The following is a 72089-nucleotide window of genomic DNA, read 5'->3' as shown; positions in this document are numbered from 1 at the left end:
ACAAACACCGACCCATCTAACGAACTAGAGCTATAGCTTTCCCAATCAATATCAGGAAAGTTAAAGTCCCCCATAACAACCACCCTATTACTTTCACTCTTCTCCTGAATCATCCTCGCAATTCTTTCTTCTACGTCTCTAGGACTATTAGGAGGCCTGTAGAAAACTCCTAACAGGGTGACCTCACCTTTCCTATTTCTAACCTCAGCCCAAATTACCTCAGATGGCGAGTCTTCATCCATCGTCCTTTCCACCGCTGTAATACTATCTTTGACAAGCAATGCCACACCTCCCCCTCTTTTACCCCCACCTCTGACCCTACTAAAACATTTAAACCCTGGAACCTGCAACAGCCAATCCTGTCCCTGTTCTACCCATGTCTCCGTAATAGCCACAACATCGAAGTCCCAGGTACCAACCCACGCTGCAAGTTCACCTACCTTATTTCGTATACTTCTTGCATTGAAGTATACACACTTCAAGCAACTTTCCTGTTTACAGGTACCCTCCTTTGAGATTGATGCTACAGTCTAGGTTCCCATGCCCCTGCAGAGTTAGTTTAAACCCCCCCCAAGAGCACTAGCAAACCTCCCGCCAAGGATACTGGTGTCCCTCAGGTTCAGGTGTAGACCAACCTGTTTATAGAGGTCCCACCTTCCCCAGAAAGAACCCCAGTTATCCAAATACCGTAATCCCTCCCTCCTGCACCATCCCTGTAGCCACACATTTAACTGTTCTCTCTCCCTATTCCTCGACTTTGTATCACGTGGCACCAGTAACAAACCAGAGACAACAACTCTGTTCGTTCTAACTCTGAGCTTCCAACCTAGCTCCCTGAAAGCCTGCCTAACATCCTCAGCCCTCCTCCTACTTATGTCATTGGTGCCAATGTGGACCACGACTTCGGGCTGCTCCCCCTCCCCCTTAAGGACCCGGAAAACACGATCAGAGACTTCACGTACCCTTGCACCTGGGAGGCAACATACCAAACGTGAGTCTCTCTCACCCCCACAGAACCGCCTATCTGTGCCCCGAGCTATTGAGTCCCCAATAACTATTGCTCTGCTCTTCTCCACCCTTCCCTTCTGAGCAATGGGGACAGGCTCCGTTCCAGAGACCTGAGCCCCGTTACTTACCCCTGGTAAGTCGTCTCCCCCACAAGTATCCAAAACGGTATACTTGTTCTTGAGGGGAACGGCCGCAGGGGGTCCCTGCACTGGCTGCTTCCTCCCAGTCCCCCTCACTGTCACCCATCTGTCTGCAATCTTTGGAGTTACTACTTCCCTAAAGCTCCGATCTATGACCCCCTCTGCCTCCCGAATGATCCTAAGTTCATCCAACTCCAGCTCCAGTTCCCTAACACGGTCTTGGAGGAGCTGGAGATGGGTGCACTTCCTGCAAGTGTAATCAGCAGGGACGTCCATGGCATCCCTCACCTCAAACATGTCGCAAGAGGAACATTGCACTGCCTTCACTGCCATCCCTCTGAAAGTAACCTTTATTTTAAAAAAAGCTAGGTCTAAAAAATAGAACAAGCAAAATGCAGCACTTACCTACTTACCACAACGGGTCTTATTATTAGGTTAGAGGAGGAGGGAGGGTGGGAGACACTACCTCTGTAGTGCCTCGGGTTCTTCTCCTGCGCGCTTTTATAGGGAAAAAACCTACCCGGCTGCCTCTCTGGTCTTCGTCACTTCCCCCTGCTGCTCCCGCTCTTTCTGTGAAGAGAAAAAAACACCGCTGCCCGCTACCGGTAAGTAATTTTAAAACAAACTGTCTCACCTTAGCTGTAGCCTTCCGGGTTCCTTTACACTCTGCTGCTGCTCGCACTCACAATTTGTTTTCAGTGACTTCCATTTTGGCTCAGTCATTGAAATGAAGGAGCTGAAATTGTATATGCTTTCTAACTCGGTATCGGGGTTTATATGTTCTCACAATTATAAAATGGGAATGAGTTAAACAGGGAGCCCTTGGCTTGTCTGTATCTCCAAAATAAATTGTCTTCAATCCATTTACAATCCCATGGTGCATCTCTTTGTCATAGAGTCATAGAGCCATAGAGATGTACAGCACGGAAACAGACCCTTCAGTCCAACCCATCCATGCCGACCAGATATCCCAACCCAATCTAGTCCCACCTGCCAGCAACCAGCCCATTATCCTCCAAACCTCTCCTATTCATATACCCATCCAATTGCCTTTTAAATGTTGCAATTGTATTTGCCTCCGCCACTTCCTCCATTCCATACACGTACCACCCTCTGTGTGAAAAAGTTGCCCCTTAGGTCTCTTTTATATCTTTCCCCTCTCACACTAAACCTATGCTCTCTAGATCTGGACTCCACCACCCCAGGGAAAAGACTTTGTCTATTTACCCTATCCATGCCCCTCATGATTTTATAAACCTCTATAAGGTCACCCCTCAGCCTCCGACGCTCCAGGGAAAACAGCTCCAGCCTGTTCAGCCTCTCCCTATAGCTCAAATCCTCCAACCCTGGCAACATCCTTGTAAATCTTTCCTGAACTCTTTCACGTTTTACAACATCTTTCTGATAGGAAGGAGACCAGAAATGTACGCAATATTCCAACAGTGGTCTAACCATCAATGCTATGACCAATAAAGGAAAGCATACCAAACACCTTCTTCACTATCCTATCCACCTGCAACTCCACTTTCAAGGAGCTATGAACCTGCACTCCAAGGTCTCTTTGTTCAGCAACACTCCCTGGGACCTTACCATTAAGTGTGTAAATGAAGTTCAGTCATATGATATTAAATTACCAAAATCTACTAAAACAGAAAGTAACTGTGTTTGCCCATAGATCTGAAATCACAGAAGCTGATTCTGCTGATTATCAAAATTATTTGATGACTCACCCTGAGTCTTATTGATCTTCAATAAGGTTGCCAAATATCTACCACCAAGTCCTTAAAATCTTTTTTTATATATAGATGGTCACTGCTGCAAGCCATGACACCTCTAGCAGAGTATCTTTACCCTGATGCAGCAATGCTTATATTGTCCTTCTATGAATCTAAATGTGGAGATACAGAAGCATCTGGGCTAGAATTAGGCTATTTGGTTACACTGAGGTGTATACTTTCATGTTTCAGGTAGGCCAAGTTAAGATCGGGTCTGAGATTTTTATATCCTTAGATCACATGCCACGATGCAGAGATGATATCATCAGCATGTCTCTTAAAGATATAATGACTATGAGACATAACATTTAAGATACAATAAATTATTGAATTCTAGAGAAATGAAGCAGCCATTTTTCACTTAACATGACCTCATCGATATTAAATAATTAGATAAATGATCAATTAATATCTAGTATTGGCCAGGGTAACTGGAGAGCAAGTCTTATCATTAATGTAGAATTAGAAAGTTACTGGATGGTAATAGACAATCATAATGGACAGTACAAAGGGCAGATCCTGTAACTGAGCCTTTTTCTAGAATTGAGCATGTAGATGGCAAAAGGATATTTGATATTTGTGTGTATTTATATCTGCACACATATAGAAAACTTGAATTACAGAAATATTGTGTAGAATTATGAATAAAAGTCTTATACAGAGGAAGTTATGTCAGCTGTAGGCTAATGGGCACTACACTTACCTTTGAGCCACAAGGTCCTGGGTTTGAAGTCCCAAATCAAGCTTTGAATGTGTAAATAACAAGCCTGACACTTCAGGGCAGTACAAGGGAGTGTGATATTGCTGGGCTGTAGTTTAGAAAATGAGACCTTAAACCAAGGTTCTGCTGAGGTTGACTTGGCTCCTAATCTCATTATAGCTTTGGTCCAAATATGGACAAAGGAGCTGAACTGCAGAGATGATGTGAGAATAACTGCTCGACCGAATGTGACATCAAGGAGCCCTAGCAAAACTGGAGTCAATGGATATCATGGGCCGAAGGGCCTGTTCTGTGCTGTACTTTTCTATGTTCTATGTTTGATGCATCAGTGGGAAAGCTCACTGCTGATTGGAGTCATACTTGGCTCATAGGAAGATGGTTGTGATTGTTAGATCTCAGCTCCAGGACATCTCTGCAGGAGTTCCTCAGGGTAGTTTCCTCAGCCCAAACATCTTCAGTTAGTTCATCAATGACCTGTCCTCCAGTATAAGGCCAGAAATGGGAATGTTCACCAATAATTGCACAATGTTCAGGACCATTAGTGGGCGCCATGGTGGCACAGTGGTTAGCACTGCTGCCTCACAGCGCCAGAGACCCGGGTTCAATTCCCACCTCAGGCGACTGACTGTGTGGAGTTTGCACGTTCTCCCCGTGTCTGCGTGGGTTTCCTCCGGGTGCTCCGGTTTCCTCCCACAGTCCAAAGATGTGCAGGTCAGGTGAATTGGCCATGCTAAATTGCCCGTAGTGTTAGGTAAGGGGTAAATGTAGGGGTATGGGTGGGTTGCGCTTCGGCGGGTCGATGCGGACTTGTTGGGCCGAAGGGCCTGTTTCCACACTGTAAGTAATCTAAAACCATTCACAACTCCTCAGTTCCTGAAGTAGTCCATGTTCAAATGGACCAAGACTGGGATAACACCTAGGTTGAGGCTGAAAAATGGTAAGTAACATTTGTGCCACGTAAGTATCAACAATGACCATCTCCACCAAGAGAGAACCCTTACCTCTTGACATTCAATAGCATTACCATCACTGGATTGCTTACTATTAACTTCCTCAGGGTTATCACTAACCAGAAACTGAACTGGATGAGCAGTATACATCCATATGGGCCATCCAAAGTAGCCTGCTTGTTTGGCACCCAATCCACAATGTTCAGTATTCACTCCCTTCAATGCCCAAAAGCAGCATTGTGTACCATCTACAAGATACATGCCAGCAACTCACTGAGGCTCCTTTATCAAGATCTTTCAGATCTAAAGCCACTAATGCTCAGAATGACTAGGGCAGCAGATGGGAACACTATGACTTGCAAGTTGCCCTCCAATACATTCACCCTCTGGCATGGAACTATATTACTATAACTTTAGCATTGCTGGGTCAGAATCATGGAACTCCCTTCTTAACAGCACCTTTGTTTGCATTTTACTACGTGCACTGCAGTAACTTAGGAATCAACTTACTACCACCTTTTCAAGGGCAATTAGAGATGGGCAGTAAGTGCTGGCCCACCAGCAACTCCAACAATCCATTCATGACATTTTTAAAAATATAAAACATTCCAGAGTTTTGAAGAAGAGAAAGAGCTGGCTCCAATATTAGGCCAACATCAATCCCTCAAATCAACATCATCAATGATCACCTTCTGGATTGATTCATATCAATATACTCGGTGATGCTGACACAATCAAAGTGTGAGAAGGAGCAGAAACAGTAGGCACCAAACATAAAAGCCAAGGGTCTGGAGAGATGATTTGGAGATGCCAGTGTTGGACTGGGGTGTACATAGTTAAAAATCACACAACACCAGGTTATAGTCCAACAGGTTTATTTGGAAGCACTAGCCTTCGAAGCGCTGCTCCTTCGTCAGTTGGTTATGGAGTATAAGATTGTAAGACTCAGAATTTATAGCCAAGGCTTTGAAGAGAGATAGGTCCCCCTCTGAGTGCTCAGACTGGTGTATTTCAAACTTCACATGGATAAACCACTGAAGCTTTGGGGCAGCTGCTGCAAAACTGCATTGAGGGGGAAAAGCTCTCCCACCACAGTACACTGAGAGACTAGAAACTGCATACAAACCCAGGGACTATATATCTGACATATCATGTTTTGTAGAGAAAATGAGGTCTGCAGATGCTGGAGATCAGAGATGGAAATGTGTTGCTGGAGAAGCGCAGCAGGTCAGGCAGCATCTAGGGAACAGGAGAATCGACGTTTCGGGCATTAGCCCTTCTTCAGGACCCTCCTGAAGAAGGGCTAATGCCCGAAACGTCGATTCTCCTGTTCCCTAGATGCTGCCTGACCTGCTGCGCTTCTCCAGCAACACATTTCCATATCATGTTTTGTAAAGAATAACTGTAATTGTACATATAGTGAATAACATGCCCCTTATTAAAAGAAATTGGTTAATTTTGCACTTATGTATTGTCAATTTTGAAGGGTCAGCCAATGGACTTTTAAAGATTTTATCAATGATTACATACTGGGGAAAAAGACTTACCAGATTCAGTCCGTGCCATCAGTGGGATGTGGACCTCTGTTGGCCTTTGCAGTATTTTCCAGTTTCCTCCCTCCCGTCACACAGAGGCTGGACAGGTTGGAAATCAGCCTGGCTTCCCAGCCGTAAGAGGTTATTTGTGAATAATTCAGGGTCTGTTCAAATTTCTCACATCTCCATTGGATCATGAGCATGACTGCCTTTATCCCTATTTCTATTTGCTCTACAAAGACGATGGTGTGGCTTTGCCTCTGTCGCAACCATATCAATACGGAAAGTTAACATCAAAGCAACCATACCTGACCATAGAGCTCTTCCCTCATTGGCCCAATTCAACTATTAGTGCTTTAACCTAAGGGTCACGACACCTCAGCTGAGGGGAGAGGTTGAGAAAGAGAGTTCTTCATGGTAACCTCAGCTACAACAGAATCAAGGCCATGCTGATAGCATTATCTTACATTACAAATCAGCCATCCAGCCAACTAAACTAACCAACCCAGAATAAAAGCAGTAAAACAGGCTGCTAGCACCAGTTAGTCTGTGTGTGCATCTATACTCCACAACTTTCTCCTCTGATGACACTCACCTCACAACTATCTTTCCATGTACCTTCTGCTCCTCCGTCCTTTTGACTACTTGTCTCCCTTCCTAAGGAATCTCTTACATTTTCTTTACGCATATTAAACAGGCATGCTTTGAGCAAGTGGTTGCATTTTAATTTACCATATTTGATATGGAATACGTGAAATTTACGACCTGGAAGGGTGGTGGAGGCACATTTAATTGAGGCTTCTGAAAGAATGATTATTTAAATAGAAGCAAGTGCAGGGTTATGAGGAAAAGGCAGGAGATCAGCATTAAGTTCAAATGATTAGAGAGCCATGACTTTGTTTTTAGCTGATCTTTTTTATCTTATTCAAAACAAAGATTAACGCCTATTTTAAATCTCTATCACTACTTTTCCACCATTAGCACTCCTTTTGCCTTCCATACTGGGCACCTTCATCATCTGTTCTATTCACTCCTTCCCCATCCACCTTTTCTTTTCAGCATAAAACATTTCCAGCCCCTTTAGGTCCCGAACAGGTCATATCAAACTGGAAACATTAACTCTGTTTCTCTCTCTCCACAGGTGCTGCTAGACCTGAGAAATTTCTCCTGCAGTTGCTCTCTCTTTTTTTAACTTTCAGACTTCCATTTTTGCTTTCATGAAAGAACATTTTTTTAAACAGCACAATCAGAATAATTTGTCATCCTGTAAGAATAGAAGAAAAAAAAATGGTTGCAATCACAATGGATTCCCCTTGAGAAAGAAAGAATCATTTTTAAATATAGTGTCACTATGCTGCTCAAACAAGTTTATCTTCAACAAGATGATATTTTTTCAAGTGATCGTTTGAAACTGTAAAGTGCAGCATAATGATTAATATTTTATTGCCACAAGCCCTACTTATCATGGCTCGCATTTCTTGACATTTTTCATGTTAATGTGATCGAAATAGAAAAGACTTGAAGTATAAACGTGACAATACAGAGCCATATGCGGCTCTGGAATCAAAGGTGCAGTCTCTACTTAGAATAACAATATGCAATGGATGACAATGTAATCTGCTCAGCCTGACCGCTAAAGGCATGGCAACAATCAACAGTTCATTGCTACTATTGTTGAGAGAGTGAGAAATATAAAGGGCTCTTGGAGATAAGTGCCTAGGAACTCTCAGCTCCTATTCCAGCTGCCTCCTTTGAATAGAACTAAATAAATTGGTCTCTGATGTGAAATTCTGGATCAGTGGTGCTGGAAGAGCACAGCAATTCAGGCAGCATCCAACACCTCTGATGTGAAATGTCAATCCCCTTTGTGATTGAGTGTAGTCTTCATCAATAAGAAGTCAGCGAACCCTAAAATAAAGCATCTCGCTACTCTAGTGATTGTAACAAGGTCAGCCAGGTGGACGCCATAGAATATGAGTTCCCTGATTGAGGCTGTTCACCTGGTCCAATCAGGGAGCCCTGGCTGACAGATAGACAGGAGTGTCAGAGGTCCTGTTCACTCTGAGAGCTTTCTTTGAGGGAGCTGGATCAATGTCAAAGAATCTCAACGAAGGGGGACTTGGTAATGGGATACTGGCCTCCATAGAATTATTTCAGCAACCATGTCTGGAATTTTTAGGTGATTCTTTAGATTCTCATAACAGTGGTGGCTGTTGACGAAATGATAAGCAATGTTGAGGCTGAAATCATGCTTGTATAGAGAAGCTTGTGACTGTTCACAAGCTCATAGATTATCATGAGTTTCAGGGGTAGCTCATTCTGAAGGATCGTTCAATGTGACGTGCTGATGGTGAAACCCCTTCTTCTCCTGTCATGATTCAATCTAGTGCTGATGCTCCCATGACAGAGCTCAATGGAGAATCCACAAGAAGAAGCTAAAAGTTATGGCAGTTTGATAAAACAAGAAAGGATTCAATGCTTTAAATGCCTGAGAGGGATGGAAGTTTACAATCCCATTAATATGCACAGTATTTCTCAACATGAAATTGTTATGACACAGGGTGTAAACCCCTCTGCTAATTTAAACCAGCAACACAGAAAAGATTCAGCCCCGTGCTGTAATCTGTTAAAATTTGAGAGGCAAAGAGGTAAATATTTAAAGAAAAAATGAACAACATTATTCTTTAAGTCCAACAGACAATATTAAAACTAACAACTTTTTACAACTCCTTTCTCATAAACCTACCTTTCACCTCCCACTCTGCAATGCTAGTCCGAGAAAAAAAAACCCAATTACGATTTACGAAAGAAAAATCACATTTCAAAACCAGTCAGCTTTGCTGAATCACCTTTGTAGATTCTCTCCAGGTTGGTTTTGATGTTCAGTGGTGCAGGTGGGGTGGCATGGTGGCTCAGTGGTTAGCACTGCAGTCTCACAGCGCCAGGGATCTGGGTTCAATTCCTGTCTCAGGTGACTCTCTGTGTGGAGTTTGCACACTCTCCCTGTGTCTGCATGGGTTTCCTGCCACAGTCCAAACTGTGCAGGCCAGGTGAATTGGCCATGCTCAATTGCCCATAGTGGTAGGTGCATTAGTCAGAGGTAATGGAATGGGTTTGGGTGGGTTACTCTTTGGAAGGCTGGTGTGGACTTGTTGGGCTGAAGGACCTATTTCCATAGTGTAGGTAATCTAATCAAACAGAGAGCTCTTGAGCTGGCAGCCTGTCTTGGTCTTTTGGCAGTTCTCTCTCAAATGTTCAAAAACGTCCGGTTTTATACCCCAAAACATTGGATCATTTCTTTGGTTTTAATATTATTGAAATACTAAATTCAAACTTGATTGGATTTTGGTATCTTAACTGATTGACCAAATTTGGATTTGTTTTTGTCTCATGGTAACCCACCTGCTGCTAGCTATTTCAACCAAATGTTACATTGTTACCTTGTTCAGAACACTTTGTGTTGTGTCAGGTAGGCCTTACTAGCTTTTCAATTCTCTTAAAGGTACAGGACCTCTACACCTTCATCACAAAATATATCGACTCAGGTGGTTGTGAAGAATGACAAAAACTACAATGACTAAATTTCAAGCACTAACTATTTAATGCATCTGTGAAGAGAAATCAGGGTTAATGTTTTGAGTCTGGTGATCCTTCCTCAGAACAACCAAACTCACAACCACTTCTATCTAGAAGGACAAGGGAAATACATGGGACACCACCACCCACAAGCAATATTTTCTTGAAGCTACACAGCTGTGTTCACTCTGATGTTCTGTCCATGTCAATCATGGCATAGACATCTGGTTCTGGAAGTCTTTGCCATGCATGGGTCTTACAGGGATTGCTGCCTGCAAGTTCCCCTCCAGGTCTTGGAAGTATATCGTCTTTCCATCAATGTTGTTATGGACTAGGCCAGACCACTCAAAACATTCTTAAGCAGGCAGCCCAGACCATAACTTTGCAATTTGTTTTGGTAAGTCTACAGTGAAAATTACCTGGATTAAATTAGCAAGGTTGACTACCACGTTTAAAATAGACAAAAAATTTATTCACAAAATTATACAATGAAACACAAAGAACAGAATAAAGAACCCCTACAGAACTCAGTCTATCCAAACTAGACTTAAGTATGCTGTTCCGAATATACACAACAGTCCCAATAAGCAAACCCCTTTAAAAACCAGTACAAATGGAAGACATGCTTACAGGTTGAAGTTGGAAGAGAGAGAGAGAGTTTCCATATAGCTCACGTTGCACTCCCAACCAGTTCTGGACTGAACTAAACTGCTCAGCTAGAGAGCTGACCACTCCTATTTCATTCTACAGGTCACCTCTAAAACATGACCACTTTGGCCTGAAGTCTCATCTGTTTACATATAAAAAAAGGCATCTCAAAATCCTTTTCACCGCTGTACCAAACCAGACTGATTGGAGCCCAGCCAGGTTTATTACCCCTCTGAAAAATATCAAGGACAGTGTATTCTTGAGCCAAGGAACATCTTTTAGAAAAAAAAGGGACCAACTTTGTGATAATGTTGCTGGGTCAAAAGACAGGAATTCCCTCCCTAACAGCACAGTGGATGTATCTACATTCCAAGGACTGCAGTGGTTGAAGAAAATGATTCACTTCTCAACTAGAGATCGGCAAAAAAATGCTGGGTTGACACAATGATGTCCATATCCCATGTAAGTATAAAAAAAATGACTGGAGCCATCACAATTCTTGCTAATCATTGTCACTGGTTGACAATTTAATTTATATTGATGAGAAATGAGGGTGTAATCTTTCTAGGCCCTGACTGACTTTGGGCAATGTTGGGAAATTGTGTGAAATATGGAGCAAATCCTTTTTCAAAGTCAAGACTGGTAAATTGCATTTTCCAACTAAGTCCAAGACGGTGAGTTGAGATTCTTGTGAGTAATGGCAAGAGACCTGTTATTTAGGATTAGCACTCATTAATAGCCTCTTTACTAACTAACCTCACCTCATTAATTTGCAGGCTCCTGATCCTTCAATAATTTGATAGAAACTAAATGCCAAGAATTCTTGACCTGGAAGTCTGAGTGAGTATCTGGTGACACCAGCTCATTGCTAGCTCTTCAAACCTCCATTTTGGATCAAACACCAGAATCTCGGGGCATGCTTCATGGGCAGTGACCACATGGGCCCCATGTCCATGGACATTGGCATCTGATATGTACCAGCCTCACCACCTCATCATGACACATCTCCAACTCTGAATGTACCAGCCTCACCACCTCATCATGACACATCTCCAAATCACTTACAGTTCACTTCTTCATTTCCAGACTGCACTTTGGTGCTCACCAGCATCTCTGATTGAAATGTTGCTGGGTACAGGAACAGACTCCCAGCCCAGGGATCCCCTCAGAGCTGTGCACTTGCTCTCTAAGTGGACATTCCATTTGCACCTATATGGATATACTGCCTCATCTTGCTTTTGAGCTGTTTGGCTGCTGGGCCTTAAAGGCTGGTGGTACTTTCATCTTGACTTGTTGCTTAGCAGAATCTAACAGGAGGTGACGGCCTAGTGATATTATCATTAGACTATTAATCCAGAAACTCAGCTACTGCTCTGTGGACCCAGGTTCGAATCCCACCACAGTAGATGGTGGAATTTGAATTCAATAAAAACAGTCTGGAATTAAGTGCCTAACAATGACCATGAATCCATTGTCAATTGTTGGGAAAACCCATCTGGTTCACTGATGTCCTTCAGGAAAGGAAATCTGCCAACCTTACCTGGTCTGGCCTACTTGTGACTCCAGACCCCCAGTGATGTGGTTGATGCTCATCTGCCTCTGGGCAATAAATGCTGGCCCATTCAGTGACACCCACATGAGGATGAATTAAAAAAAGGCCGATTAATTTGACTGATCAGAAATTAATAAGGAGAGAGACAGCTTGGCCATACAAAAATAGACCCTCCCTGCAGCATCCAATTGGATTTTAAATGGATCCATCTGTCAGACTGTGCCAAATGCTGATCAGTCTATGTTAAGGTCAACTCCCCGAAATCACAGACTCAAATTTGTCTTACGCAGGTTCAAAGTTGTGCCCTCACAGCCCATTGTAAACTATTTTTTTCTAGACTTAACCTTTCCACATTGCTTACAATCTTGTAAGTCAGCATTAGATCTCGTCATCACAACATCATTTCAGGGTTGAAGAAACTATATCTCCAGTCTCTCCTCACAACTCAGGCAGCTCCAAGACCAGAAATCATTCCTATTGGCTGTACTCTGTGCAAAGAGTCTGAAATGTCTTCTCAATGACCTGGACCTGGGACAGTATACAAGGTTTGGTCTAATCAAAGCACTGCAGAGGTAAATCTTGATTCCTTCTAGCTTATTTCTGCTTTTCAGTATCTCTAAAGTTCAACTTTCAATTGATTTTGTTGATTGTTAGCTCTACGTTGTTTGAGAAAAATTGCAAGGATCAGTCCAAATATTGCAGACCAATCAGTTTAACTTTGGTGGCGGGGACGTTTCTAGAAACAATTATTCTGGGTCGAATTAATAGTCACATGATTACGGGTTGACGATAAAGAGTTAGCATGGATGTTTAAGGGGAAAAACATATGTAATAAACTTGCTGGAGTTATTTGAAGAAGTAACATAAAGTATTAATGAGGGTAACTGTTGGTGTGTTGTATGTGGATTCTCAGAAGGCATTTGATACAGTGCCACACAACTTGTGAGGAAAGTTATAGGGTCAGTAAAAAATGGATACAAAATTGTTTGAGTGACAGGAAATAGAAAGCAATAGTCAATGGATACTTTTCAGGCTGGAGGAAAGTTCGCCAGGGTCCAGTGCTGGAACCCTTGCTTTTCCCAAAATATATTAATGATCTGGATCTTGGTATGCAGAGGGCAATTTCAAACTTGGCGGATGACGCAAAACTTGGAAGAATTGTGAATTGTGAGGGTAGTGTGGAACTCTAAAAGGACATAGACAAATTGGTGGAATTGGCAGATAGATGACAGATGAAATTCAGCTGTGAGCTGATGCATTTTGATCAGAAGAACACTGGAAGACAATATAAAATCAGGATTTACAGTTCTGAGGGGAGAGTGCAGGAACAGAGGGATCTGGGTATATTTGTGCATGGATCACTGAAGGTGACAGGACCAGATGAGGGATTGATTAATCAAGCACACAGAATCCACAAATTAATTAAAAGGGGCAAAGAGCAAGGAGGTGATGTTGAATTTATAGAAGATACTTATTAAACCTCAGCTGGAGTATTGTGTACAGTTGTATGTGCTACATTGTAGGAAGGATGTGAATACAGTCGGCAAGGTGCAGAAACAAATTACAAGAATGGTTCCAGGGAAGACAAACTTCAGTTCTGAAGATAGATTGGAGAGATTGGGACAGTTCTCCACAGAGAGAAGAAAGCTAAGTGGAGGATTGTTAGAAGTTTTCAAAATCATGATTGCTGGATAGACAATATGGGGAGAAATTATTCTCACTTGCAGAAGCATCAAGAACCATGATGGTCTGGGCTGTGCACACCACCTTCAGTACTTTATTATGCACAGGGCAGAGCAATTGCTTTAGCAGGCCGTTGTTCATCCAGACAGTGTGCTCTCAATGGTGCATTTGTAAAAGTTGGTGAGGGTCCTTATGGACATGCCAAATTTCTTGAGCTGCCTAAGGAAGAAGAGGTGTTGTTGTGCCTTTTTGACCATCGCATCTACGTGGGAAGTCCAGGTCAGGTTGTCGGTTATCGTAACTCCGAGGAACTTGATGGTCTCCACCCTCTCACCCTCAGATGCGAATGTGTTCTCCTTCCTTTCATTCTGAAGTAAATGATCAGTTCTGCAGTTTTGCTGATGTTGAGAGAGAGGTTGTTCTCACTGCACCACATCACCAGGCCCTCTATCTCCCCTCTGTATTTTGACTCGTCATTGTTAGGTATCCTTCCCACTATGGTGGTGTTGACAGTGAACGTGTGGATGGCACTTGTTTGGAATTTGGCAACACAGTCATGGGTGTACAGCATCCTTGTCGGGGGAGGGGGGGGGGGGGGGGGGGGGGGGAGGGGGGGGGGGGGGGGAGGGTGCCTCCAGTGTTGAGGAGGAGATGCTGTTGCTTATCTTCACTGATTGTGGTCTGTGGGTCAGAAAGCTAAAAATCCACTTGCAGAGGGTGGAGCTGAGACCAAGGTCACAGAGTTTTGAGATCAGTCTGGAGGGGATAATGGTGTTGAAGGTGGGAGCTATAGTCAATGAGTAGGAGTCTGATGTACGTGTCCTTGTTATCCAGACATTCCAGGAATAAGTGCAGGGCTAGGGATCTGGTGTCCACTGTGGGCCTGTTTCATTAATAGGCAAATTGTAGGGGATTGAGGCAGGCTGGAAGACTGGAGCTGATGTGGGCCATGTCCAGCCTGTCTAAGTACTTTATGATTATTAAGGTCAGAGCCACTGGGCAGTACGCTTTAAGACATGGTGCATGTACTTCCTTAGATACTGGGATGATGGTGGTCTTCTTGAAGCAGGTGGGGACTTCAGCTTGTAGCAGAGAGACGTTGAAGATGTTGGTGAACACCTCCACCAGTTGGTCTGCACAGAGTCTGAGTGGTCAGCCGGGGTCACCTTCTGGGCCCGTCGCTTTCCTTAAGTTGACTCCTAGGAAAACTGATCTGACATCTGCAGCAGTGACAGAAAAAACAGGTGTGTCCGGGTCTGTCAGGACAGGTGACACCCCACCACTGGCATTCTGCTCAAACAGAGCATAGAAAGCATTGAGTGCATCAGGGAGGGGTGTGTCTTTGTTCACTATTTTGTTCTGCTTCATTTTGAATCCCAGTATGTTATTTAGGACTTGATGCAGGCGACATGAATCTGTATGGCTGGTTTGGGCCTCTAACTTGGTCCAGTACTGCCTGTTGGCATCTCTGATGTCTTTGTAGAGATCATATCTGGATTTCCTAAATGGGTCAGGGCCATCTGACTTGAATGCTATATGTGTCTGTTCTTTAGTCGGGAGTGGATTTTCTGGTCCATCCAAGGTTTCTGGTTGGGGAACACTCGGATTGACCTCTTTGGTACACAGTCCTCCAAGTACTTGCTAGTGAAGTCCGTGATGGTGGTGGCATACCCGTCTCGGTCAAGTAGTTGAACATGATCCAGCCCTCCGATTCCAAACAGTCCCAGAGAGGGTCTTCCACAGCCTCAGAGCAGCATTTTGTTCATTGAGGTGTTTTTACACTATGCCCAACATCACTTAACTGTTCCTTTCATTTCCACTGGCCCTCCTAATTTTGTATAATCTGAATATTTGAGCAGTCATTAATGGATTTTTCATGCTAAATAATTGAATTTAATCAGAAACAATCACCATCCTGACACGAGCCTTACATATTTCATTCAGTTCTTTCACCTCTCTCATATAACTCCTCCAAAACGCAGCTTGTCATTTTGTATTCTAAAGCCAGTATTTTTATAATCCATTGCCAGGATTACCTTTCAATCCACAGATCTTTGAGTTTGACTAAAGCTCTCTGTGAGTAACTTCGTCAGCTACAATTTGTCACAGGCTTACAACAAAACACTTGAGACTTTATCTTTTCCCGCAAAGTCAAGATTGGTCAGGAAGGACCTTCCACTTTGAAATCTGTGTTGACAGCTCTTACTTAATATGTTATTGTACAGCAATCTGGAAGCTAACACCCAACATTTCATTCCAGTATTTTACTTAGGATGGAAGTAAGGTTAGGAAGGTTAATGAGTCTGCAGTTGACCACTTCTAGTTTATTGGTTAGCTCAGTTGGCCGGACTGCTCGGTTGCAATCCAGCGTGGTGCCAACAGTGTGGGTTCAATTTCAGCACTAGCTGAGATTGCCATTAAGGACTCTCCTTCTTAACCTCACTTCAGCAGTGGTGATCTTCAGGTTAAACCACTACCAGTCAGCGTGGGTTTCCTCCGGGTGCTCCGGTTTCCTCCCACAGTCCAAAGATGTGCAGGTTAGGTGAATTGGCCATGCTAAATTGCCCGTAGAGTTAGGTAAGGGGTAAATGTAGGGGTATGGGTGGGTTGGGCTTCGGCGGGTCAGTGTGGACTTGTTGGGCCGAAGGGCCTGTTTCCACACTGTAATGTAATCTAATCTAATCAGTCATCTCTCTCTGATGAGAGAGCAACCCTACGGTGGAGGACTATGGCAACTTTATCTTCATCTGTGAATAGAGCATACCTGGGTATATCAGGTAGGATCTGGTGTTGCAGTTGTATAATAGCAGCTAGACATGAAGATATGACTGCTTCCTCAGCAAAAGTCTACAGCCTCTACAATTCTAGACAAAGTACTATAGCCAGATGTAGTCCACAGCCTTTGGTGTAATCATGCACTTAGCCATTTATTGTTATCATGTGGAATAAACCAAATTGACTCAAGGCTGTTATGTTTAATGGTGGGATCTCAGGAGGAAACTGATTGAGATGACTGTAGTCATACAAACAGTTGACATTGATTAAGATTGTCTCCTTGTAATGAACATAGAACTTAAGCAAATGCAATGAAATCCCTAACACACAAGCCACAATTGAATTAAAAACAATTACTGGAGAAACTCAGCAGGTCCGGCTGTATCTGCAGAGAGAAAGCAGAGCTAACATTTCAATTAGTCTTAAAATAGTGACGGAAAAGGATAGACCAGATCTAAAAGTTGAAGTTCTAAATTGGAGAAAGGCCAATTTTGACGGTATTAGGCAAGAACATTTGAAAGCTGATTGGAAGCAGATGTTCGCAGGTAAAGGGATGGCTGGAAAATGGGAAGCCTTCAGAAATGAGATAACGAGAATCCAGAGAAAGTATATTCCTGTTAGGGTGAAAGCAATGGCTGGTAGGTATAGGGAATGCTGGATTACTAAAGAAATTGAGGGTTTGGTTAAGAAAAGAAGGAAATATGTATAAGGTATAGACAGGATAGATCGAGTGAATCCTTAGGTAAAAACAATGACTGCGAGTGAATCCTTAGAAGAGTATAAAGGAAGTAGGAGTATACTTAAGAGAGAAATCAGGAGTGCAAAAAGGGGACATGATATCACTTTGGCAAATAGAATTAAGGAGAATCCAAAGGGGTTTTACAAATACATTAAGGACAAAAGGGTAAGTAGTGAGAGAATAGGGCCCCTCAAAGATCAGCAAAGCGGCCTTTGTGTGGAGCCGCAGAAAATGGGGGAGATACTAAATGAGTATTTTGCATCAGTATTTACTTTGGAAAAGGATATGGAAGATATAGACTGTAGGGAATAGATGGTGATATCTTGCAAAATGTCCAGATTACAGAGGAGGAAGTGCTTTAAACGGGTAAAAGTGGATAAATCCCCAGGACATGATCAGGTGTACCCGAGAACTCTGTGGGAAGCTAGAGAAGTGATTGCTGGGCCTCTTGCTGAGATATTTGTATCATCGATAGTCACAGGTGAGGCACTGGAAGACTGGAGGTTGGCAAACGTGGTGCCACTGTTTAAGAAGGGCGGTAAAGACAAGCCAGGGAACTATAGACTGAGTCTGACCTTGGTGGTGGGCAAGTTGTTGGAGGGAATCCTGAGGGACAGGATGTACATGTATTTGGAAAGGCAAGGACTGATTAGGGATAGTCAACATGACTTTGTGTGTGGGAAATCATATCTCACAAACTTGATTGAGTTTTTTGAAGATGTAACAAAGAGGATTGATGAGGGCAGAGCGGTAAATATGATCTATATGAACTTCAGTAAGGCGTTTGACAAGGTTCCCCATGGGAGACTGATTAGCAAGGTTAGATCTCATGGAATACAGGGAGAACTAGCCATTTGGATACAGAACTGGCTCAAAGGTAGAAGACAGAGGGTGGTGTGGAGGGTTGTTTTTCAGACTGAAGGCCTGTGACCAGTGGAGTGCCACAAGGATCGGTGCTGGGTCCTCCACTTTTTGCCATTTACATAAATGATTTGGATGCGAGCATAAGAGGTACAGTTAGTAAGTTTGCAGATGACACCAAAATTGGAGGTGTGGTGGACAGTGAAGACGGTTACCTTAGATTACAACAGGATCTGGACCAGATGGGCCAATGGGCTGAGAAGTGGCAGATGGAGTTTAATTCAGATAAATGCGAGGTGCTGCATTTTGGGAAAGCAAATCTTAGCAGGACTTATACACTTAATGGTAAGGTCCTAGGGAGTGTTGCTGAACAAAGAGACCTTGGAGTGCAGGTTCATAGCTCCTTGAAAGTGGAGTCGAAGTAAGATAGGATCGCGAAAAAGGTGTTTGGTATGCTTTCCTTTATTGGTCAGAGTATTGAATACAAAAGTTGGGAGGTAAATGCTGCGGTAGTACAGGACATTGGTTAGGCCACTGTTGGAATATTGCGTGCATTTCTGGTCTCCTTCCTATCGGAAAAATGTTGTGAAACTTGAAAGAGTTCAGAAAAGATTTACAAGGATATTGCCAGGGTTGGAGGATTTGAGCTATAGGGAGAGGCTGAACAGGCTGGGGCTGTTTTCCCTGGAGCGTTGGAGACTGAGGGGTGACCTTATAGAGGTTTACAAAATTATGAGGGGCATGGATAGAGTAAATAGGCAAAGTCTTTTCCCTGGGGTTGGGGAGTCCAGAACTAGAGGGCATAGGTTTAGGGTGAGAGAGGAAAGATATAAAAGAGACCTCAGGTGCAACCTTTTCACGCAGAGAGTGATACATATATGGAATGAGCTGCCAGAGGAAGTGGTGGAGGCTGGTACAATTGCAACATTTAAGAGGCATTTGGATGGGTATATGAATAGGAAGGATTTGGAGGGATATGAGCCGGGTGCTGGCAGGTGGGACCAGATTGGGTTGGGATATCTGGTCGGCATGGACGGGTTGGACCGAAGGGTCTGTTTCCATGTTGTACATCTCTATGACTGTAAGTCCACTGAATCTTCTTCAGAATGATTAGTAGCAAGGGAAAGGTTGGTATGTATGTTGATGATGTTGGGTTTGGGGGTGCTGAGTGAGCAGATAGGCACAATTGAAACCTCTTCTCACCTTGCACTTGCTAAAAGGTGTCCTATTTCACAGCTGGATGTGCTGGGCTATTTCTTGAAAGACTATTATGCAAATACTGCTTTGCTGTGTGATAGTCGCACTGCACAATAAATTAATTATGTTCATGTTGTTATCAAGGATTAGCACACAGCTTCTATCCACTAGTTAATTTTATTAGCAGCTACCCAAAGGCATGTACTGCATGGTGATTGGTATAGAATATAAAACCGCCCGTATTATGTATTGTGCAACTCTCTCCCATTCAACATGTGAAGTTTCAGGATGAAATGAATTTTGTTTAATGTGGGTCACGCATATTGAAAGGTATTCTGTAAATGGCATCACATGGGTGCATTTCCAATTAGGCTGTGGGAATAAAGGCATCTTTCTGAAGACTTAACAGTTCATTTTAGTAGAGATCCCAGGATGATGGTGATATCAATGGATTAGTAATCCTGAGGCCCAGGTGAAAGTTCTGAGGATGAATACAAATTCCATCACTGCAGTTGATGCTTACACCTGGAATTAAAAGCTCGTCTCAGTGATGGTAGCCAAGAGACAATCATCAGTCGTTGTAAAAGCCTGCCTGTTCATTAATGTCCTTTAGGGAAGGCACTCTGCCATCCTTACCGGGTTTAGCCGATATGTGACTCCAAACCCACACTGAAGAAGGGTCACTAGACAAGAAACATCAACTGTTTTTCTCTCTTCACAGATGCTGCCAGACCTGCTGAGTTTCTCCAGCAATCTCTATATTTGTCCCTATAGCATTAATCTGGGTGTCTGAATTAAGTCCAATTCTACACCTCTAGCTTTCCCTACTGTCAGCATCTCATGGTGTGACTTATGTTCCTTGTCAGTTATACCTGGATTTCCACTAACTTATGGAAATCCATGACCTTCCTTCATATAGATTCACTTTAAAAAATAACCTTGACTAATTGTTGTTTGCTTTCCTCATGTACATAGCCATAACATCTTTTACAGAAAAGGACACCTGTTTGAAATGTCATGGTTTGTTCATTCAATCCCTGTCAATTTTTCTTTCAAATGTGTTCAACTTTTCATACTCATCACTGCACTCAGAAGCCTATTCCATTGCATCAATTGGTCAGTGTGAAGCCTTTCCCTGATATCAGTCCTTTCACTAGCTTGAAAATACCATAATTTTGTTAGAAGTACTGACATTTCCACACTCTGCAAAGGTTAACCATTTGGTTGCTATTCTGGCGTAGTGGTATTAACACTGGATTGCAAATCCAACATTCCTGAGATCAAGGTTTCTGGAGAACATGATGGATTTAAAACCCACTGTGATAGATGTGGAATGCTTTGAAAAATCTGGAATAAATGCTAGCCCAATGGCGATCATGTAAACCTTATTTATTCTTGTGAGAACCCACTTGCTTAACCAATACGCTGTAGGGAAGGAAATCTGCCATCCTTACCTGGTCTGGTCTGCATATGACTCCAGACCAATAGCAATTTGATTAGATTTTTTTAGATTACATTACAGTATGGAAACAGGCCCTTCGGCCAACAAGTCCACACCGACCCGCCGAAGCGTAACCCACCCAATACCCCTACATTTACCCCTTACCTAACACTATGGGCAATTTAGCATCGCCAATTCACCTTAACTACACATCTTTGGACTGTGGGGGGAAACCGGAGCACCCGGAAGAAACCCACGCAGACACGGGGAGAACGTGCAAACTCCACACAGTCAGTCGCCTGAGGCGAGAATTGAACCCGGGTCTCCGGCGCTGTGAGGCAGCAGTGCTAACTGCTGTGCCACCATGCCGCCCATGGTTGACTCTTATTAGCCATCAACTATCCCTTGGGCAATTAGAGTTGGGCAATAAATGCTAGCCTAGCCAGTGATACCCTGTGAATGAATTAAAAAAAGGTTTCCCCAGAGTGTCCCTATAATTTAATCCTTGAACCATTTGCTCAATGTCAAGGTTATGGTCTGAATATCTGCTGGATTCTGAATATCTCTCTATCCATGATGAAGTATTCAAAGTAATCCATAGAAATGCAGAATCATAGAGGTATCCTCTGCATTTTAAATCCCACTGTCGTTTCTCATATGGTACAATAATCTGTACCCAGCGTTGTTTCTGCAGTGATTGGATGTACTTAAAATTGAATCATCTAAAGCCTCTGGGAGTCTTTCAACATTGACTGCATGCATCGTGTTGAAATACATAAGGGCAATCTGCTGCCAACACTTTTTCTTTATGTATGCTGCAATTAATTGACCATATTAAAATTAACTTGTCATTGATCAACCCAGTTGCACATTTTGTCTTCATGATGTGTAATCTCAGAGCTGTTTCAACTGGCCCTGCTAATCCTGTAACAAAAGCAAATTTGATCAGTTTGCAGTTTGAACATCCAAATAAAATTCCAGGAGGATTGGAAACTCCAACCCTCATTTGTGTGGTCGCCCGTTTAACATTTCTCTCCCTTACCCACCTAAGTCTACTCGAGTGGGAGTATTAAATATTTTGCTTTACAAATATAAAACCATTTTATATATAAAAACAAAGGAACCTACAAGGCGACTCATTTAATATTTCTCCAGGAAAATACAATGCTGCTCTTGTAAGCTCTCAATGTTTGGCACCATCATCTGCTCACAATAAGTATTGCAACATTCAAGCATCATTCTCAACTGCCTTATCTGCAAGAACTCTTCCGAATTCTGCTGTAATCTATTTCACCAAAAGATCTGTATCTTCACTGATTTCAGTGAACAGTTTCACTGTATCTTAAATAGGTCACGTTTACTGCTCTCCAGAATGGCACAATTGCTCATTTGAGAGAGATTCCTCTTCTTCACACTTACATTCTGCAGTAATCTCTTTTAATACAGGTTTGGGTTTGCAATACAACTTACTGGCATTGGAAATGATTAAATAGATACTGATTGGACCTGTGACATGGCAGAGTATGCACCTCCAGTGTCACAATTTAATGCTAGTGGTCAGCTCATACAAACTCCAGAACCTAGATTAAAGGGCCTGTTTACCCAACTGATCATCCTGGTTATCTTGCGCTGCATCAGCCTCATACTCCTCAACCTGGTTCTGCACTCTGTTTTCAACTGAGTCATTCTTTGAGTTTGTCTCTGGTATACTCTGCACCCAAACCACTGACCAGAAAAGAGCCTTCTCTTCAGTGTTCCCTCGATGTTGCGATTTGACCTAAAAAATCTTCCATCTCTAATGCACATTGGGGCCTTGATCTATTTCATTATTAGTGCTACCATCTGGTGACTATAACTGGTGCAACAGGATCTGTCACTATTTAATAAAAAGCCTGCAATAGCCTGGTGCCTGATGTTTTTGAAATGGACTCAAGCAGGGACCACTTATTCTATCTCAATTTCGCAAACCAACGAAAACAGGGAAAGCGAAGGACCTGTGGCACAGTGGTATGTCCCTAGCTTTATGGCAGGAGGCCTTCACATTTACAGAACTCTACTTCTCTGCAAAAAATGCCTCATGTTACCATTTCCCTGCACTAGGGTCAACAACAGCAATGAAGTAATAGCACACCAATCAATAAGATTCCAGTCTGTTCTGTCAATCTTGGGGGTCCAATGGTGGTGGTAATGGCCCTGGACTGAAAGGTCTGGGATTCAAGTCCCCATGTCCAAAATGGTTGATTTAATAAAATAAACTTTAATATTTATGCACTACACACCTTAGATCATACTGCGACACAGACACGGGAAGGAAATGTTCATCATTTTGACTCTGCTGCATAAATACTGTGGTAGTTTCTAATAAAGTTCAAGCTGAAAGCTTCTGCAGTTGGTTGTGTGCTACAGTAATCCTGATTTGGTAGATTAACTCTTTATTTCAAGGATTGGAAGTGAGTTCAACAGAGAAAGTTAGGCATGAAGTTCTCCATTACCAGTTTTGTGTTAATACAGAACATAGAAGGACATATACACAACAGTCCTGGTTTAATTGTGGAGATTACATTCCAATGATCCAATTGTTTGATCTCCTAAGGCTTTTGTTGTGATCCCTATTCGCCCTTGGGAAGATGACAGTGTGGAAACAGGCCCTTCGGCTAAAGCGCAACCCACCCATTCCCCTACATTTACCCCTTTACCTAACACTAGGGGCAATTTAGCGTGGCCAATTCACCTGACCTGCACATCTTTGTGACTGTGGGAGGAAACCGGAGCACCCGGAGAAAACCCACGCAGACACGGGGAGAATGTGCAAACTCCACACAGTCGGGAATTGAACCCGGGTCTCTGGCGCTGTGAGGCAGCAGTGCTAAACACTGTGCCACCGTGCCGCCCATGATGATGAGCTGCCTTCGTGAATCTCTGTAGGTTGCGTGCGGTCAATGGACAAACAATGGTGTCAAGGAGAGAGTACCAGGATTTTTTTTTAACCCAGCAGACCTGAAAGCACAGCAAGACATTTCTAAGTCAGAAAGGTAAGTGGCTTGGATAATAACTTTCAGGGAGTGGTGTTCCCATATATCCAGAAACAGGAGTAGGCTATTCAGCCCTTTGAGCCCATTCCACGGGATCACAGATGATCTGTGGCCTAACTCCACATATCTGACTTAGGCCCATAATCCCTTAATACCTTTGCATAACAAAATTTGCCTACCTCAGCCACCCTCAACCTTCTGGATGGCATCTCCTGTGTGATTGTAAGGTGTTGGCTAAAGAGCTTTGGTAAATTTTTACAATGCATCTTTCAACTGTGCATTTGTAAAATGGATGTTTATTTTTGAAAGCCACCTTACTGTTCTTTGATTGACTTCTTAGTCTCAGCTTTGGTTCAGTTAACAGAATTCGTACCTCAGAGTCAGAAAGCTGTAGTTTCTGGTATTCCTGAGACATTCCACAGAAACCATTTCACCCAGAGGGTGGTGGGTGCTCAGTTTTGGAATAAAGTCTGAATTTCTCGTCTCTCAAAAGGAATCTTACTCTGCACCTGAACTGTTGTAACCTGCAAGGTTATGGACCAAGTGCTGGTAATCAGAGACATAACATACTGAATGGCCTCTTTCTGTGCAGTAACTTTCCTATGGTAAATAGTGCGGTAATGAAGGCATATGGCGTACTGGCTTTTATTGGTAGAGGAATTGAGTTCTGGAGCCCTGAGGTCATATTGCAGTTGTATAAGACTCTGGTGCGGCCGCATCTGGAGTATTGTGTGCAGTTTTGGTCGCCATACTATAGGAAGGATGTGGAGGCACTGGAACGGGTGCAGAGGAGGTTTACCAGGGTGTTGCCTGGTACGATAGGAAGATCGTATGAGGAAAGGCTGAGGCACTTGGGGCTGTTTTCATTGGAGAAAGGAAGGTTTAGGGGTGACTTGATAGAGGTGTACAAGATGATTCGGGGTTTAGATAGGGTTGACCATGAGAACCTTTTTCCACGTATGGAGTCGGCTATTACGAGGGGGCATAGTTTTAAATTAAAGGGTGGTAGGTATAGGACAGATGTTAGGGGTAGATTCTTTACTCAGTGAGTCGTGAGTTGACGGAATGCCCTGCCTGTAGCAATGCCCTCTTTATGGGCATTTAAACGGGCATTGGATAGGCATATGGAGGATAGTGGGCTAGTGTAGGTTAGGTGGGCTTGGATCGGCGCAACATCGAGGGCCAAAGGGCCTGTACTGCGCTGTATTTTTCAATGTATTTTTCTAATCTGATCTCTGACCTTCCCCACAGCACTTGCATGACCAAGACCATTCAGTACCTTGAACCTGTTCACATCATGGCTGACCTGTAACTTAACCCCACCTTTTATCAAAATAAACTCTTTCATGGATGGAGCATAGAGACAGCAAGGCCAGCATTTGTGAGCCATTCTCCAAGTGCCTCAAAGGAAATTTAAAAGCCCAAGTAAGGATGGCAGATTTCTATTCCTAAAGAACGTAGTGAGATTTTATAACTGACAATTGATTTAGTATCAATCAATATTAACATTTAGCTGCATCAGGATTAGAGGAACAATATCATCTCAGACATACCCCCAAAAACTTACCAATGTGCTGCCAAAGTGATCTGATGACATCTCCCACTTGACTAAATAAAAGACTGAACTGTGGGTTTTAAACAGGGTTACATTACACAAAATTTTAAAATTTAATTTGATCTCACCCTTTGCATACCTCTCTGCGGCCCTAACATTGTATTCCTCGCTCTAAAATCCTTATGCACCTTGTATGGTATTCATTGCCTGCGCTGCATGCAAAACAAAACTGGTCACTGTACATCAGTACGTGACAATAATCAAATCAAATCAGAGCCAAAATGCAAACTCTATTCAGTCTCCCACAGATACCGCTAGAATGCAAACATTCCCCCTTTCTGCTTTTAATAAAATTCAAGTGCTTAAGAAAGCACAATCTAACAACCACTTGAAATGATTCAATTCTCAGGTAGATTGCAAAAGGTGCTGAAAGAACACAATTAATGAAGTGTGTATAATGGCAGGGATGGGGTGGGGGGCGGGGGGAAGAAAGGGGTGGCAGTTTGATATCTGTCAGTGCAATGTTTGAGCAGTTGAGAAGATGAAACCCTTTGAGCAAATTTCATTTTTTTCCAGAATTAGGTCAGGCCCTGTCAGATAATTTGCACTGTTGACATCGGTGCACCCAACATTGCCCTTCACTATTTGACTGGAGGAGGCTGCAATGAGATCTGAAGAGTAACAAAGTAAAAACTAAAAGCAAAATATTGCAGACACTGGAAATATGAAAAACAAAATACTGGAGAAACTCAGCAGGCCCAACAGTATCTGTGGGAAGGAAAACAGTTAATGTTAACTCGAATGTGATTCTTCTTCACAATTAGAGTGACAACGTCCCCAACTCTTACATTAAGGGTGATCATGATTTGGAGGAGCTGGTGTTGGACTGGGGTGGACAAAGTTAAAAATCACACAACAACAGGTTATAGTCTAACAGGTTTATTCGGAAGCACTAGCTTTCAGAGCACTGCTCCTTCATAAGGTGGTTCCTGATGAAGCAGCAGCACTTCGAAAGCTAGTGCTTCCAAATAAACCTGTTGGACTATAACCTGGTATTGTGTGATTTTTAACATTAAAGGTGATGTGATTGCCCTTCGCAGGTGCATTAGACAAAACATGACACTGAGCAACATAAGGAAATATTAGTCGAGATGAATTATAAACTTGGTTGAAGGGGTAGACTTTGGAGAGTGCCTCAAAGATGAAAGCAATGTAAAAATGTGGAGGAGTGTAGAGTATTCCAGAAATTGGGACTGAGGCAACTGGAGGGAAAAGCAATTGAAATCCACAATGCTCAGGAGATAGAAACTGGAGATATAGGAGGGTTCTGAGGCTGGATGAATTTATGGCTATAATGAGGGATGAGGTTGTGAAAGGATATGAAAATAAAGATGATAATTTCAAGATCCACCCATTCCTGACCAGGAACCAATGTAGCTCAGTGAACATTTGGAGTGTCATTTGGTGCAATCACCTGAGTTTATGTGAGGATAGAATATGGAAGCCAACAGGGCAATTGAGGTGGTAGAAGTAGGCTGCATCTAATAATGGCACAAAGACGAGGTCTGAAGTTTACCGCAGGGTTAGATTAGATTAGATTACTTACAGTGTGGAAACAGGCCCTTTGGCCCAACAAGTCCACACCAACCCGCCGAAGCGCAACCCACCCAAACCCATTCCCCTACACCTAACGCTACGGGCAATTTAGCATGGCCAATTCACTCAACCTGCACATTTTTGGACTGTGGGAGGAAACCAGAGCACCCGGAGGAAACCTACGCAGACACGGGGAGAAGGTGCAAACTCCACACAGACAGTCGCCTGAGGCGGGAATTGAACCCGGGTCTCTGGCGCTGTGAGGCAGCAGTGCTAACCACTATACCACCGTGCCGCCCACTGGTTAACGTGACAGTCTGCAAACAGACAGTCTCAAACCCAGGCTGCTGTTGGGAAATGGAGCTTGGATCAGAAAAAGGTTGAGGCCTTCCTAATATTTAACTGGAGGGTAATATCTGCTCGTCAGTACTGGATATTAGATATAGATAACTTAGCAAATGGAGTGTTTGAGGGAGATGATGCTGGGTGTTGTCAGTGCACACGGGAAAGCCAATACTATACTTTCAGATGATGTCAGTAAGGGAGGACAATGTTGAGAGAAGTAGTAGAGGGCCGGTCATTGAAGGGGGCAGTAAGTCAGAGCGTGGGATTGCAAATGTTTCACTGGTTACATTTAGAGTAGAACCAAGTGAGAACAACCCCACCCAAATGAACAATGAAGAGTTATTGAAGGAGCAAAGCTAATGACTTCATCAAAGATTGTAGACAAGTCAAAAAGGGTGAGGAGTGAAATATCACCTTTGTCTCAATCACATAGAATGCAATTAGTGACTTTGTGTCCTTCCAATCAGACCTCCTTTGGAGAACCAAAACAACACTTCACACAAGAATTTGCAGTTAAGATGGGAGTGGATTTGTGTCTAATATACTTGTGTGTATATATATATATATATATATGGGATGTGTGTCACTGGCAAGGCCAACATTTTCAGCCCATCCTTAAGTGCTCATTGAGGTAATGTTGGCAAGCTCTCTCATTGAATCACTATGTCTGCCTACACTGTGTGGACTGCAGAGTGCTGTTAGACAGTTCCAGAATTTTAACATCCACAATGAAGGAATGACAGACAGAGGTCCATTCCACCCTTGGTCATTTGCTGCCCTCGTCTTTCTAAAAGATAAGGTCACGGGGTTGGAAGGTGCTGCCAAAAGGGGAAAAGGTGACAATTTATGTTTAAAATCTATTACAATTGCAAAACAGAAACTGAAGCAACATCAAAAATATACTTGATGAATCAAAATAAACTTAATAAACATTAATAAAAATAAACTTCACAAACAAAACTAAACTTAATAAACATTAAATTTATGCCCCGCAGTCACATCCAATTATCTTCTGATGCTGGGTCTTACACAGTCTTCAGGCTTGACACACTATTTTGAGTATCACTGACCAGAGCGCCCAGCAATCCTATGTTACCTCCTGTCCATCACAAGGTTCTGAGACCATCAGAGATAGCACTGGTAACTCTGGAGGACCGCATGCTCCTGACATTTTTTTTAAAAAAGTGCGTTGAATGCAATGTTTTGATCCTGGAGCTTAAGTTTGAAAGAAAGCTTATCTTTTTGACAGGTGCATTGCAGAACTGCCAGCAAGTGAAATCTGTAGCATTAATGTGGAAAGGCTCTCAATGTCTGGTGATGCTTGAAGTGGCTATTGCAAGGTCAAATATTCAGGCTCATAGCAGCATATCTCTGGAGCTAGAGTCAACAACAGGTTGGTGAAGTCAGCTGGAGGAAAACACCATAAAGTGTGTCCTCTTAAAATGAGCCAGCCAGCCATGTACCGAAAGAGACTTTATACAACACAAAACAAAGGGCGGAAGACGTCAATGCAGGAGAAATCTTATGTGGTCTACTGAATATTTCCATCTAATTCACATAGTCTCATAAGTTCACCAACTATATAGTACAGCAGTGAATATACACACAGCTTCAAAATATACACTTAAATAATAAAAACATAATTTTTCACAATTTGTTTTATTTTGGCAATGCTGTACATCAGTTTTAACATTTAATCAAGCACATGTAATTTATAAGCTGAATTCCATTTTTCTGGTAATAAAGTTTTAGAAATACTGGGACTTTGTATTCAAGTTGGTTTAATTAAGAAATGCATTTTCAACCACTAAAGTATGAAAGTTATTTTAATGAAATATTAAATAGAAAATGAAGCTGTTATTGTTGAGCAAATAATATTCATGGCACAAAAATATTCAAAGTTTTCAAAAGCAAGGGCTTATATACTTGCTTTAATGAGTGCAACATGCAACTTTTGCCATTCACGGAATTCAACTGATCCCTAACATTTCAGAGACACGTTGCATGGAAGACATTTCATAAACTGCTTTATACAATGGTAGCTGTAATTAAATACATTGCAATTACAACCAATATGAAAGGCTCAGGTTGTCACATATTCAATTTAGCAGCTCCAAATACGTAATTGGGACTTTTCCCTTCTGATTTCCTCTTTCACCCATTAACCAGTCAGAATCCATTCCCGGCAGACTATAAACTGTTATGACCTGAAACAGAAACCAGATCTATTACTAGCTGTGGCAAAGGAGGGGTGGGAGGAGAAGCTGACAGGAGTGAAAATGAAAATAATGGAAAGTGAGAGGAAAATAGATGACTGAAGAGGAAAGGAGGGTACAAGTGGAGAGAACCAACTAAACTACAGGACAGGAATTAAAACTATATTCTACTGTAAATGTCAGGACATGCCATGGTGTGAAGGTGAATATATTATTACAAAACAAATATTTGTATAAAGCACTGATGGCAGCATAATATTTCCATTAAAAAGTATTTGAAAAAACAGGTTCTGTTTCAAGCTATTCTGATAATGCACCAGAATCTCCCACTCCATCCTCTCAACAGTAATAGATCATACAAATAACCATCAATTCCACCATAACTCAGTCTCTTGGCCAAGCTGAACTAGATCATGACGACTTACTGCTGACCTTCAGACCACACATCCTAAATCAATGTAACTCATGCCCAGATCCACCTTACAGTCTTTTCCACAATTCCACAACACATTGCTCATTCACTTGTCACCAGCTCAAATTCTTTAATGCCATCTTCACATTCTAATGCCATTTTCAGCTTCACAAAGCTACAAAGCTCACATGTTGCTTTTCTGTCTTGCTCATCCAATCACTCTGGCCCTCAAAGAAATTTATCACTTTGGCATGCTTACATCTCCAGACTCTGGTCTTCTATACAGTCCCATTTCTCTTTGGCCCTTGACTAGTAATAGACCTTCACCTATTTTGGTACGACTCTCTTTAACATCATGTCTAAACCTCTCTGCCTCTCTCTCTCTCATTTCTTAAGGATCCTTCCATGGCTTAGTGGTCATTCCTGCGTTTCTCATTTTTATTTCCTGCTTGATCCGGTCCATTTTCCATGCTAAAAGCACTATAAAGGTTTTGGTGCTTTACTGGAGCAAGAGTGCCAAGAAGCTCAATTCCCAAAGTTTAGGTTTAACACAGAGGAGATTTTGTTTTAATATTCCTTCTTGGCATATAGTACCTTGAGAAGATGGTGGCTGTGCTCAAGTGTAAAGGGGACAGGCAGGTGAGGACACACTTAAAACGTAGCTCTCTAAATTAGGATTCTGAGCCACCGAACTGTAACCAGAAGTGAAATTGAGTGTTTTGGAATAAAATTGCAGTTTACTGGAAACAGGCAAAATTCAGTTCAAGTACTTAATATCCACATGCTTTTAAAATTGGAAATGGAATAACAGACTAGATCAATAATTAGGTTCAAATTGTCTTTGCTCTTCGGCATTCAAACTATAAATGCAATTGTGTGTACATCAGCTTATGCTGAAGTATCATTTCAAATTGAATAGTCCCCATTACTTCAGTTACAAGCACTCAGGTCTCACTGAGAAAGTAAACATGCTGTTAATCTCAAGTTTTACTCTACACCACACTTAACTATACAAAGCAGGTAACATAAGGTACTGCTTAAGTGGAGCTTTGAGTGTTTAATTCAATAAAATGGCTCAAATGCACAAAGCTGAAGTAAAATTTATAGCATTGCATGGGAATTCTCAAATTAGCTCCAATAAACGTTCATCACATTGAGTTTAAAATAGGAGAGAAAGAAATTGGGGAGCTATTTGTAGTGAAAAAAAAAGTCCAAGGAATATCCAGTTAAGGACTTCAACTCCAAACCAGCTTGAACTGCTTATTACCTGTAGGCCCCTGATTCTATTTCAGTAATTGTTCTTCATATTTTGATTGCTCTCCAATCCTGAACAATAGACGCATAATATGGTCAAAAATGTTTGATCAATTTAAATCACTTAGTTCCTTGATGCTTCGGCTGAATAAGACATTAAGTAGCTGATCCACACAGACCAACAAGACCTTAGAAACCTTCAAATAGAGTGCATGCCAAAAATGATCTCAGCAACCTCGTATTAGAAAGAGAAACAAAGGAAGAGGTCAATACCCATTTTCTAATAAATAACGGCCACTTGGAAATATGAAAGACCAAACTCTATGGCACAAGATAGATGAGTTAAGTATTAAAAACAGAAACACTAAGATAAGGGAATCCAGAAACCTCTATTCAATGAGACTGTGGATTCATAAACACAACTGTTGAATATATACAGATATAGGAGGAGTCGGCAACTCAGCTATTCAAATCTATAACGGCCTACCTGATTACTCCACATTCCTGCCTACTCATGATAACCTTTCATTCCCTTACTTACCAAGAAAATATCTACTTCAGTCTTAAAAACATTCAAAGACTCTTATTTCACCATCTTTTGAGGAAGAGCTCCAAATACATTTCGGCTTCTGCAAGAAAGCATTTCTCATCTGTTCTCATTGCACAAGCACCTATTTTTTAAATAGTGCCACTTAGCTCTAGATTCTCAAAGAGGAAACATCTCTTTCCATAACCTCCCAGTCAGAGGAGGCATGTTGTGAATCTGATTATTGTGTCTCCATAGCCAATTCAGGGGAAATCTATAAATAATGAACATAATTTGACTGTATTATTAGGAAAACTTTTCTTTTAAAACAAACATTTGGGCACTTTATGACATACCTCATCAGCCAGAAGTGACAACTCATTACTGTCTGCAGCATCATAATCATACAACACCCGTGCCTTTCTGGTACCACTGGATGCCACTTTATAATCATTACTACCGGGTACTGGACAGTTCGGTATGCTCAGCGGGATGGAAGATGCAGAACTTGGCACAGTGCTTGGTGAAAGGGAAGCTGAAGCTGTCTGATTGTTGTTGGAAGAAAATGTGGTTGGAAAACTGAAAACAATAAAAATAATTAAGTTTTAATTCATAGAACAGCAATTTCTAGATCTAATCTCTAGGTCATATGTCACCTCCTTTTAATATTAGGTTTTCATTCTGGCACCTACCGTAAAATGTAAGTGAAGGAGAGATTGGTGACATTACCAAAAAACATGTATTAAAATCGATTAACATAGGTAAAAACAATGTAATTTGCAACATGGCATAGAATGCATTCCTTTTTCGTGGTGGTAACCATAACACACAGGTAACAGGTTAAGCATTAAAAAGCTTCACTCCAGTGAATGTCATTGAGCTGCCCAGTCCAACTCTCCTCTTTATTGCTACCTTTGCTTCTGGAGCCATAACTCATCTTTTCTCAGCCTAGTATAAATACCTCCCTATTTCTCCCTTTTTTTTTAGCTTTGACAAAGGGTCAGTTAGACTCGAAACGTCAGCTCTTTTCCCTCCTTACAGATGCTGTCAGGCCTGTTGAGATTTTCCAGCATTTTCTCTTTTGGTTTCAGATTCCAGCATCTGCAGTAATTGCTTTTATCCACCTATCCCTTCCTCCCTTTCTTTCTAGTTCTACATATTCGCTCCTTTTGGATAATTGCTCTACTTGTTTTAGAGAAAGCCATGATTAAATCTGCCTCCATACCAGCCCCCAGAAGTGTATTCCAGATTTTAATTCATGTTATCTTTCATTCATGTACCATTCATCTTAATTTGATATCTTCTGGTTCTATCCCTTCCACTAATGAGAACACTTTCTCCTTAGGTACTTTGTACAGATGCATCACGGTTATAATTACCTCTATCAAACCTGGTCTGGGCAGATCTAATGATATAAAAGAGGTAAAAACAATGACTGCAGATGCTGGAAACCAGATTCTGGATCAGTGGTGCTGGAAGAGCACAGCAATTCAGGCAGCATCCGAGGACAGGCAAAATCGACGTTTCGGGCAAAAGCCCTTCATCAGGAATAAAGGCAGAGAGCCTGAAGCATGGAGAGATGATCTAATGATATCTAACTTGTCACCAATGTGTAATAGTTATCACCACAAGGAAGGAATAGATTCTATACCATGTTACAAATTAAATAGGCAAAAATAATGTAAACAAAAATTAATGTTGATGCATGTTTTTCAGATCCTCTTTCTGAGAGAAGGAAAAATCCCAGCTTCTTCATCTTTGCCTGAAATCATTCACATATATCTTTTCTGCACTCTCTCAAACACCTTCATGAGCTTTCTGTAGTAATCAGAATTGGATGTAATATTCCAGCTGTGGTCAAATCAGTGTTTTATAAAAGTTCACCACAATGTCTTTGCTTTTGTATTCTGCCTCTATTTAAGTGCAGAGTTCCATAAACTTTAGTCACAACTTTCTCAACCTGCCCTGTGCCACCCTCAGTGATTTGAGTGCATGCAGACAGGCATAGAAGTCCCTCTGTTACGGTGTTCCCTCTATATGTGTACCTTTATTTTTAAGAGAGAACCTGAAGAAATGATTCCAAAGGAACTATTGGATGGATATGGAGGCTTTGGAGAGGTTGCAGAAGAGGTTTACCAGGATGTTGCCTGAATTGGAGTGTATTAGCTATAATAAGAGGTTGGACAAACTTGGATTGTTTTCACTACAGCATCAGAAGCTGAGGGGTGACCTGAGTGGCATGAATAGGGTGGAATCTTTCCTCCCCATGATGGAAATGTTAAAATATTAGGGTGATAGGCTTAAGGTGACAGGCAAAAAACTTAAGGGAGATAATCTTCTTTTCTTAAAAAAAAGCACAGAGGATGGTACACGTCTGGAACACGTCGCCAGGGGAAGTGGTAGTAGAAGCAGATATGTCACCAATATTTAAGAGGTATTTAGACACATACAAACAGGCAGGGAATATAGGGATACAGACCATATGCAGGCAGGTGGGATTGTATCAGAAGGGCTTCACAGTCAGCACAGACGTAACAGGCGGAAGGGCCTGCTCCTGTTTTCTCACAAATCAATTTTGGCTCCCACTCTAGCTCCCCTGAACTTTAAAACTCACATCATTGTATTTCAAACACCCTCTGTGGTCTCATCTCTCTCCCTCCCAATCTCGGTGATCTCCTTTAGGCTCTATGACCTCAAAGCTCTACATGGGCCAAGGAGTGGCAAATGGAGTTTAATTTAGATAAATGTGAGGTGCTGCATCTTGATAAGGCAAATCAGGACAGGACGTATACACTTAATGCTAAGGTTCTGGGGAGTCTTGCAAACAAAGAGACCATGGAATGCAGGGTCATATTTCCTTGAAAATGTGGAGTCGCAGCAAGACAGGGTAGTGAAGGCAGCATTTGGTACTCTTGCCTTTATAGGGTAGTGCATTGAGTATAGGTGTTGGGATGTTATGTTGCAGCTGTACAGGACACTGATTAGGTCATTTTTGGAATACTGCATGCAATTCTGGTCTCCTTGCTAGAGGACGTTGTGAAACATCAAAGAGTTCAAAAAAGATTTACAAGGATGTTGCCAGGACTGGAGTATTTGAGCTACAGGGAGAGGCTGAATAGGCTGGGGCTATTTTCCTAGGAAAGTCAGAGATTGAGAGGTGACCTTTTAATGGTTTATGAAATCATGAGGGGCATGAACAGGGTGAATAGCCAAGGTATTTTTTCCCCCAGGGTGGGCAAGCCCACAACTAGAGGGCATAGATTTAAGGTGAGAGGGGAAATTTTAAACTTTTTCACATAGAGCATGGTATGTGTATGGAATGAGCGACCACAGGAAGTGAAGGAGGCTGGTACGATTACATTTAAAAGGCATATGGATGGGTACATGAATAGGAAGGGTTTAGAGGGATATGCTAGCAAATGGGACTAGATTAACATAGGATATCTGGTTGGTATGGACAAGTTGGGCCACAAGGTCTCTTGCTGTGCTGCACATCTCTATGACTCTATATTACCTGTCATCATTCTAAATGCAGAACACTGAGTTGTTTAAGTTTCATCTGCCACGTGTCTGTCAATCCCTCCAGGTTATTACTTCTTGAGGTCTATAACTATCCACCCCTTGGTTCACAATGTGCAAATTTTCACATCAAGTCTTGACTCATTAAAATTGACTGAGGAAAACAGTAGTTCTATTCAGACTCCTGGCAACCTGACTATAACTCCAATCTGAAAGATAATCACTTACCACTACTCTTTTGAAAAAGAAAACTTGAACTCATATTCCTATTACACATCAGGAAGCCCCAAATCATTTTAGTCATTCAATTACCTTTATTGGTTTGAAAATTTGGAAAATTGTCTGTAGCTCTGTGCTAAACTATACAGGAAAGATTTAAATATCCTTAAGCTTGCTTTGATGTTATGAGCCATTATTTACTGCAGAAAGGCTCTTTTCCACTGAAAAGCTTTATTACCTTCCAAGCTGCTTCTGTAAGTCAACCATATACTGGTAACACTGAGCATAGTATGTCAATTGGGCATCAACATAGTCATGCAGACAACGAAGGTGATGAGCCTGTGGCAGAGAGAAACAAAATGCAGAATGGAAAAGATAGATTGGCAAAAAGGTCATTATATCAGAAAATTAGATTGATTTTCAAAATCATCCAAAAGTTAAGAGACAGTTTAATGTGTTTAGAGTGAAATAGTATCTGTAATTACCAGTCAGGTTTCCTCTAATGGCTGTTAATGCACATCAGCAGGCAACTGGATGAGATGACAGCACATGAATAAGCAATTCAGTGGGGCCACTGATAAGGGTTAGAGGAACTTACATGAGTGCTGCTAATTCCTTCAAGCAAAAGTCTTGTGATCTCTGCTTGGCGGTCAAATTCACTTTGAGTAATCCGCATTTCCTGCTCAGCCTACATAAAGAGAGTGTGAAAAGAAACGTTCAGGCATTTGAACGAGAAAATATCTTTTCAGGGGAAAAAAGGCACTTCTACTTTTTAAAATAGATACTAGCTTAAAAAAATTCTGCTTGCCAGAAGTATCTTTAAAATTCTGAGCTCAAAAATCCAATAACAAATGTAGAATTTATTTTCTAACTATTTAACTCTCACATTAAAAAAGTATTACATTTTAAAGTGCCCAAGTGATGGATAGATGATAATTTCAGTTGAATTCTATTTACACATTTACTAGACAACGAGCTAACTGTACAATTAATCAATAGTTTGCTACAACAAGTATGAATTTAAATGCATAATCACATTTGAAATTAACAAAGACTAAGAGAGATTGGCAACAGCATCCAACAGGCGGTTTATGTTCATTCACTCAACAGATTTTCCACAGATTGCAATCAATAACAAGTGGAATTTAAAAAAAAAATCCTTTTCTCTTCCATGCCTCGGTGCAAGCTTTCTTATTTTGACACTGATAACATCACAAAAATAAGCTTTCAAAAGGAGGTCCCGTGGATCAGTTATTATGCTTATGCAGTTTTTTGAATGTCACTTACTAGCATGCAGTTTATGTATACTAATAAATATTTTCTATAATAGCAGTTTCCTTTGGCTAAATGTAAGTTTGTAGAATTCCCCGATGTGAGTCAACACCTGCAGGAATTGCACACTTCAAAAAAAGCGAAAGGCGTTAATCTAGAATTAAATTATTGTAGACTTTGTGCAAGCTTAATTACTAAAGTGGATAATAATATACTTTAAAGAATCAAATAAAATAATCTGAAAATACATGTAATAGGAAGTGCTTCAAGATCTAATTTTAAACCTATTATGTAGAACTGCATAAGCATTCTAATACATGGTTATCAATAACCAAGAATGTAATTACCAAAGACTATTAAAAGTGCACAGCTTGACTTTACATTTACTCATTTATATTGTACAACATCACAATTCTTGTAGTGAATGAACTAGGTTGAACAGTAATCCATTTTAAAAATAGCAATATTAGCATCAGACTGTACAACACATGCTGATGCTATTTGTTAATGCTCAAATATACCCTCTCTTTTCTCCCACCCATTCCTGAACAGCAAATTCTCAAATTTATCCCTTCACAAAATCAAGTTAAACCAATCAGTCTGCTGATGCCTGACTCAATAGTTTGATTGACAGCTGTTTCAGTGAGTTAGGGTCAGCTCCCTTATAGCAGAGGGGTGCAGAAGAAACACAAGGCATGGAACTCGGCTGTGAATATACAAGGCATTGCTGCACAATACCATCCTGAGCTCCTTCCCTAATACACCGGACAAAGAAGCCATTTTATAACAGGACTACATTTCCATAAAAGAGCTGATTATTGTTAGGTGTTTAAGAAAATACAATATCTGAAGTCAATATTTACTTATTGCTGCTACACAGATGCCAAATGCTCAAACGTTTTTTTGAAAAGCAATTCAAATATTATTCACATCAGGTTACAGTGCCCTAAGCACTTGAGGGTTCAGGTTTATCACAAGAAAACAGCTTTACTTTTACTTACTTTTGTCACCTCCTCTGCCCAAAGCTGTCAAGCATTTAAACAAACAACAGTCACTAATTTGCAATACATTTGTCAAATGCACAGACTTTTTAAATGAAATGGATGACAGATATACAGGTGTATTATGCTAATTACTGCTCAACAAAAGTACCATAGCAGTGAAACGTATGCATGGAGACAAAAATAAATTGAACTGGAACACAAATGAGACATGCTGTTAATCTGATGAGGAGTTTTGAATTTCAAGTTAACATCATAATCTCGTCAATTGTGATCCATTTCACTTGTGTCACACTTTAATTCAGCTTATCAATTATCAGAAACATGCTTGCTAAATTCTGAATGTTTTAAACAAAATGCTAATATCTTTTTCTTCAAAAATTTTGAAAATTTAAATATTTTATCATTGAAGTGTCAAAAGAAAAGCAAGTCTTCAATGCTGCCCAAAATCAAAATGATATATTAACACACATCATAACAGTTTTCAGGAACTGAGGATTGATACAATATTGCAATGTGCACAAAGTGAAAAGCACTACAGTGTAAAAAATCAGGAACTAGAAGCTTGTGCTTCTAATGCAGACCCACATCGTGATTCTTACAAATGCAGGAGTGGCCCTGGACAATGGATTTTTCAGACAGCCTTCCAACCAAATATTGTCGCAGGAAGATACCGATCGTCAGAGAGAATCCTCTGAAGTGGCTATTTTGTGGTTTGTCCAAAACAAATGTGATAATGCAAGCGGAAGGATCACCAAGATTGGAGTCCAAAACTTTGTGTTCTATAAGGAGTATGCCAGGATTTTTACCAGTTTATTCCAAACCATAAAATTACAATAAGCTGAAAAGGTACAATGTGTCAAAGCCTGAACTGCTTCATTGAAACACTTTCATTTCTGAAAATCCTAAACAGCTACTCGGAACATACTGCAAGATCTCAAAGCTATAAAATTATATTGATCTGTCAATAACTGTCCAACTCAACAACCAATAATGGCAACTGCAAGGTAGTCTATCTGTGGTGATGCAAAAATGGTTTAAATGTCAATTCAATCCAGTACAATTAAGAATAGGTTCAACAGACTGGATCTTGTGAAACTGCCGCTGCAGCATAAACATAAGATAACCATTGTTACAAAAATATAATTAAGAGTTTTACACACAAGTGGTAAGAATCAGGAATGTGCTGGCACAAAGTGGTTCAAGCAGATAGCATTTATGGGACAATAGCAGCAGGCAGGATAGGAAGATGTAATTATGAATACAGTGGGGTCACGTGCAATCCAGACACCAGCAAAGACCATTAGGGCCTAAGGGTTGCTACTCTCTATATAGGGTCTACATAATACTACAGCTATTCTTCAGGTGCTGTATGGAAACACTCACTTAATGTAAATACTGGTAACATTACACATGTCACAACATGTTGGTGTATAGGTTTACAAAGCAAATTTTCAGTTTTAACCAGCTGTCTACAAAGCAGGAAAATATGTAGACAGGCAGCCAATAGAGGGTTGACATTTTCTGCAGGAAAGAACAGATATCTTGTACAATTAATTTACTTCTCATTAATATTTTCTAAAGAGAAGATACCCACCCTACTGAAGATGGGCAAGGAGCATGGTTGAAAATGAAACTTTGAGAACCATGCAATGCTTGCAAATGTAAGACAGTAAATTCTCTAATAGGATAGTCCAGTACAATTTTAAACGTCCACAGTTAACGGGGTAAGGAGAGGGGAAGGTGACCCTGCTTGCTGTTGCACATTCTGTGGGATACAAAGTGGTTATGCCATAATCCCAGCAAAGGGATTCAGCATGACAATTCTAAAAGAGATCAAAGAACCCTTAACCTCTACATGTCTTGGTAATATGTTTGCATAACCCTGCAGTACATGCAAAGGTATTAGAAGGTTAATGTTGAATATGCTCACTGATACATCTAAAAGGCTATCAAGAATTGTTGTAAATATTAGGCAGCAGCTGGGCATATCTAAAGTTGAGAAGCCCATTGTGAAGTGTTCTCATTTTGAACTGCAACAGCAGCTTATCTTTAAGCATAAGCTTTATCCATACAATCATTCACTACTAAAGTGCAAAACTTCATGTCTTGTTTCTATTTAATCTTCTTCAGTAGAGAATGACTAAAATCATAAGGTATCAAATGATATTGACTAAATATTACAGGTAGAACAAATTACTATAGATGCTGGAATCTGTACTGAAAACAACAAATGCTGGAGATCACCGCAAGTCAGACCACATCAATCGAGAGAGAGCAAGATAACAGTGAGTCTAGGTGAGTCATCTAGACTCAAAAGGTTAACTTGCTGTCTCTCCATGGACGCTGTCTGATCTGCTGTGATCTCCAGTATTTGTTTTCAGACTAAATATTATAATACTGTGCATGACAGTTTGTGAACTTTTATAAATGTTTAAGAAAATTTGATGTGAATGTTCCGAACTGAAAGAGTCAATGCAAAATTGTATAATTACAGAATACTAAAATTGTACAATTTCAGAGGACATGGGGGTAGGGGTCAGAAATGGTGATGAAGTAAACACAATAAAGACAGCTATACCTCCTCTTGCTATCAAATATCATTTACTGAATGACAGTCACAACATGTGACTTTAACAAGAATTAAAACAAAAATGAATTATTTTAGCAGGACAAGAGATGCATCCATCTGAAATAGATTAATTTTGCTTCCTTCCCAAAGTAAATGCTGACACATGCACATTTGGGAATTGAGGAATCAATTTAATATTTAAGACAGCCTCAAAATGCAGTGCAACAGAGAAGTGGAAAGATTCTATTTACCATTCTCTATTCACTGCAGCCATTTAGAATTGAAATGTGTAAACCATTTCACAAAATCATTCAAGGCGCATAAAATTATATTATAAAATATTAAAGCCCCAAAGAAAAAGAAAATTGAAAATCCAGAGAAATAAACTGTAGTTAAGTAGGGAGAACAAGTTTTAAAATGAGTACAAGTCTACTGATTCAAATCTATCTTGTTTATTAGTTTAGCCAAGATGACAAGTACAAACTTGTCAACCCAGGATCACCTTGGGGCTGTGATAGCAAGAGTAAGCATTCAAGTATAAAGTCAAAACACACAAGGCCAACAAACCTTCAGCCATGTTACATGCAGCAAGTTCAGCATGTAAGAGAAATTTACCATAAAGTTGTCTCCTTCAGCTTCAGAAGCATTTAGTTGCTAGAACATTCAGGTAAAGTAAACAAGGACAAGAGACATTCATATTAGCCAGATGACAATAGCTTAAGCTGAAAAGCTGAACAGGTGAACACTGTATAAAATACAGTATACTTTAATCATTAGTGGATTCAGGTTCACTGATGTTATTGTTATGTTGCATGACATAATGCAGTACTTTAGAAATCATAAAATGCCAACTCTGATGCATAAATGTTTGGGGAGCACTACCCGACAAGCAGTGCCTTATCTAACTGACCATTTGAGAGAGTTATTTAATTGGAGAGCACCAAGACTAATTCCCTTCTCACTAACCACCATTAACAATCAGTAGATGGTGCTAACAATCTGAAGTAGGATGTGTGATTTTTTTTTCCTCTGCTGCGTAGTCTCATGATACTTATTAGAATCCCAACTGCTTTGGTAACTGGCATCTGCTAACTCCCAGTTGAACACCTCAACCTAAATGCTTAATAACTTGATGTTAAAGCACTAATCTGGATTCAGCTCAGAATCATAGAGATGTACAACACGTAAACAGAACCTTCAGTCCAACCCGTCCATACCGACCAAATATCGTATATTAATCTAGACCCATTTGTCCCATATCCCGCTAAACCCTTCCTAATCAAAAACCCACCCAGCTGCCTTTTAAAAGTAAGAGTCTCCACCACTTCTTCCAGCAGCTCATTTCATACACGCACCACTCTCTGCATGAAAACATTGCCCCTTAGGTCCCTTTTAAATCCTTCCCTCATCATAAACCTATGCTCTCTAGTTTTGGACTCCCCAACCCAGGGAAGAGACCTGTCTATTTAGCCGATCTATGCCCCTCATGATTTTATAAACCTCTATAAAAGGTCACCCCTCAGTCTCAGACAGTCCAGAGAAAATAGCCCCTATTCAGCCCTTCCCTATAACTCAAACCCTCTAACCTCAGCAACATCCTTGTAAGTCTTTTCTTAACTCTTTCAGGTTTCACAACATCGTTCCTATAGTAGGGAGACCAGAATTGTACACCGCATTCCAAAAATGGCCTAACAAGTGTCCTGTACAGCCGCAACATGAACTCCCAACTCCAATACGCAATGCTCTGACCAATAATGGTAAGTTTACCAAATGCCTTCTTCACCATCCTATCTGCCTATGACTTCACTTTCAATGAACTATGAATCTGCAGTCCAAGTCCCTTTGTTCATCAACACTTCCCAAGACCTTACCATTGAGGTGTATAAATCCCACCCAGCTCAAATCAACTGAATTAAATACCCTCATATGCATATGGGTAAGATAAATATAAATACATTGATCAATACACAGTGTCAAAGCAAATTGCAGATCTGCTAATCCTTCGATTGTTCCAAAAACCGTCTCATGCATTTTTAAACTACTTATGAACTTCCTCTAACACAGTCAAGCTTTTAAAATAACTTACTCCATTATTCAGAATCAAAATGGTTTAATTTAGGTTTAAACAAACTTAAATTCTAACTAATTCAAAGATGGTATTTAGAAATGGAGTGCTTTCAAACTGGCATCTGAATTAAACACATCTAGGTCAGATATAGCATTGTTAGAGCGGTGCTGGAAAAGCACAGCAGCTCAGGCAGCATCCAAGGAGCAGGAAAATTGACGTTTCGGGCAGGAGCCCTTCACCAGGAATTCCTGAAGGTGGTCCTAACCGAAACGTCAATTTTCCTGCTCCTTGCAGGACCTGCTGCCTGACCTGCTGTGCTTTTCAAGCACCACTCTAATCTGGACTCTGATCTCCAGCATCTGCAGTCCTCACTTTCGCCGAGATATGCATAAATGTGTTCCTCTGAGACAGGCAAGAAGGGGTAAGATAAAGGAACCTTGGATGATGAGAGCGGAGGAGCTTCTTGTCAAAAGAAAGAAGGCAGCTTACGTAAGGTGGAGGAAGCAAGGGTCTTGCTCAGCTCTAGAGGATTACAGGCAGGCAAGGAAGGAGCTCAAAAATGGTCTGAGGAGAGCCAGGAGGGGGCACGAAAAAGGCTTGGCAGGAAGGATTAGGGAGAATCCAAAGGCATTTTACACGTATGTGAGGAATAAGAGAATAATCAAAGAAAGAGTAGGGCCGATCAGGGATAGCATAGGGAACTTGTGTATAGAGTCTGAGGAAGTAGGGGAAGCCTTAAATGAGTTTTTTGCTTCTGTCTTTACTAATGAAAAGGACCTTGTAGTGAATGAAACCATTGAGGAGCAGGTAAGCAAGCTGGAACAGATAGAGATTGAGGAAGCTGATGTGCTGAAAATTTTGACAAACATTAAGATTGACAAGTCGCCAGGGCCAGACCAGATTTGTCCTCGGCTGCTTTGGGAAGTGAGAAACGTGATTGCTTCGCCGCTTGCGAAGATCTTTACATCCTCGCTCTCAACCGGAGTCGTACCTGAGGACTGGAGGGAGGCAAATGTGATTCCTCTCCTCAAGAAAGGAAATAGGGAAATCTCCGGCAATTACAGACCAGTCAGTCTCACGTCTGTCGTCTGCAAGGTGTTAGAAAGGATTCTGAGGGATAGGATTTATGACCATCTGGAAGAGCATGGCTTGATTAAATGCAGTCAGCACGGCTTTGTGAGGGGCAGGTCATGCCTCACAAATCTTAATGAGTTCTTTGAGAATGTTACGAGACAAGTTGATGAGGGTCGAGCGGTGGATATGGTGTATATGGACTTCAGCAAGGCATTTGATAAGGTTCCCCATGGTAGGCTCGTTTAGAAGGTCAGGAGGAATGGGATACAGGGAAATTGAGCTGTCTGGATACAGAATTGGCTGGTCGACAGAAGATAGCGTGTGGTAGTGGAAGAAAAGTATTTGGCCTTGAAGTCAGTGATGAGTGGTGTTCCACAGGACTCTGTTCTTGGGCCTCTACTCTTTGTAATTTTTATTAATGACTTGGAGGAGGATATTGAAGGATGGGTTAGCATGTTTGTAGACGACACAAAGGTTGGAGGTGTCGTTGACAGTATAGAGGACTGTTGTAGGCTGCAGCGTGATATTGACAGGATGCAGAGATGGGCTGAGAGGTGGCAAATGGAGTTCAACCTGGATAAATGCTAAGTGATGCATTTTGGAAGGTCAAACTTGAAAGTTGAGTACAGGATTAAAGGTAGGATTCTTGGCAGTGTGGAAGAAAGCAGGATCTTGGTGTGCATGTACATAGATCCCTAAAATTGCCACCCAAGTGGACAGGGATGTTAAGAAAGCATATAGTGTTTTGGTTTTCATTAACAGGGGTATTGAGTTTAAGAGCCATGAGATCTTGTTGCAGCTCTATAAAACTTTGGTTAGACCGCACTTGGAATACTGTGTCCAGTTCTGGTCACCCTATTATAGGAAAGATGTGGATGCTTTGGAGAGGGTTCAGAGGAGGTATACCAGGATGCTGCCTGGAATGGAGGGCTTATCTTACGAAGAGAGGTTGACTGAGCTCGGACTTGTTTCATTGGAAAAAAGGAAGAGAGGGGACCTAATTGAGGTGTACAAGATAATGAGAGGCATAAATAGAGTTGATAGCCATAGACTTTTTCCCAGGGCAGAAATTGTTAACACGAGGGGTCATAGTTTTAAGCTGTTTGGCGGAAAGTACAGAGGAATGTCAGAGGCGGGTTCTTTAAGCAAAGAGTTGAGAGCATGGAATGCATTGCCAGCAGCAGTTGTGGAAGCGGGGCTATTTAAGAGACTGCTGGACATGCATATGGTCACAGAAATTTGAGGGTTCGTACATTAGGTTTACCTTACATGAGGATCAATGGTCGGCACAACATCGTGGGCCAAAGGGCCTGTTCTGTGCTGTTCTATGTTCTATATAGCATGTGCCGAATGAAAAATCTCTACCATGCACCTACTACATGCTTTCCAGCACATAGCCACATTACTTCAGTGACTTTTCAATTACCTATAATCCTCCAGCATTACTAAAATCTTACACAACACAAAAATATTTCAAAAATGAGGAAAAGCCTTTTGGTTAATCAATTCTTGCTCAAGTACAAATTGTGTTGTTCGAATCTAGAATCAGAATCCACACAGTGCAGAAAGAGGCCATTTGGCCTCAAGTCTGCACCCACCCTCCTCACAGTATCCCATCCAGATCAAGCCCCGTATCCTGTCCCCCTAACCCGCATTTACCACGGCTAATCCACCTAGCCTGCACATCCCTGGACACTATGGGACAATTTAGCATGGCCAATCCATCTAACCAGCATATCTTTGGACATCTAAATATCTGCACACCTAAATATACTATAATAACCCTAATCACTTTGCTTCTATTGTATGTGACGGTAGTTTCCCCAAGCATTTTTTACTTTAGAATAATTATTTTTTTTTGCCATCAGTTGCTGGTCTCTAACACATCATAAATGTGTTTTGGGATAGCGAACCAGGCAGAAAACTTTTATCAATCACCTCAAGACAAATTCTAATACAGACTGGCAAGATGAAGGAATACTGTGCTAATAAATGAGCTACCCATTCTAACTGTCATTCTTGTCAGTGGTCATTTAAGGAACATCCAATGAATCATCTTACTTCTTCAATGATGGGTTACTAATAATTGAAGGAAAGTGATTTACTTTTTGTCAAGTGATTAGGCCTAGCTCCTTTTTCTCTAGCATCCCAACTCGACCACCTCCAGTGATGTACCATCTTGAATGTGGAATTCAAAATACTTATCTTCATTTATAAATCCCCTCTTGTAGCATGCACGTGCAGCTTTCTCTAATCTTACATCCTCATTCTTACAGCCGACATTCTGTATATTCTCTATCTCCCCTACTTTGCTCAATTTGTCAGTTGCCTTTTGCCACAATATTCCTGCTTTCTTGAACACACTTACTCAATTTTTCTTCAGTCAATCTCTCATTGTTGAAAGATTTCTCAAAACTACTTCCCTTTAGTCACGTTCACGTAATGTTTTCCCTTTTCCTGGGTGACTAGTCTCTCTCATCCTATTTCCCAATCCCCAGGATGTGGGGTTCTGGCAAAACTATTTAATTGCATCTTTCTGTACCAATTGATTTGACTAATCCTTGTGGTAAGCTCAAAACAGAGGGCCATGTAGAATGCAGAAGGAAAGTGCAATCTTTACATGTGGTAATCACCCCCTGAAAAACTCTTTAATACATGTTGCTTCTTATAAGGTCAGAGTTATACAGTATGGTCCATCTTGTCCATGCTGACTAGATACCCAAAACTGATCTCGTCCCATTTGCCAGCATTTGGCCCATATCCCTCCAAAACCCTTCCTATTCGTGTACTCATTCAGATGCCTTTTAAATGTTTTAATTGTACCTGCCACCACCACTCCCGGTGGCGGTTTGTTTCATACTTGCATTACCCTCTGCATGAAAAAGTTTTCCCTTAGGACCCTATTAATCTTTCCCCTCTCACCTTAAACCTATACCCTCTAGTTTTAGACTCCCCTACCCTAGGAAAAAGACTTTGGCAATTCAACCTATCCATGCCCCACATGATTTTAGAAACTTCTATAAGCCTCCAACGAGCCAGGAAAAGTAACCCCAGCCTATTAAACCTTTCCCTATAGCTCTAACCCCCCCAATCCCAGCAACATCTTTGAAAGGATTCAGAAAAGATTTACAAGTTTAACAACATCCTTCCTATAGCAGGGAGACCAGTATTGAATGCAGTATTCTAAAAATGGGCTCACCAATGTTCTGTACAGCTGCAACATGATGCCCCAAGTCCTATACTCAATGCACCGACCAATAAGGCTTCTCGTGAAAATCCTTCTCCCCTCATTGCCATTCACTGATCTCTGCCAGGAGAGCTCATCAATATACTTGCTAACTCTACTCCTACACTACCATCACCCACCCACTGCCCTGTTGTTTATTATACAGACACAGGGGAGGTCAAAAGCCCAGCAATTTCAAGAAGTGTAGTATAATTACAACAATTATCCATCGCAACTTGAATTAGGACGTTCCTTGGAATTTTATGAAGTAATGAACTTTAGGGTCTTTTGTAACACCCAGACTGCCTTCATACTCACCTTCACTTTAGAGTTACAATTGAACTTGGATTCAATTAGCCATTGCAAAATCTAAATGTCTCAGGGTTCAGCAAGAGGCCATCCATTTTGTATTCGAGACAGACAAATGGAACTCTCTCTTGATGAAAAATTAGGAACTGTGGAGTAGCAAAGGAATTTAGGAATCCATGTAGGTTACATTACAAGGATCAGTTATGTAAGCTTGGTTTACAAAATTATTTCAACTGAAAATTACAGGAAGTTCAATGCATGGAATCAACCTCCTGTTGGTACATTGCGACTTGAACATTGCTACCAAAGACCACATATAATTTACATTTATCAATCTGATATTCAATGCTTCTGCCAAACGTGGAAACGAAATGTCCAGCTTGGGACCATCCGGACAGGAGTCTCTGTGTTTTTCCTATTCCTTTTACTCTGGATGTCTCGAAATGGGAGCTAAAAAGAGTGGATATTTAATCACAGATTCCATGTACAACCTACAGACTAATTGTGCAATGGAAGACGACAGACTTGCATTTATATTACAGCTTTCGTGACCTCGATGTTCTAATGAAGTACTTTTCAAGTGTAACCCCTGTGGTAATGCATGAGCCAGTCAACTTGTACATAGCAATTCTACAAACTACAAAGAGATAGTGACCAGATGATCTGTCTTTGTGACAGTTGAGGGATGAAAATAGTATTTATCCAGACATACTCCCTTGCACTTCTCAGAAATAATGTTATGAATCTTTAATACCCAAGGTCACCTGGCTTGAGCTGCATAGCATGCCTCTGGTTTAACATCTCATCCAAAACTCATTTTCAAAATGTGCAAAACAATCACTATGCACTGCATTTAAGAATCTGTGGTAGGTCGTGAACCTATAACTTGTTGATGCAGAGGCAAAAGCTAAACTGCTGAACCCAGACTGATACTAAAATTGTTCGAAGTATGCTGCACTTCTCAAAAAGTACTATATTTATTAAGGAAAAATAATACCCCATTTTTAAAAATAATAAGAAGTTGGGCATTACTGGTGAGACCAGCACATGCTGTCCACCCCCATATGCCCAGAGGGCAGTTAAGAGTCAACTCCATGGCTGTAGGTCTGGAGTCACCTGTAGATCAGATCAGAATGGCCAGAACTTTTTCCCTAAATTACATTAGTGAACTGAACTTTCTAAAAAAAAAATTAAAATGGTGATATGGTTTTATTTGATGTTCTTATTTAATTCAAATTTCCCCGTCCACCATGGTGGGATTTAAACCTATGTTTCCCAGAATATTTGCACTGGGGTTCTGGTGACGTTATTACGATACCACCATTTCTAGTGTGCTTAAGAGAAATAATTTACTGCATTTTGAATCAGTTACTTAAAACATTAACTTGATATTTACTTAAGATAAAACCTTAAATTAAACTTACAAAAAATTATCCAATATCATAACAAAAGTTGTTATTTAAGGCTGTTTGCATTTTAAGAATAATTCACTATACATTCATATACAAATCTCCAGATTACTTTTCAAGTATACATGGCCTCAGTAGTTGGAAAATTTTCAAAGTAGATCTTTACATAAAAGTTACAACAGGCTACTCATACCAGTTATGTACTTTACTTACTGCTGACCGGGCCTCTGAGACTTTTGCTTTCTTCAGTCTTGCTTTTGCTGCATCCAAATCTAGTCTTTTATTCTGCAGTAGTTTACGTTCTTTCTGCAACCAACAATCAATCCTGAACATCAATGTTATAAACATGAATAACAATTCAATTGAACAAATTGTTTAACACAAAGAACCAGTCTTCCCGTTCTGCATCACGATCCTTGACAGTGCTTTGCCAGACTGTTAGCGCAATGAAGGGCCTGTCTACGCAGCTATTCTCCACTCAAACTCAGAGTCTGACATGGCAAATAAATCAGGTACAAAAGCTGAACAGTCTCAGAAGAAATGTATAACTGAGTCATGGAAAAAAAAGAAAACAAATACACAATGGAGAAATTCAGCAGGTCAGGCAGCATTTATGGAGAGATAAATCCAGAGTTAACATTTCAAGTTCATTGAGTTCTGAAGAGTCATACTAAACTTGACAATCGTTTCTCTTTCCACAAGTGCTGTCAGACCCACTGAGTTTCTCCAGCACGGATTTAGATTTCCAGCATCTGCAGTATTTTGCCTTTATTACAGAGAAAGGAAAGCTGTCTTTGTGAGGCTAACTGGGGTTGCAGAATGCATTATAATTAATTCCAAGCATCTGAAATTTATTCAGGCAGAAGTGGGTACTGCAGATGCTGGAGATTAGAGTCAAGATTAGAGTGGTGCTGGAAAAGCACCTGATGGAGGGCTTTTGCCTGATTTTCCTGCTCCTAAGGTGTTGCCTGACCCGCTCTGCTTTTCCAGCACCACTCTAATCTTGACTGCAATTTATTCAGTTAAGATTTTTAAGTCAAGTTTCTAGTAGGTGATACCTGCTAAATTACCCAGCATTATTAATGCTGCCAGTAAAATAAATTGAGGGAGAATTGCCCTGGGCAGTTGTCAACAACACCCAGTTATCCAATGTTATAAAGTTAAATCTTCCGTTAGGAGTTAAATTTAAGTCTCTAATGCATTTCAAAAAAATGGCAGAGTGCAGAATTTATACATAGAAAAAGAAAATCAAGTCAAAGTTATCTCTTGCCCACTCTTGGTGGAAACTGCTCTCCTACAAAATCATGAGGTGTACGCATGCCAGGAAGGAGAGAAATTACACATCCCCAGAAAACACAGAAGTTGGAGGACTGACCATAAAAGCAAGAAACAACAAAGTTGCATTTACATTAAACAGGAAGTGGCTTCAACTTACAGATATTGTTCGGTAGTCTCCTTCCAAGAAGTTCCTGAGGGGGGCCAAAAAGTTAACTTCTGAGGAATGTATTAACTCCCTTTCTGCAGCACCAATTCTGTTTTCAGTTTCTCCACATTTAATAAGAGCACTGCCTGTTGGGGAAAAAAAAACAATGACTCAAACTCTGTCTTTACCTAATTAAAGTATGGACTTTTCTCACTTCTATTTCAATATAATTCTGTTATTATACTTGAGCTATGTAGCATAATGGGAGAATTCCCTACGGCTGGGATTTCAGAGACCCAACATAGCAACTTACCCTGTGACAGCAATTTTATGGCAATTTTGGTACTGGTCTAGCAGTGAAAATATAACCGGACCATCACAACAGGACAGTATCATGATTCCCTCAGATAGGAAAATAACCTGAAAAGAAAGGAATCCCCAAACAACTCTGGTACAAGGAAATGATGGACAAGATTTCAGTTTTTAAAACTTCTACTTTAACAGTCAAACCCAAAAATCAATGTAAAATCAAGCATACATTAACAAATTTTTTTTATGCAAAAAAATTCCAATACTACAAAGACAAAGGACGTTCAATTAAAAAGGACCACAAGTGCAGTTTTAATTCCAACTCTGGTGCACAGAATCCCGCAGTCCTTGAGTTTTCCCACTGGCTGCAAATTCAATTAGAGGTTCCAAACATGATTATCAAAGAACACATGCATTCTCAGGTTCTACTGCCCTGACTTTTTAAACTTTCCGGAGTTCCTTTTCATCACTGTCCAGTTCATAGACGAAGCCCCTGATATAAATGGTCATATTTTGTTATAGTTTTACAATTCATTCTCATTTAGTTTGCTTGCTCCTACCCACACAAACTGTACATATGCAAAAGTTTAAAATTTCTAATCACCAAATTAGCTGACACCAAACTAACTTCGGTTTCCATTTTCTGGTCAACTAGTTCCCATCTCCATCGCAAACTTGGTTACAGTCCACTTCACCACTTTGCCTCTTAACTGAAATCTCTCTCTCTGTGTCTAGTCAGACTAATTACTCTGAAATCTAATTATCTCAGAGCCATGAACTTGAATTGTCACTCCATCCAGAGATCTCTCTTTTTTTCACTTTGGATCAAAAGGGACATCTCAAAATAAGAACCTTTACATGGAACAGGGTCCATCTCAACAGAGATTCCTCCATGGATGTTTATCACCAGGCAATCAAACCATTTCAAAGTGATTAGAAATTTTAAAGTTTTGCACAGAAGCCAGCAAATTGAAACCAGTGTTGTATATGATGAGAGTTACTCCCAATATCCAGGAATTATTAACAGTTTGATTGTTAACATGAGGATCATTGTTTGGCTGCGACTCTTTTAGATAACATTACAATCAGACTGGCTGTCTCTCCTAATATTATAAGATGGCACAAGAAGGTTCAAGTCTGATGAGAGAACATAAAGAAAGAAATAAGAGCTGGAGGAGGTAATTTGGTTTGAGCCTGTTCTGCCATTCAACAAGATCATGGCTGATCACCTCCTTCAACACCATTAGCTATGAAGTTCACCATCTATATAAAGTACTGAAGTCAATTACATTCAGGTTAAAAGTTATACTGTTTAAAAACACCCACTTATCATAGAATGATACAATACAGAGGAGCTAATCATGTTTGTGGCATTCCATGGTATTATTTTAGTCAAACATAACATCTTAAAGAAATAAGTTGCTTTAAAACTGCATTTAATAATACAAAAGGAAGTTAGATTTTGTCTAAGTGGTTGAATTTTCTTACCATATGCAGTGCCAGGACCAAATTCATTTCCAGCCTCAATCATATACTGTCCCAATTGTTCACAGTTATTTAGACGAGATGGTGCTTTTCGATCCAGTTTCTCATACACAAATTCTTCTATTCTTGTATCTGAAGCAAATAAAATTTGATTTCGAGGTCATACGCTAATGGATCACAAGACTTCAAATGAGATTCATTTTCTGCATTTGCACACATGCAGTTTGAAAACTACTGTATTTGCATTTTAACAGCTATTATGAATTCGGACAGAATACCTCAAGGTAGCCAAACAGAGCAATTGCCTGATTTCAACATTTAATTATTCTATTTGTGGACTGTTAGTTAAATAGAAACAACTGTAGGTTATTCAGTCCCCCAAGCTTGTTTGAGGGACTGAATAACCTACAGTTAGGTTAAACTAAACAGGAACAGAGTTTCTGATCCGGAATTGTTGGACTCTCAGAGCTTCAAAAAAAGCACTTCTGGGTGCTGTGGATAGAGGGGTCAGAGTCAGGTCACAGTTGAGAATGAAAATGCCAAAAACCTGAACCCATGCTTGTGGACTGAAGGGAGGAGCTCTGCAAAACAACTACCCAGTCTAGTTTGGTCTCACTGTATTTAGAGGAATGAATACAGCAAACTAAATTCAAAGTAGTTGTACATTGTTGTTTCATCTCAAAGGACTGTTTGTAAGGTAAACAGCAAGGACGTGGTACGACGGAAGTGAAGGGGTTTAAAGATGAGAAATGCTATCAGGGAGGAATGGCTACTTTGAAATGCTGAAAAGGGACAGAAAGATACATTTGGTGGTGACATCATACTGAGGTGATGAAGAATAGTTCATTGAATGCAGAGGCTGGTGGGATGAATGGCAAGGGGGGGGGGGGGGGAAAGAGAAGAAGAGTTCTCACATGCTTCAGGAAAGGGAGGGGGCAGGAGGGCATAGCAGAAAAACATGAAATGGAGCAGATGTAGTCAAACATTGTGTCACCACAGTGTGGAGGGAATTTTCAGCTGAGAAAAAAAGGAAGACATATTGGAAGTGCTAGTATGGAAGTCTACATCATAAAAAAAGTGACGGAAACAGACAATGTGGAAGAGTTGAATAGGAGTCTCTACAGAAGGTGAGGTGTGCAGTCAAAGTTTATTGATTTATTTATTCCTACTTTCAACCATGGTGTTGGTTGGTATAATGCTCAGAAAAATTACTTTTCTTTGGATAATGCAGTTGTTGCTGGCAATGTTGCAGATGGTTAAAACACGATTTTGAAACATTTATTGCAACCATTTAAAATTTTTCAATATGCTTTCTGAGAAATCTTCAGCAAGAAACACTGATAGGAAATTGAAGAGTTTTAGTAGCGGAATTTTTTAAAAACAAGCTTTACTAACAGAGGATACATTTCTCACTTTAGACAATGAAAATACCAAAGTGTACAAAAGCTGACACCTGGGCAAACCACAAAGCCATAAACTCTTAATTGTGAAATTCTCTACAGTTTCAAATCACAAGTTCTGTCCTATGTAACCTCAAACCTTGAAAAGGCAAACTCTTCAGCTAATTAGATTTTTTCCTTCATCCTAACAAGATACAATTAAGAATTAAACTTCCAAGAAGCAAAGTTAGAATAAAATCAAATTACATGCTCAGAGGCATGTCACTCTTAAAAGAAATGCCATAAATAAAAGAGTTTAACTTGGCCAAAATTAAATCTAAGGGCTCTTTCATGGGGTGAATACGGCTTTCCAAAAGGGTTTGATGCATTCAGCTGGTATTAAAACATAAAAAAATGCATGTAACAGCACATATGCTTGAATTTTCAACATCCAATATCAACTGACTGAATTGATTGTCCCAGTTAAGGGGTGAAACTTCCTCACATCCTGTGAACTGCAGTTCTAAGGTTACTGAATTTAAATCTAATACTAAATTGGTGGCACCAGGGCATTTTCTAAACATTCTGTGCAATAAACCATTTCTTACTTGGATTAGGTTGCAACAACACCTCAGTCTGTTTCATTATTTTCTCAGTCCATAGCTTTGTGCTTTCAGCTTTGCTCAGTAGATTCTCTAGGTGGGCATCCAACTCGGTCTTCTCAGCTTGGCCCAATTTCTCCTCTGTAAACTGAAGCAGATTAATTAGATCAAAGTTACATTTATGAATTGCAGAAAGACTTTCAGTTTTGCAACACTGCAAGGCAACATACGTGAACTGTAAAGGTAGTATTCAGGATAGCAACTCTCAAAATTACCATCCTGCTAAGACATCTAGTACAAACCCCATGGTTGAACTGCACTGACTGAACATCCTGGAAATGGGTGAACAGTCATGCAGAAGTGCAGAAGACTATCACTCCATTTAGATAGTCATTTGTTACTACCCTCCTCAACTATTATCAAATTAAATTCTCATTCAGAAATGCTTTCATAGCCATCCCCCGAAGCTAGGTATTGTCGCACCTGCATTGCCTTGGGGAAACACGGAGTCAGGAAAGCGTCTGCATAATGATCCCCCAGGATTAGGGCATTTACATTTGCATTATCTCCAAGGATGATCTCATCCTACCATTGTACCTGGGGTAACATGTAGTTATGGGGGAGCAGTGGCCAGAGTATCTGTGAGCATAACCAACTGACCTGTATAAAGTGGATTGTTTTCTTACTTTGTTCGGGGTCTCATTTTGACTTGACTTTTCACGACTAGCAAAGAATGTCAGAGGGGTCACCTAGCTTACACAAGCTTGAATAAACTTTAACTGTTTGCAGAGGTTGTGTGCGAATTGCATCTCGAAGGTGAAACCTCCAGAAAAGAACCTAACAACCATACAGAAAAGACATCCATGCCCCTCATGATTTTATAAACCTCTATACGGTCATCCCTCAGCCTGCAACACTCCAGAGAGAACAGCCCCAGCCTATTCAGCCTCTCTCTATAGCTTAAATCCTCCAATCCTGGCAACATCCTTGTAAATCTTTTCTGAATCCTTTCAAGTTTCACAACATTTTTCCGATAGGAGACCAAAACTGTACGCAATATTCCAAAAGTGGCCTAACCAACTTCCTGTACAGCCGCAACGTGACCTCCCAACACTCTATACTGAAAGCTCTGACCAATAAAGGAAAGCATACCAAACACCTTCTTCACTATCCTATCTACCTGCGACTCACTTTCAAGGAGCTATGAATTTGCACACCAAGGTCTCTCTGTTCAGCAACACTCCCTTGAACCTTATCACTAGTGCATAAGTCCTGCTAAGATTTGCTTTCCAAAATGCAACACCTCGCTTTTATCCAAATTAAACTCCATCTGTCACTCCTTGACCCATTGGCCCATCTGATCAAGATCCCATTGTAATATAAACTTCTTCACGGTCCATTATACCTCCAATTTTGGTGTCCTCTGCAAACTTACTAACTCTACCACTTATGTTCACATCCAAATCATTTATATAAAGACGAATAGTGGACAAGCACTGATTCTTGTGGCACTTTATTGGTTAAAGCCCCCAGTCTGAAATCCTGTCCTTCAGGATTCTCTCCAACAAATTGCCTGCTACTGACGTCAGGCTCACCGGTTTCTAGTTCCCTGGCTTGTCCTTACCAACTTTCTCAAATAGTGGTACCACCTTAGCGAACCTCCAGACTTCTGGCACCTCACCTGTGACTATTGATGATAAAAATATCTCAGCAAGAGGCCCAGCAATCACTTCCCTAGCTTCCCACAGAGTTCCAGGAAACACCTGACCAGGTCCTGGGATTTATCCACCTTTATGCATTTCAAGACATCATGTACTTCCTCCTCTGTAATGTAGACTATTTCCCTACATTCTATACCTTCCATGTCCTCCTCCACAATAAACACTGATGCAAAATACTCGTTTAGTATCTCCCCATCTCCTGCAGCTCCATATAAAGGCCACCCTGCTGATTTTTGAGGGGTCCTATTCACTCCCTAGTTACCTTTTTGTTCTTAATGTATTTGTAAAAACCCTTTGGATTCTCCTTAACCCTATTTGCCAAAGCTATCTCATGTCCCTTTTTTGCCATGCTCATTTCTCTCAAGTATACTCCTACTGCCTTTAGACTCTAAGGATTCACTCCATCCAGGTTGTCTATACCGGACATATGCTTTCTTTTTTTTCTTCACCAAGCCATCAATTTCTTTAGTCATTCAGCATTCCCTATACCTACCAGCCTTTCTTTTCACCCTAACAGGAATATACTTTCTCTGGACTCTTATTACCTCATTTCTGAAGGCTTCCCTTTTTCCGGCCATCCCTTTACCTGCGACATCTGCCCCCAAACAGCTTTTGAAAGTTCTTGCCTAATACCATCAAAATTAGCCTTCCTTCAATTTAGAACTTAGCTTTTAGATCTATCTATCTATCCTTTTGCATCACTATTTTAAATCTAATAGAATTATGGTCACTGGCTGCAAAGTGCTCTCTCACTGACACTTCAATCACGTGTCCTGCCTTATTTCCCAAGAGTAGGTCAAGTTTTACATCTTCTTTTAGTAGGTATATCCACATACTGAATAGGAAAATTTTGTACACAGTGAACATATTCCTCTCTATCTAAATCCTTAACACTATAGCAGTCCCAGTCTATGTTTGGCAAGTTATAATCCCCTACCATAACCACTTTATTATTCTTATAGATAACTGAGATCTCCTTACAAATTTGTTTCTCAATTTCCCTCTGACTATTAGGGGGTCTATGATACAATCCCAATAAGGTGACCATCCCTTTCTTATTTCCCAGTTCCACCCAAATAACTTCCCTGGATGTATTTGCTAGAATAGCCACCTTATATACAGCTGTAACGCTATCCCTTATCCAAAATACCACTCCCCCCTCCTCTCTCACCTCCCTTTCTATCCTTCCTGTAGCATTTGTATCCTGGAACATTAAGCTGCCAGTCCTGTCCATTCCTGAGCCACGTTTCTGTACTTGCTTTGATATCCCAGTCCCATGTTTCTAACCATGCTCTGAGTTCATCTGCCTTCCCAGTTAGGTCTGTTGAATTGAAAAAAATGCAGTTTAAATTATCAGTCCTACCTTGTTCTCTGCTTTTCCCCCCTGCCCTGACCGTTTGACTCTCTCCTTTTCTCAACTGTACCAGTCTCAGATTGATCTCTTTCCTCACTATCTCCCTATAAATTCCTCATTGCTTCTAACTGTCGATCTGATAGGATTTGCAACCAACGGGGTTTATTGCAGATATAATCCTCAGTAACACAAACTCTCTTTAAACTCCCACATCCGACAAGAAGAGCATATCACTCTACTAAAGGTCATTTTTGCTTCTTCCAATCTACAGACCCTGAACATAACATTGTCTTAGTCCTCTACAAAACACTGCTCCAGGCTAAGTTAAGAGACATATCTTAATAAAACATATAATCAAGAAAGAACCCACTCTACTCACTATTGTAGATTTACAGCAAGGCTATACTTAAAACTATTTACTTAATCTATTGCTGTGTTGTGACCTCTCCCAAACAGGTTCATCCAAGATCAATTATGAATTTTGCTGTTTGTTAAGTTTTCCGAGATGCACTCCGATGTCCAGTGATACATGAATTCAAACAGCAAAGGCAGTAACTGCACAAGTTCACTGCTTTAATATGAGTCTTTATTTTTCTCACTGATCCGCAAAAGATTTTTACAAGCTGCTATAAAGTTTAGTGCAACTTTAAACTTTGATATACACACAACAAAAGCAAACCAAAAGCATGATGCATTAAGATTTTTAATGATGTCAGTGGTGAGTTAATTTTGTTTTCACTTTATTGCAGATGCTGGAACTTATTGAAAATTACAATTACAGAAGAAAAGGTGAACTGCGTGTTAAGGCTAGCATAGCTTAAGCCCAATGCTAGTCAAAAATGAATTAGGTTTTTATACGCGATTTACAATTTGTATCACATATACATCCAAGTTTAAAACTGCACAGAGACTTTAGAAACATCCCATATTTGTATTCAGATGTAATTATCCTGCCCACATTTACCCAGATAAACTAATCAAAGCAACAGTCAACACAAATTATCAGCCATATCTGAACAAGGCTCATTAAAAATCTAACTGTCAAAATACATGGAATCATGAATTCAAGGACCAGAGATTTCAGTTATTTTATTCTGTAAATAAAGACCTCATTTAACTTGCCAAAATTCTTAGCTGACAATAATAAATGCTGACCTTGTTAGTGAAAACTGCATCTCGTGAATAAAGACAAAAAAAACCTTTTGAAATAAGCTCAAAAACACCACAGTTGAAAAACAGTTTTCCCTCTCAATTATTATAAACCTAAAAAAACCTCAGAGTAGCAATTACAGCTGAACAGCAGTTTCCTTGGAGTGATAATGGGTTTTAAGTTTGTCAACATTTTATACCTACTACTTGCAAGAGAATAAGACTGAGGCAAAAAGCATCCTACATAATCATCCATCACGATCTAACGTTAAGAAAAAATAAAGGGAAGTGATAGAAGTTTGAGAGAATGAGCATTTTCAGATTTTAAATGAAATCAGATTTCATTATACTTTCCTTTATTGGTCAGTGTATTGAGTACAGGAGTTGGGAGTACATGTTGCGGCTGTACAGGACGTTGGTTAGGCCACTGTTGGAATATTGGTCTTCTTCCTATTGGAAAGATGTTGTGAAACTTGAAAGGGTTCAGAAAGAAAGATTTACAAGGATGTTGCCAGGGTGGGTGGATTTGAGCTATTGGGAGAGGCTGAACAGGCTGGGGCTGTTTTCCCTGGAGCGTCGGAGGCTGAGGGGTGACCTTATAGAGGTTTACAAAATTATGAGAGGCATGGATAGGATAAATAGACAGTCTTTTCCCTGGGGGTGAGGGAGTCTAGAACTAGAGGGCTTAGGTTTCGGGTGAGAGGGGAAAGATATAAAAGAGACCTAAGGGGCAACTTTTTCACGCAGAGGGTGGTACATGTATGGAATGAGCTGCCAGAGGAAGTGGTGGAGGCTGGTACAATTGCAACATTTAAAGGGCATTTGGATGGGTATATGAACCGGAAGGGTTTGGAGGGATATGGGTTGGGTGCTGGCAGGTAGGACTAGATTGGGTTGGGATGTACCGGTTGGACCAAAGGGTCTGGTTCCATGCTGTACATCTCTATGACTCCATGACAGAAGGTAAGTTTGATTTAAACTTTAATTGAATTTCCAACTCTTAGTCTAATGTGAATTTAATCTGTACCACACCAGGAATATTGGCAAATCAGTTATCACAAGAGACTATGAATACTGGTCACCGTGGTGAACTCAACAGGGAATCATTAATAACACAACACTGATATAATGTAATGGATTTTAAGAGTCCTTGAGGCTTCCTGTCCAGAGAGATTTGGAAGCCAAATGCTGGATGTCAGCATTAATCTCAAATCCTGTTCCCATTAAATTCTTTTGCAACAACCTCATCTGAAGAAAGTAAACATTGCAGTAATTAAGTACAAAAAAGGTCTATGCAGCATAAGTGATATAAAAATTATGAAATAGAACACATACTGGCTAAAATAGTGAGAAGAGACAAGAGGGCTCTCTACACTGATTCCAGGTATGGAGAGATTGCCTTTTGAGGAGTGGTTGAGCAGGTTTTCCTTGTACTCACTGGAGGTATTACTGAAAGGCAACCTTATGGAAATATATAACATTTTCAGGCAGCTTGACAGGGTAAATGGCATGATGCAAGTATAAGAAATAGTTTGCTGGGTGGAGATGGATTAGCAACTCATGTTTCTGGGGAAAAAAAACCAAGCTCTGAGTCATTGGAGAAGAAGTCTATAGCACTGCTTTTTTTTAAAATGATGACATGTTTTGCATTCATTTGAAGTCATTTGTTTTATCTCAAACTCACATGCAACATGTACTTTTTGTGTCCTTGACCAGAACTACCTTGTGAGACGAAGCAGCTAACAGTAGAGAACCTTGTGATTGGGCAACTGGTAAAATTAGGAGACAGACATTGCTTAATGAATAGAGATATTGTTCAAAGGCTGACTATGATCCAAAGCATTTTTTTCCACTGAGGAGACATCTGGATTCACAGCTATTTAAGTACATACTGTATAGATCTGTGTACTATTGATTGCTAAGAAAGCTATCCATCTATTAATGACTTTTTAAAAAATTATTTCATGATATGTAGCATCTCTGGTGAAGCGAATATTTGATGCTTAACCCTAACTGTTGAACAGAGTTGCTTGCTAGGCAATTCACAAAACAACAATCTGTATTATCATATACAAGTCATGATAGGATAGATATTGTGGGGAACTTCCAGTAAAGCAGTTTAGTCAACAATACCTACATCCAAAATCATTTGGTGAAACACATTTCAACCAATTTAAGAAACTGCTTCCCCCACTCCACCCTAAGTTATTACTGAATTCTTACATCCCATTTTCCTTAACCCACTTTCTTTCATAGTATAGTGAAATTGTGACTTATCAAAATCAGATAATCTGAAACACTGGTTGCATCAAAATTGATAGTAATTCCCAACAGCAGAATAGGCAATCCAACAGAAGGATCCCCAGGATGAGACAGCTCTGGTAACTCCAAATTAGCCAGATTATCCTATGATGCGGGGTTACACTACAGCGCCAATTCATAGGCAAGCCATTATTTGACAAAAACCCTACATGTACAGCTTGCCCAGTTACTTACCTACTTCCCTAACTAAAACCACAAAGGCAATAGAAGTACACCAGGGTTGTACATTGCAGTACGCAAACACGACAAACACATTCGGCTGCACATACAGGATAGTCAACCATACCATACTGTCTTTGGGCAGGTGCAGTAAGCAGAGCGTTTTCGGAGCTAATTTCAAACATTTTAAAATGGCTTTGACTGCACAATGTTGGGTCATTGTGAGATGTGAACAAAATGATAAAATAAGACATTTTCAATATATTTAGTTATTACTGCATATTTATTTAGTTCATTTCCACAGCATGTTCTTCGACAAAAGTGGGTTATGTAGGAATTTCCTTGGCTATCTTGAAATCCTGCTAAATACAAATTTGAGAGTGGACTCCGCAAATAAACCTATTGCAATTTTACTGTATTGAATTTTAGGTCACACTTAAATAGAACCTGTTGCTTGGTTTGGTAACAGTCACTAAATCCAACCTATAATTTCTCTCTGGCCCAAAGAACTGGAGCCATGCATCAAGGTTTGAAGGTAGTCCCCCACCTTTGCCAAATCCATAAAACATCCTACTCTGTCAGAAAAATCCAGTTTAAAATTTCTCGATCCCTCACACGACTGGAATTCCTGTCCTGGGAAATCAGACAGTGAATTTAAGGATGGAAAAATACACAGGTTCAAGTACAAAAGTTAAACAGAAAGAAGGGTGTAAAGAGTGAGTTTCGTTGGTAAGGTTCCCCCACTCCCCAGCCTCTGTGAAGAGAGACAATGTTTACGTTTCAAGACTGACTTGCAACAGAATAGACATTTTCTTTTATGCAGGAGCAGCACAGAAAACCAAGCTATTCCACCAAAAGTATTTTGAAGGTAAAGATTTAAGATTCACCTCAACCACTGAAGACCTCTTGTGTTTTAAGTTTGACAAAAAAAATGTTGATTCCATGAGGAAATAAAATGCGGCACTTACCTCAATTCATACCAGTGTCTTGATTTAAAAATGACAGAAACACACAGCTTGAATTTAACAGCAGACTATTACCCTGATAACAGCAATTTAGCAGTGACAGGATGATGATTACATTCCTTCAGTCAACTAACTTCACTGCACTCTGTTACCATGTATACAAAGTCATTTGATAGGTCACAAAGCAGCAAAACTCTAAGATGCAGCTTGACTGCTGATGGACATATTCTTCTTGCTAATATTTTCAGTTCTATGAGACGCCGCAAATATAAAATGCTAAAATATTCATATCATACCCCAGCAGAAAAATACAATACCCAAATAGTACATCAGTCCAATAATGTACCTTAACACAATTTAGGTACAACCAGTATCTTGGTTAGGAACTTGTTTTATTTCCACTCTGCACACAAGACAGGCCACCTGGGGAAGCAAATCTTTTAATAAAGATCACATACAGAATCTTCTACTAACAGTAGTTACTTTGGACAAAAGTGGGTATAAGTGGACTGGACACCTTTTGGCAAATGTGCAGGATTCCAAAAAAAGCCACAATTTGACAAGTGATAATACAAAAGAAGCTTGATTTGAGTTAACAGTATCATTTGAATAGTATACAGAAATGAACAGCATATTGAAGTTAAACACTAGATACATTATGCAGACAATTGACAGATGTCTAGTTTCAACCCATGAATGAAAAACAGACAGTGAAATTATTTGTTTCATAACCACAAGTGCAAAGCTTGCCACACCCTACGATTTCAACAGAGGTTGTCAAAAATTAACCCGTATAACCCAACAGAAGCAGACTTAATCCAACAAGCAGAATTAAAATTATGCATGCTGGCAATAAAAACAAAAATCAGGAAATGCAAGAAATAGACAGCTGCTCCATCAGCATTTCAAAAGTAAAACGAGCACTTTACTCCAAGATGGTAAGCAAGCTAAATAGGCTTTCTGTTCCTCATTCAGAGAACCATTATAATTACTTTATATTTTCAGGAAACGTCCTGTGTTGTGAAGGTTTGGTGAATTTAAATGCACCCTGCCAGTACTAGTGCAACAACACCTTGCATTTATAAATGTAGAAAATGCCAAGACATTTCACAGAAAGGACAAGTAAAATGATGAATGCCAGCCTCAAGTATTAGGAAAGGACCAATTTGGTAAAAATAGCAGCATTTTATGGAGCATATTAAAAGGTGGAAAGGCACCAGGAATTTAGGGAAGAAACATCGAGTGCGTGGTGAATAGCTGACAAGACACAGCTGTCATGATGAAGGGATTGGATGAACAGAGGATTTGGGGGGTGGGGAGTGGGTGGAAGATTGTGTGGGGCTAGATAAACTGATTTTATGACAACAAGGAGAATTTTAAATCTGAAGGGTAGGAGGGCCAAGAGCTAAAGCAGGTCAGCAAGAAAACAGCTGACCAGGATTTGGAGTGGAATACAACATACCAAGCTAAATTCTATATTAACAGTTATGGAAAGTGGAGGATTAAGATTGACCAGGAACAGCTGGAACTCAAAGCGTCCAGAAACAGATGAGTGTTTCAGCGAATTTGGAATAATGGATATAGTAAGTACTCAGAGCTCAGGGCCAAAGAGAATGCTGAAGTTGCAAAGAATCGGCAACAATAGGAGACAGTTGCCAGACAGAAGATTGGAGTCGATGGCAAGGACAATTATGTGGTCAAGATTGAAGACTGTTTTCATCAAGGAATATTCACTTTGCAAAATGCAGCTGAAGGAAATCCTGACTTATCAAGACAGCATGGGCTAGCCAGCATCTTGACAATGCTTAAGTACTGATGGTAGCAATAGAGATAGCAGATGCAGGTATTATCAGCATACCTGTGGAGGCTGCCCCAATCTGTAGGGGTTGCAGGGTAAGTGTGGAAGAGGTAGCGATTAAGCAAAAAGATCCTGATAGACTTTGGAAGTAATAATTCTAGGGCGGTAAGGGAAGCCTTTGCGAGAGAAATATCTTGCTGTCAAAAGTATCCAGGGTACTGAAGGAGGTGGCTCTAGAAATCATGGATGCATTGGTGATTATTTTCCAGAGTTCGATGGATTCAGGATCAGTTCCTGCGGATTGGAGGGTGGCTAATGTTGTACCACTTTTTAAGAAAGGAGCGAGAGAGAAAGCAGGAAATTATAGACCAGTTAGTCTGACCTCAGTGGTGGGAAAGATGCTGGAGTCAATTATAAAGGATGAAATTACGACACATCTGGATAGCAGTAACAGGATAGGTCAGAGTCAGCATGGATTTATGAAGGGAAATCATGCTGGACTAATCTTCTGGAATTTTTTGAGGATGTAACTCTTAAGATGGACAAGGGAGATCCAGTGGATGTCGTGTACCTGGATTTTCAGAAAGCCTTTGATAAAAGTCCCACATAGGAGGTTAGTGAGCAAACGTAGAGCGCATGGTATTGGGGGCAAAGTACTGACTTGGATTGAAAATTGGTTGGCTGACAGGAAACAAAGTAGTGATAAATGACTCCCATAGGTTCACAAGGTCAATTCCTGGAATGGCGGGACTATGTGGAAAGATCGGAGCGACTAGGCTTGTATACCCTTGGGCGGCATAGTGGTTAGTACTGTTGCCTCACAGCGCCAGAGACCCGGGTTCAATTCCCGCCTCAGGCGACTCTGTGTGGAGTTTGCACATTCTCCCTGTGTCTGCGTGGGTTTCCTCCGGGTGCTCTGGTTTCCTCCCACAATCCAAAAATGTGCAGGTTAGGTGAATTGGCCATGCTAAATTGCCTGTAGTGTTAGGTGAAGACGTAAATGTAGTGGAATGGGTCTGCGTGGGTTGCGCTTCAGCAGGTCGGTGTGGACTTATTGGGCCAAAGGGCCTGTTTCCACACTAAGTAATCTAATAAAAAAAAAGAGTTTAGAAGACAGAGTGGATCTGATGGAGACGTATAAGATTATTAAAGGATTGGACACTCTGGAGGCAGGAAACATGTTACTGCTGATGGATGAGTCCCGAACCAGAGGACACAGCTTAAAAATAAGGGGTAGGCCATTTAGAACAGAGATGAGGAGAAACTTCTTCACCCAGAGTGTGGTGGCTGTGTGGAATGCACTGCCCCAAAAGGTAGTGGAGGCCCAGTCTCTAGATTCGTTTAAGAAAGAGTTGGATAGAGCTCTCAGGGATAGTGGAATCAAGGGTTATGGAGAAAAGGCAGGAAGAGGATACTGATTGAGGATGATCAGCCATGATCATAATGAATGGTGGTGCAGGCTCGAAGGGCAGAATGGCCTACTCCTGCACCTATTGTCTATTGAATACCTAAAACTTGAACCAAACAATATCGAACAGTGCAACGCAGAAGACAAATTGCGCAAAACAGAAGACAAACTGTAAGGCATCTGTGTGGTAAAATGTTCAAAGGTTGCAGAAAAGTCAAGGAAAAGAATGATGAATAATGCACAGCCTGTCATCAAAGTGGCAATACTCAGCAATGACAGGAGACTGAGTGCTTCTTTTTGATGCGCATAGGTGAATTCTTGAATTCCTGGTGAAGCTTATATACCTAATTCTGATTGGTGTGGTGTGTTCTTTCTGCAGCTGGTAGCAAATGTTGAGAAAGCTGCTTAAAAGACCCCAACCCACCTTTACTCTTAAAAGGCAGCATTCCATTTCACTTGACTCAACAATCAAACAAGTGACTGCATCAGCGCATCATATGGAGAATCTTAAGTTGTCAGTGATGGCAGACTAACCTATTGATTTCCACCTTCTAGTTTGAAGAAGGTAATCAACTTAAGTGGGGGAACCAAAGGTCCTTAGCAGCAATAGTACAACACGCCCATCCTAGTCATTACCAAAAAAGATGGCACGACATTCGCTGATTAGCAAACAGTTGGCATACATCACAAAACAAAAATAATTTGAATACATTGTACTATTTACTACAAAATTGTCAGCTAGAGAATATACATTATTTCAGAAATCTCCAAAAATATACAAATAATAAAAGCCATACAATGGAACCTCTGATACCAAAGTCCCACCACCCAATCACAGTGTTAAACTTTGCAACAAGGTTACTGTCTTATTACTGTTGTTTACTCAGTGTACCTATCTATATCTATTTGTAGACTGTCTTCCTCCAACTTGCTTGTGTACCCACCTTTGTAATTCATGTTGTAAGTTTGCTCGCTGAGCTGGAAGATTTGTTCTCAGACGTTTTGTCACATGCTGGGTAACATCATCAGCAAGCATCTGTTTAAGCGCTGGTGTTCTGTCCCGCTTTCTATTTGTGTCTCTTGGTCTGTTAAGGTGGGTGATAAACTTCCGGTTCTTTTTCTGAGAAGTTGGTAAATGGGGTCCAAATTGATGTGTTTGTTGATGGAGTTCCAGCCTCTAGGAATTCCTGTGCGTGTCTTTATTTAGCCTGCCCCACAATTGGATGTATTGTCCCAGTCGATCTGGTGTACCTCATCATCTGCGTGTAAGGATCCTACCTGAACCACAACCTCAGCCACAAATCTTCACAAAAATTGCAAATTTGTTACAATACATTCAATTCCTTCATCCAAGTCATTACACAGACTAAATATCTGAGGTCACAGCACTGATCCTTGTGATACTCCAATACTGACCATTTGCCATCTGGAAGATGCCTCTTTAGTCCAATTCTGTTTTCTATTCGTTTGCCAATCCTCTATCCATGCTAACATCATGAACTCTTGTCGTGGGTAATTTTTTATGTGGCACCTTATCAAATGCCTTTTGGAAATCCCAATCCACTGGATTTATCAGTTCTGCCTGTTACATCTCAAAGACCTCTAACAAATGTGTCAAACAATTTCAAAACTTATGGCAATCGATAAAGTAATCAATAAACTTTGTTTTTCATAAAACTTGTTGACTCTGCCTGATTGCATTGATTTTCTAAAAGCACCACTGCAACTTCAATTGTGAATTCCAAATTTTTTGCAGTAACAGATATTAGGTTAATTCAATTCACTGAACTTAACATAACTAATGAGGTTAATATGATTTTACTCCACATAATACTAAGAAATGGCCGAAGACACTAGATGGTGCAAAGCGCCTTTGAGCCCTGACAACATTCTTACAATAGAACTGGAAGATTGTGCTCCAGAACTAGCTGCACCCCTAGTCAAACTGTTCCAGGTCAACTTCAAGACTCACAACCTGCCAAACATTTGAGGGACATGGGCCGAGGGCAGGCAGGTGGGACTAGTTTAGTTGGCATTATGGTCAGTATGGACAGTTGGACTGAACGGACTGTTTCTGGCCTGTATGACTATATAAAATGTGGAAAAAAGTGCAAGTATGACCTGTACAAAAAAGCAGGACATATCCAACCGGGTTAATTAATACCCCATCAGTTTACTCTTAATCATCAATGAAGCAAGGGGTTGTCAACAGACTATCAAGTGGTGCTTGCAAAGGAATAACCTGCTCAGCTTGGATTCTGCCTATGCTATTCAGCTACTGACTTTATTACAACCTTGCTTCAGGCATTGATAAGAGAGAAGAGGGAGACTGACTCGCCTTGACCAAATGAGATATCAACAAAGCCCACCAAAACTACAGTCAATGGGAATCAGGAGGAAACCTCTCCACTGGTTGGGGTCACACCTAGCACAAAGAAAAACTGTTGTGATTTTTAGAACTCAATCATCTCAGCCACAGAACGTCACTGGAGATCTTCCGGGTAGCTATTTTCTAATCAACCTGATCAGGGATGTTATTACACACTTCTGAAGCAGATGGGATGTGAACATAGGCCTCCTAATAAGTGTCCAAGGCCCAAACATCTTCAGCTGCTTCATTAATGCCTTCCATTGAATGTTTAACATTATTTACATAATGTTATAGTCATATCACTGGATGAGTAATCCAGAACCCCAGGATAACATTCTGGGGAGGTGTGCTCAAATCCCATCATGGCAGATGGTGAAATTTCAATTTAATTTGAAAAATCTAGAAATAAAAACTCTGATTCTAGGCTACTTACAACCATGTAACAACTGTCAATTGTTGTAAGAAAGAATATTGGTTTAACAATGTCCTTTAGGGAAGGAGATCTGCCATCCTTACCTGGTCTGGTCTACATGAGACTCCAGACCCGCAGCAACACAGCTGACATAACCTCCCTCTGGACAAATAAGGGACGGGCAACAAATGTTGGCTGAGCCAGAGATGCATATATCTCATTAAGGACTGAAAATATTAAGACAAGTGGAGATGTTAGGTGAAGATCGCACAATGTTCTGCATCACCCTTGACTCCTCAGATTCTGAAGCAGTCCATGACCTCACACACCAAAACCTGTACAACATCCAAGCTTGGATTAGGTGGCAACTAACATTTGTGCCAAACAAGTGCCAGGTAATGGCCATCTCCAACAAAAAGAATCTTACCACTGTGCCTTGACGTTCAATGGCATTACCATCTCAAATTCGCACTAACAACACAGTGACCAGAAACTGAATTATCCACGTAAATACCGTAGCAAGAAGAGATGGTCAGAGCTTGCAATTCTGCAGTGATTAACTCACCTTCTGTTTCCCAGTGCCTGCCCATCATCGACAAGACAAGTTATAAAAGTGATGGAATATTCTCCACTTGCCTGGACATCTGTAGTTCCATCAACGCAAGCAGCTGACCCAGGGCAAAGCAGCCCACCTGACTGATGTACCATCCACTACCTTCAACTTTCACTCCCTCCACTACTGATACACTGCAGTTATTCACCAAGGCTCCTTCAACAATATCTTCCAAAGCTGAGAACTCTACCTCCTAGAAGAACAAGGGGAGATGATGCATAGGATCATCACCACCTGCAAGTCCCACTCCAAGCCACACACAATCCTGATTTGGATCTACATCAAATGTGTCACTAAACGACCATCTGAACAACACTGGTATACCTGTACCCAAAGGGCCACAATTGTCCAAAGACAATAGCTCACTACTGCCTTCTCCATTGAGAGACACATGTTATGACCCGTGGGTGCAGTCAATCAGAAACCAACAGACTTGTCAGCTTTCAGTTTTTACATAGAACATAGAACATAGAACATAGAAGAATACAGCGCAGTACAGGCCCTTGGGCCCTCGATGTTGCGCCGATCCAAGCCCACCTAAACTACACTAACCCACTATCCTCCATATACCTATCCAATGCCCTCTTAAATGCCCATAAAGAGGGAGAGTCCACCACTGTTACTGGCAGGGCATTCCATGAACTAACGACTCGCTGAGTGAAGAACCTACCCCTAACATCAGTCCTATATCTACCCCCCCTTAATTTAAAGCTAGTGAAATCAGTACATTCCTCTCTCCCTTTGGTCCACACTTAAGGTACATTACCACAAAAATACAAATTACTTGTTCAAAATTTCTGCCATTATTAATTTCTAGCTTCATCCAAGAAGGAACCAGTGCTTACCATCACAACTAGCTTCCTTTTTACATAGTTGCAGAAGCTCAACATGTCTGGTTTTAAGTTTCTCTCTAGTTTACCTTTAATCTAACGTCACCCTCTTTGATGTTTTCGCTAGTTTCTGAACTTCTGACAATCTCCCATGCCCGGTAATCGATGTGGAGCATCGACTTTCAATTTGCCACTAACCTCAGCTCAGAAATGCACGGAAATCCACAAGCACAAAAATAATAAAATGCTGCAGATAGCAAGAGAGAGAGAGAGACAGGTCCCAAGTGTGGTGGGAATATATTGTCTCTCGAGAATCTGACAGGAGTGACTACACCCCACATTAACCTTCCAGACACAATAGGAGCTTTCTGTTTATATTCTGAATTGGAAATGCCTTGGTCTGGGAAGGGGAAGAGGTTTATTTTCCTCTGCCAAGAGTATGGAAAGAGTGTAGTTTGAAAGCAAAAAGAAAAGACAATCACCAGTGAGATAAACCCAGTAATTTACTCCACTGAAACATCACCAGGAGCTGGGCTGGGAGGGAGTGCCCACTCCCCGGGGGAGCCTGGGCGCCGCCTGGCACCGAGTGGAGCTTGTTATTTCTCATTTTACAACCGGGGATAAGGGGAGTTGGGGCGGGAGATGGCCTACATGACCCCTCAGCACGGCCGCCTCAGACCCCGGGCCTGTCAAACCACCACCGACACCTACACGTCCACATTCGGGCTGGGCCTTGCCCACTCGGCCTCAGCGGCCACCCCCGCCCCGCCCCGCCTCGCCTGGCCTGTATGAAGCCCTCTACCTGGACGGCGCGGCTGAGGAAGGTGCCGGCTCCGGCCGCCAGTTTCTTCACGTTGAAGTCCATGGCGTCTCGAGCGGTGTCAGTGTCGGGCTCGAGCCGCCTCCCGCCCAACACCCCCGCCCAACACGCAAACAAACAGACCCAGCCAATCACCGCCCCACCTCCGCACCGCCCGGCCAATCGCGAGTCTGGGTCCACCCACGGGGTCATCCAATCACCGCCCCTTCCGCTAAAGAACCAATCGCCATCCCGAATCGTGCTCCAGCCTTAACCAATTACCGCCCCCTCCTTTGGAGAACCAATCGCCATCCCGAATCATGCCTCAGTCTTAACCAATCACCGCCCCCTCTGATGGAGAACCAATCGCTATCCCGAATCATGCCTCAGTCTTAACCAATCACCGCCCCCTCTGATGGAGAACGAATCGCCATCCCGACTCGTGCCCCAGTCTTAACCAATCACCGCCCCCTCTGATTGAGAACCAATCGCCATCCAGACTCGTGCCCCAGTCTTAACCAATCACCGCCCCTTCTGCTGGAGAACCCATCGGTTCACCGTCCGCTGTTCTGACTTGGGTTGAACCAATCATCATCCCCTAAAATGGGAAACCAATAACTGCCCGAGGATTAACCAATCGGTGTCTATTTGGACAGTCTTCACGTTGAAGTCCATGGCGTCCATCAGAGGGGGCGGTGATTGGTTAAGACTGAGGCATGATTCGGGATGGCGATTGGTTCTCTAGCGGAAGGGGCGGTGATTGGATGACCCCGTGGGTGGACCCAGACTCGCGATTGGTCGAGCGGTGCGGAGGTGGGGCGGTGATTGCCTGTCGTACAGCCTGAAAATTAGCCAATGGGCGTCCATCTCAGACGACGAACCAATAAACAACTAGAACCCTTCCTCAGGATTACCCAATCATCACCCAACCCGTCAATCAACCAATCAACTCCCAGGAACCTCGAATCACCGGTCAGTACAACCAAGATTTTCCAGGTCCACTCTAAATTTGACTCTAATCTCCAGCATAAACAGTACCCACTTCTGCATAAATAGCAAGACCACGGTCATTTAGCAACCCCTAGGCATAACAACAGCAAAATAAACATTGAAAGAACTGCGGATGCTGGAAATCAGAAACAGAAATTGCTGGAAAGGCTCAGCAGGTCCAGCACCATCTATGGGGAGAAATCAGAGTAAACTTTTCAGGATAACTTCCTGATAGAGATAGATAGATTCTTGATTGTAAAGGGGATCAAGGGTTACGAGAAGAAAGCAGCAGAATGGGGTGAGACAGCACGGTGGCACAATGGTTAGCACTGCTGCCTCACAGCACCAGAGACCCGGGTTCAATTCCCGTCTCAGGCGACTCTCTGTGTGGAGTTTGCACATTCTCCCTGTGTCTGTGTGGGTTTCCTCCGGGTGCTCCGGTTTCGTCCTGTAGGACATAGGTGAATTAATGTTATTTCTGCAATTATAAGTTCTGATACAGAGTAAATGAATTCACATTAGTTTGGGATTGTTTTGGACGAGAGCTGACTTAGCAAAAATGAGGAAACATATAATCCGTTAAAGAAAATGGTATGTTAGCATGAGACGTGATCACAGAACAATGGTGGATATATGGGCAAACAGGAAAAACATCTGTTTCCCACTCGTACAGAGACACAGGAACAAACCCCAATTAAAAGGGCTTAGTGATAAGATGCTGTGAGGGGCAGAGCAGATGGAGGGAGCAGATAATGGTAAGCAAATGGATGACGTCAAACAACCTTATAGGAGGCAGAGATAGACATTTGTCACGGACAAGGCCGGATAAACAGAAGTTGTGGGATCAGTCTTAAGGAAATGAATGACGTAAGCGGAGGATGGGGGCAAACAATGGAATAAGGAAAACATATGGGAAAAAACTGTATAAATTTCGAGAGCTTGTTGGATTTGGTGTGCATTTGTCATTGCCTTACCTGGCATTAGACATGGCACCCACTTGCAAGTGTACAAATAAACAACTCTGTTTCAGATTTTTGGTCTCGGACTGAAATTATTAAAGTGAGTGAGCTTTTGTTTCTCACACTCCCACAGTCCAAAAATGTGCAGGTTAGGTGAATTGGCCATGCTAATATTGCCCGTAGTGTTAGGTGAAGGGGAATGGGTCTGGGTGGGTGGCGGGTCGGTGTGGACTTGTTGGGCCAAAGGGCCTGATTCCACACTGTAATCTAATCTAATCATTCAGGAAATTTATCAGCCAAGATTGAATGATGGAACAGACTCTGTCTATGCACAGATAACAGAGTGAACAATTCCTGTTACAGCAAACTCACACTGACACAATGAGCTGGATTAGACAGACAGGAGGCTGGAAGAACGCAGCAAGCCAGGAGGTGCAGAAGTCAATGTTACGGGTGTAACCCCTTCTTAGGAATGGGGAGGGGGGGGAGTGGGTGTGGTGGGGAGCTGCAGATGAAGGGGGTGGCGGGGGCAGGGTGGTGAAGTGGGAATAGGGTGAAGATATTGAGAGGCTACGACCTGGGAGAAATGGATACGGTTGGTAGCAGGGAGCAGTGGCAGTGATGGGGAGGGGCTGGGTAGGGAGTGAGGGGATGGGGAGGGAGGTTATTTGAAATTGGAGAGCTCAATGTTGAGTCCTTCAGGCTGTAGGGTGTCCAGGAAGAAGATGAGGTGTTGTTCATCCATTAGGAGCTGTGGTTTGTATTGGCAATGGAGGAGATGAAGGATGGTCGTGTTGGAAAGGGAGTTATTGGGGGAATTGAAATGGATAGGAAT

At 41.2% G+C, this 72089-nt stretch overlaps 1 protein-coding gene across 3 annotated transcripts; it reads right to left on the bottom strand.

The window, feature by feature from the left end:
• Positions 1 to 28769: 28769 nt before the first annotated feature.
• On the bottom strand, positions 28770 to 69417 carry LOC122554147 (endophilin-B1-like). Of its 3 annotated transcripts, none has more exons than XM_043698714.2 (11): positions 69309 to 69417; positions 53411 to 53552; positions 51427 to 51555; positions 49642 to 49775; positions 48420 to 48512; positions 40688 to 40774; positions 37549 to 37572; positions 35874 to 35963; positions 35514 to 35614; positions 31894 to 32116; positions 28770 to 29336 (listed from the first exon to the last, which is right to left on the bottom strand). In XM_043698714.2, the coding sequence occupies exons 1-11, from the start codon at positions 69369 to 69371 to the stop codon at positions 29229 to 29231; spliced, it is 1194 nt and encodes a 397-aa protein (XP_043554649.2). In that variant the 5' UTR covers positions 69372 to 69417; the 3' UTR covers positions 28770 to 29228. The 3 variants fall into 3 exon arrangements, with proteins under 3 accessions (XP_043554649.2, XP_043554650.2, XP_043554652.2); XM_043698715.2 differs by having other exon boundaries at positions 40736 to 40774; XM_043698717.2 differs by lacking the exons at positions 37549 to 37572; positions 40688 to 40774.
• Between the last annotated feature and the right edge of the window lie 2672 nt (positions 69418 to 72089).

This window comes from Chiloscyllium plagiosum, unplaced genomic scaffold, assembly GCF_037043375.1.
Source record: "Chiloscyllium plagiosum isolate Xiang-an unplaced genomic scaffold, Cpla_swu_hap1 HiC_scaffold_9, whole genome shotgun sequence".
NCBI lineage: Eukaryota > Metazoa > Chordata > Chondrichthyes > Orectolobiformes > Hemiscylliidae > Chiloscyllium > Chiloscyllium plagiosum.
The sequence above is the reverse complement of the archived record's forward strand: the minus strand, read 5'-3'. Positions and strand labels throughout refer to the sequence as shown.

What these genes read in the sequence shown, in the direction of transcription:
- LOC122554147 (XM_043698714.2), bottom strand. Translation starts at nt 69,371, where the DNA reads ATGGACTTCAACGTGAAGAAACTGGCGGCCGGAGCCGGCACCTTCCTC. An exon ending in AAGGAATTAGCAGCACTCAT is followed by an intron (nt 35,615 to 35,873) that starts GTAAGTTCCTCT and finishes TCTCTGCCACAG; the next exon opens with GCTCATCACCTTCGTTGTCT. An exon ending in TGTCACTTCTGGCTGATGAG is followed by an intron (nt 29,337 to 31,893) that starts GTATGTCATAAA and finishes TTTCTGTTTCAG; the next exon opens with GTCATAACAGTTTATAGTCT.